Source organism: Lygodium microphyllum, chromosome 20 (genome assembly GCF_053477565.2).
Source record: "Lygodium microphyllum isolate KBCC chromosome 20, Lygodium_microphyllum_v1.1.10, whole genome shotgun sequence".
Classification (NCBI taxonomy): Eukaryota; Viridiplantae; Streptophyta; class Polypodiopsida; order Schizaeales; family Lygodiaceae; genus Lygodium; species Lygodium microphyllum.
This window is the reverse complement of record NC_141154.1, coordinates 84,060,407-84,132,495: the sequence shown is the minus strand read 5'-3', so window position 1 is coordinate 84,132,495 and position 72,089 is coordinate 84,060,407.

Sequence of the window (72,089 nt, the reverse complement as noted above, 5' to 3'; positions counted from 1 at the left end):
TATTAGTATTCTCCTCTAGATCTTAGCCAAATCTTTTAAAATAGCCATGGTTTACTGTAGTAGAGCCTGTCTAGTTACAATTATGGAAAATAACCAAACAATGACTAGATCTTTAACTACTACAACCAATCTTCCATGCTTGGAACTAAGGAAAAGCTTGAAAATGACATCTTGTTTAGATAAAATACATGCTCTAATACCATTACAATGGAGGTAGCCTCTAACCAAAAAATGTAAATAGATGTGTGTGTGTGTGTGTGTGTGTGTGTGAGAGAGAGAGAGAGAGAGAGAGAGAGAGAGAGAGAGAGAGAGAGAGAGAGAGAGAGAGAGAGAGAGAGAGAGAGAGAGAGAGAGAGAGAGAGAGAGAGAGAGAGAGAAACCAAGAGCACATACACAATGGAGACTTGAGCACATAGAGAAGTAGGATAAAAATCTTCTTATTTTTCTTCCATACAAAAGAACTACAATATGTACAATACTAAAACATATATGTATGCAATCACTAAGTGTGAACCTAATATGATAGATGAGATGGCACAATGAATGTACCATAACCACCAAGAGTAGAATACATGGATGTAGTCCTTCTATAGAATCATTGCCATATCCACAATGTCGATCACCTAATGTGCTAGTGAGTAAAATCCTACTACATTACCAAGGTGCATATGGATGCAGCTCATGTGGAGCTTGACATCTCAATAGAAAATATATCTAACAATTGCAAGAAATCAAGAAAATGAGTGGCCATAGCCAACAAGTCACATTATGCATATGAATCAATGTAGCCACAACCATGAGTTGCAAAGGTAGACATGAATCAATAACAAAAAACACACCTCTTGCAATGGTGGAGCATGTAGCTCACTACATGCTATGGTGCGAAGTCCAAGAAGAGACTCAAGAGAGATTTCTTGTAATTTGATAATGGAAAAAAGATGCACACAATGTTATATCTCCACCTTCATACGCCTAAGTCCTAGCTTACATGATTTAATACTAAAACTAAGGTCAATGCTACATGACAACTCCCATGATCTGACCCCAACTTTCGCTATCCATAGTATAACTATAGTTTCAACTATCCAAGATAGACACGGCCTCTAGCTTCCCTATAAATGGCAAAAATATTTAAAATCAACCCTTCAAGAATTCTAGACCTTTGATATCGATCATTACTCAATTCCCAAGGTCCATTGTGTCAAAAGAAACTAACAAAGAATGAGGAGTACACTAGCCCTTTTTTTTGCTATGAGACAAAGAGAGTCACCATATCCTAATGGACTATAAGTGTCTACCTATTATGATGTTAGGACAAGGAAGAGGATGAGGAGTTATCAACCCTAGGGAACCCATAGCTCACTAGAACTATGGAAAACCAAAACATGTATCCTTGTGCTACACACAAAGGCAAGAATAGCCTAAAGAGATTGAAGTAGAACAATGGGGCCCTAAATATGGAATCACACATATGTGTCAAGATTGCCTGGGATGTAAAGCAAGGATAGAAAGGGAATCATACGCTTGATGCACTTGAGTCTCTTTGCTATTGAAATGATCAAGGATGAAGTATATCAATGGAGATGATACCTTCAAAAAGTGGTTGGCTAAAGCTTGCCTTCTATGAAAAAAAACCATCCAAGAGGACAAAGCACTAGGGATTGAGGCTTTGCATTGCCAATTTCTCTCTAGGAATATTGCATTTGCCTTCCTAGTGAACGAGCAAGATGACCCCCTTGTTATCCCAATCAAGGAGAAGGGACATGTTGGTGGGTTATTTTTGAAAGATGCCCCACATCACAAAGCCCAAGCCACTAAACATAGCACACATGAAGCAAAGGCTATAGCCAAGAAGGTTGCCATAGTGCTTGCCACCAAGGAGGTTTTATCCATGGAGACCACTAATAATGGTGGTGATGGGGAGGGAGCCTTTGGGGTAATCCTCCCTTCTAAGAGTGCCTCAAGTCTACTCCAAACCTCATGAGGAGGTGGATGAGAGCCACCATGTGGATGCAAAAGTATCTAGCTTGGTCATGATCTTTGTTGGTATAATAGAGTTTGTCTTCCTCCATGATGTCTCTTCCTCCACAATTGCTAGCACTCTCCATGCTAGCAATAGCATGTGACTTGAGAGCCATGATGTGGATGCAAAAACATCTAGCTTGGTCACAATCTTTGCTGACATAATAGAGTTCGTCTTCCTCCATGATGTGTCTTCCTCCACAATTTCTAGCACTCTCCATGCTAGCAATAGCATGTGACTTTTCTTTGAACACCATGCTAGCATTGCCAACTCCATCCTTGTTCCCCAAGCTTGAAGATATTAAGGGTGCAATTGATGCCTTGGGCTACGATTGACACCTCCAAGCAAGTTATTATTAAGGCTAAAGAATTTGAGGCCACTAGTGCTAGAGTGGATGCCATGATATGCCCCATCCCCTCGATCAATGAAAAAAAAACTACCCTAAACCTGATCAAAGAAGTTTGGGGGTCAGGGGTAATGGAGCCTAAGAGGTAAATTTAATTGCTCATGTGTGTCTTTATTGAGGCATATTGGAATATAAAGCTAGCTTGATTGCAAAAATTTACGATTGCAAGGACTTTAGTCCCATTTTTCTCTAATCCTCCTATAGCTAATTATTACAAATCTTTATGCATGAGTCACACACTTAGAGTGGATTGCACAAAGATATGCATCCACAAGAAAGCTTACTATGTAAGCCTATAGTGCCTATTGAAAGGCCTTCAATGCTATAGTTTGCATGTGTTTGTCGTCTCCATAGCTCCATAGGACTTCTTTTACTATTTGAGAAAAAAATTATCTATGGATCAATAGCTCTATGCTTTTTTGGTACTTCTTAATCTCTTTTTTAGGGCCTTTAGATGGTAGTTCTTCCTCCTCCTCCGTTGCCCTAGTACTTGTGTTGTGGGACGTCTTCTTTGCCCCCCTTGGTGAGGTTGTGGCCCTTGTGTGACCACTGGGGTGGGTTACTACCATGGTATCGGACTAGAAAGGGGTTTTTGCATAAGAGGGGGGAGCCTTCAATGGTGAGAATATCCCCGAAAAGGTCTTTGTCTTGGCCATGCTGTAAGAAGCTAGGAAGATATAGTTTAGTGAGAAATTGTTAACAATACCTAGTCACACTAACAAATGTATAAAAGGTGTAAGACATATAATTTTTCTATCTTTTGATAATTATACAATTATTATCTCTCATCTCACCTATTTGTTTACAGCTTCCATGGCTTCTTTATCTTCTTTCCTATCTTTCAAGTATTTATCTCTCCTTGTCACTCATTCTCTCTCCTTTTCCCTCTTTCTCTCACCTCTAAACTCTCTCATTGACAAGTGGCTAACTAGGATTAAGGGAGAAATAAGTCTTGATTACTTTTCAAAGTGAGGGTTTTAGAGAATTGTGGCTAAATAGCAAGTTGTGGACCAATTTTTCCTTATTTTAAAGAGCATTTTAGAGAACTATGGCTAACTAGGATTAAGGGAGCAATAAGTCTTGATTACTTTTCAAAGTGAGGGTTCTCTTTCCCCTTTCTTCAAGCTTTTCTATAGGTTTCACAAAGTTTCTAGACAATATCTCTTTCTATCATACAAACCCTAGCATTCAAGCCTCATCTAAGCTAAGAATCTATTGCTCCATCTCACAGCTTCAAGTTCATTACCATTTTGAAGGATTGCTTATTGTCTAGACATGTCAAACAACCACAAAAAATTGTGGCATAATTTTTGGGTTGATTACTACTATGATCCTTCACTTCTCCTATTGTGCTTCATCGAGCTTGGTTGCTCCAGTCCGGCAAGTTGATTCTCTCAAAAATCATCAAGATTGGTGCTCTATTCCTCTTTTTCTACTCTCTTGAAACCTTAATAGTGCAGTCCATGGATAACCATGAAAGCTTGAGTTCAAGTTTTAGCTTCTCTCAAATTTCTTGGAGTGTATTACTAGAATCATAGTCAATACATTAATCAAGGACCAAATGGTCACATCATAGTTCTCTAAGAGAACAAGGATTACACAATTGACAGATACAATGACCAAGGCAATACTACTACCAAACACAATGACGACTGAGGAAAATATAATGTAAGATCCAATGTAAGAGAGCACTCATGCAACCAATTAATAAGACTAGAAGAAATACACATGAAGGATATGGCATCAAGCAAGCGACCTTCCTACTGCTTGGCCTCCAAGACTACGAGTATGCTTGAACAATAACAACCACCATGCTTGTTAAAACATGTGGGATCTAGAGCATGGCAGATGCGGAGGATATGGAGGTTGAAAGAGAAAGAAGAAACTCATGAAGACATTGACCCTGACAAAGACAAATTTTCAGACAAGTGAATCAGGTTCCAAGATTGAGACTTGGACTCATAAACATAATCTTGTGTATTGACAGTGACAAGGTACTTTACTGGAAAGAAAAGAGTACTATCATTGCATTAGAAAAAGAGTGCAAGTACAATGCTTTATAGGAATTGAGTGGTGATACTTTCTCCTTCTGTGCATATGGGATTCTAGTCCTGAGCCCTCACTGCTCCTTACAAAGGAATTGAAGTAGGTGCGATTGCAAATATCTCAACACCCCTCCTCAATCACAACCAGAAGTACAAAGTGTGTAGAGGCTTTAGTGAAAGCAACACCTACAAAGTGTGGGCGAGGTTGTTGCAAAAAAGGCTAAGTGTGGGTACCACAAACATGATGGACATCTAGAGGCTATAGCAGGGGCCTCACAAAGTGTACAGAGGCTGTAATACATGGCCAATCGAGGAGTTTACAAGTTTATGTTCGAGGCATTAGGGCTAGGAAATACAAAGCTAAAAAAGTTTATCTGAATAGAAGGACTGGTGAGATATCTCCTGGTGATCTTCTTCCTCCTTTGCTCCGTTTTCTTCTTCTTCTTTGATTGCAACTAGATAGTCCTTTTGGGACCTCTTTCTGGCATGGAAAAACTTCTCAATGTGTTCGGTCCTTTTGCAAAAGTCACAGAAGAGCTGATCCTTCTTGCCTTTGTACCTGTTGCCAACATATAATGCATGTTCATCTCTAAAGGTGCTTGGTTCTTCCTTAGTTTTTAGCTTCATTTCCTCCTCTAACAGTGATGCCTGGATATCAACAAGTCCAGGGTTTGGCATGTTGATTAAAGTTGTTGATACATTATTGTATTCAGGAGACAAACTCTTAAGTAGAACATCGATGCAAACATCTTCTTCCATTTTAATGTTGATTCCTGCAAGTTGGGTTAGAAGTCCTTCCATGTAATTTAGATGTGTGGCAAGTGAAGTGCTAGACTTCATTTCAAGCCTAAAAAACTCAATCAAGAGACCATACTTTGATGATTTAGATTGTGCACCAAATAAGGTGTCAAGTCTCTTCCATGTATCTTGTGAAGTCTCACAATTATCCACATGGTGGATATAGCTGTCGTCTAGCTCTAGTTTGATAATGGCCTGAGCCTTATCATCATTCTTTTGCCAAGTGACAACAATGTCTGCATCATGAGGCTTTTTTTCTTTTTCGGTGGTAATGGCCCAAAGGCCTTTGTTCATCAGGATGAGTTTGATACGGGTCTGCCAGGTATGAAACCCAACTCCTTTGAAACGGGAAGTTGGAGAGTCTTTGCCCATGTTAGACTTGTGGGAACAGCAACAAATCGGCTTTAGAATTATTAGATTTAAGCAACATAGAAGTTGGTTGAGATGTGTCAAAAGACACAAGTGCTAAGAGCACTAAATGAGTGTCAATGGACATTATGTTTCTTCCTTGAGTCTTCCAAATCTGCAAAATCCTTCAAGTTCTTTCACATCCAAATCTTCCCCTTCTTGATTTGATGCTAGGACGTTCAGATCTAAGTCAGAATGGGTTGTTCCAGGTGGTAGGAGAGAGAAAATGATGAGATTTTTTAGCTTGGTGAAGTTTGGCTATGGAGTCACAGTTAGGGTTTCTGGCGGGGCAGCCTGGTTTTTTTGACATCGCAGGAGCCATACTTGATCATTTTGAAAAAATTTAATATAAGGATGAAGCTTACTTCAAGGGTTATCAATGCTCTATGGTGCTCGTCAGCATCGCGAGCTGTACTGAGACGACGACAGCTGTACAAACGGGGTCAGGGCAGCAACAACCACGAATTTCTTCAATGCTAGGCTTTGGAGTGGCCAATGCCAATGTGTCAAGTGATAGGAATCTTCTCCTTGAGCAAAGCACAACTCTTTAGAAGGAAGCTTCCAAAGATATGAGCTCTATGATGAGATATGAAAGCTCCAAGTGCAGCAGGTCCTATCCGGCTATGGTTGCCACAAGGTGATTGTGAGATTCAAGTGAGAAATGAGGGTTATGCACTCAACTTGAGCTAGATTGAGATGAAGAGAAGCTAAGAGGAGTGAAAGGAGATCTTGACCATGCTTAGCTGAGCTATGATACCATGTTAAAATATGAGGGATCTAGAGCATGGCAAATTCGAAAGCTATGGAGGTTGAAAGAGAAAGAAGAAACTCATGAAGACATTGACCTTGACAAAGACAAATTGTCACACAAGTGAATTAGGTTCCAAGATTGAGACTTGGACTCATAAACAAAATCTTGTGTATTGACAATGACAAGACACTTTACTAGAAAGAAAAGAGTACTATCATTGCATTAGAAAACGAGTGCAAGTAAAATGCTTTTTAGGAATTGAGTGGTGGTACTTTCTCCTTCTGTGCATATGGGATTCTAATCCTAAGCCCTCAATGCTCCTTACAAAGGGACTGAAGTAGGTGTGATTGCAAATATCTCAACAATGCTTTGTTCCCTACCATTATTTAGGTTGCTGCTTATGGCGAGACCTTCTCTCTACCCATGTGCTATGTCAGGTAGCGAGACATTCTCTCTGCCCATTTGCTATGCTAGGTTGCCTTTACTCCTCTGCTCCTATGGGCTCTTCGGTGCATGAATGGTGGCTCTTGTGTTTGATGCTATCACTACCTTTAACACTAATATTCATTGTAGACTCAAACCCATAATGTTACTCGTTGACATCACCTTCATCCTTGGTGTCAGGTGCATTGTCATGTTGGATCTGGTCTTGGTTTGGAAGTGGAGTGAGGGGGGTTGGACCACCTAGGGGAATGGGCAAGAGTAGGGAGTGGAGTAGATTAGGATTTGGTAGGGGCCAATGGCGCAGATCAGGTGGCTATGGCTGTACTGGAGGGAGAGGTTTGTATTGGAGGTGGTGCTGCTAGAACCAAAGGTCCATACAGGTCCATATGGGTGGGGGTGTTGTGGAAAACAAGATCGGCCACACGATTCTCCAAGTATATTGCACCAAGACAGTTCTACTGTTGGAGTTGGTCATGCTCGAAGAACACTCGGGCAAGGCATGCTTACATGCCATCCAACTCATGCTTGTGCATGGTCTCGACACCACAATGGAGGGCATGAATACAATGCCATTGCTTGAGGGAGAGGGCTTCGGATTTGACCAATGAAGCTTGGAGTTGAGCATTAGTGCCTAATTTCATTATGTCATGGGTGGGAGTGGAGGGGTTTTTAGATAGCGGATCATTAGGGTTAGGATCTCTGCCTCCCTGACCCTAGCTTGGATCATTAGAATTTGGGGATTTTCCCCCTGATTGGAGTGTAGCTCTTGCTTGATCCTGAGCTTGGGGTGGAGGCAAGTACTCTAGATGTGCCTTGGTGGAGGGGGAGAGTTAGATTGGGAGGATTGCTGAGGAATACTAGCCTTCTTCATTTGTCAGGCTACTTTGACCCATTGTTCCTCTGGGATGTGCCGCCAAAGGAGGGTAGATTCTACCTTCCATTCCTAGTTTAGGTCCAAGATAGCCTATTATAGGACTTGAATCCACTCCTTTATCTTAGTGTTCTACTACTCCAGTGCTTAGCATTGTTTGACCATCATCTACCACTTCGGATCCACAGAGCTTATGCCAGTAGAGAAGTCAAAAAAGTTCAGAATCGGGGCCTTGGGTTAATCTTTCTTGTCACTTGGGTGTAGGTGAGCTCCTCCGTGACAATCTCATTCCCTTTTTTGGTAGACATATAAGGGGCTTGGCTACAAGCTCGGACTCCCTATCTGGCCAATCGGTGATGACTAGAGAGGGTGGCCACTCCATCAGGGTGACAAGCTTGAGAGATGGGGTGGGGGTACACCTATTTCTAAGAAGGTCTTCATCTCTTCATACCAAGACCACAAAGGGTTTGGCAACTCAAGGTTTATGTCAGCTATTGCTATGATGACAAAGAGTTGTGCATCCGAGCCTTCATCGTCAATGCCAATTGGTGGTTCTTTGAAATCAAGTCGGGATAAAAAGTCGACAATGACATCCTGGGTTCTGGGGCAATGTACTATTGTGTACTCAAATTCCTACACCAATAGGGTCCATTGAGAAAGTCACCCAGTGATATTTTGTTGCTTGACAAAGTAGACAAATGCTAAATGATCCACATGAAAAGTAAATGCATGCCCTAGCAAATAGTGTCGAAAATTTTCAATGGAGTATTCTCTTTTAGTGATGACAAAGTAGTTTTTCTCTACATTGGACAATCTCCTATTGGCATAGAACACAAGTCGTAACCATCCATTTTCATATTGTTGCATTAACATGCTTCCATTAGCTATCTCAAAAGCATCAACAAATTCATGGAAGGGCTTTGCCCAATCAAGTGCAATCATTATGAGGCCTTTGCGACTAATAGCCAAAGATGTCGGAATGCCACATCAGATTCTTCATCCCATTGGTAAGTTGCTTTAGAGACATATGCCAATTCGTTGAGTGGGATAGCCATATGCGCTAAAAGATGCAAGTGGTAGCCATGCCACCAGATTTGACCTAAAAAGTGAAGTAACATGGATGGTGAATTTGGTACTATAGCTCACATTATTGCTGCCACCTTGGTCAAGTCGATGTGTAATGCCATTTTGCAAAATGATGTGGCCTAGCAAAATGCCACTATGAATAGCAAACACACATTTGAGGGCATTCAAAGTTAAACTTACCTCACGGCATCTGGTGAGATAGAGCTGAAGATGAATCAAGTGAAGTGTGGCCTTTCCAAGAACACTAAAACTGTCCAAGAAGACCCTCATGAAATCTATGAGGTAAGGCCCAAAGATCTCCTATATATCTCTCTAAAAGGATGCATGCCCAAACCACATCATTGTGCATACATATACTTCCCATGCTGAGATGAAAGTTGTCTTCGCTTGGCCTTTTGGGGCAAGGTACACTTGATTGTATCCACTGAAACCATCGAGGAAAGAGTACATATCATGGCCAACTACTTCATCCAATATGGTATCCAAGTAAGCGATAGGGAAAGATTACATGATTGTGGTTGCATTCAACTACCGGTAATCCAGACATATTCATAGCTTCTTGTTCTTTTTGGGAACAATGATGATCAAGGATATCCAATCTGCACAATCTACTGGAGCAATGAAATCTACTCTTAATAGATCCAAGTCCTCTTTAACCAATTTGGCCATATGGTTTCATTCTGTAGCACTGCATCTAGACTAGAACAACATCTGATTTTACAGGAATTTGTTGTTGATAAATCGAGGGTCTAGTCCCTTCATATCTAAATACTACCATGAAAACACATCCTTGAACTCAATCAACAAATGGATGAGTTGTCGCCAAAATTTTGGTGTGGTTTGACATTGATTTGTGGTCTTTTCCAGTAGATCAAGATACAATGTGTCCAACTCATCCTATTTGACTTTTGTGACTTTCTGCATCTGTGTTTCCAACTCCTGCTCTTGACTCAAGATTTTACTTATGTTAGCATCATCAATCTGGTCAATGATGGTGGTGCCTTGAATGTAGTCTGGATTCTGAATTTTGAAACTATGTGGACTTTTGTCCAATTCCTAATCCTTTGAGGTCAAAGGTTGCGGACTTTGGGATTGTATGTATTGTACAATAATTTGGAGAACATTAATGAGACACCAGGATTGCAAGCCAAAATTAGTCTTTAGGAACTCCTTTTCTTCATCATCACTTAATCCTTTGACCATATTGACTATTTCGACAACAATTGGTCAGTGATGTAGGGTAGGTGGGGTAACATTAGTCAAGAAGATCATTACCTTGTGTTGGTTTCTCCAAATAGTTAGTTTATTCTTATCCTATTTTTTACCTTGTTTGGCATAGCCAAGGTTTTTCCAATAGCAAGTGGTAATCTTTGCTAGCATGCTCCATGTTTAGAACTACTAGAGGTATTAGAAACTGCACCATGGCAATTTCTAGAAGTACTGACCTAATGATACCCAGACATTGTACTCTTTGTTGATTGGCTATCCATACCATGCAAGGGCTAGGTTCCCAATCCATCAATCCTAAGGATCTATAGTGTTTGGTTACATAGATGCAAATTGGGCTAGTAGCAAGTTTGATAGAAGATCTATCAATGGATTTATGTTTTCCCTTGGTAATACAACAATTACTTGGAGTAGTAAAGAGCAACCAACTATTGCTTTACTGAGTATAGAGGCTAAGTATAGAGATGTTGATATGGCAACATGTGAGGTGCTATGGCTACAAAAGTTATGGAGTGATTTGGATATGCAAGGAGATGATCCAATTGGGTAGTAAATAGATATGTTGCTATGGCAACATGTGAGGTGATATGGCTACAAAAGTTATGGGGTAATTTGGATATGCTAGGAGATGGTCCAGTTGAGTAGTAAATAGTTAGCTAAGATCCCAATGTTCCATGCTAGAATAAAACACATTGAGGTGCACAACCATTTTGTGGGAGAGAAGGTACTTGCAAGAGAGATTAACTCAATATATGTTAGTACATAGAATCATATAGTTGACATTTTCACAAAGGCATTGTGTTTAGAGAACCTTTGAAATTTTTGAAGCTTGGAGTTGTAGACATGGAGTTGAGCTTGAGGGAGAGTGTTGAGATGGTAAGCTCAACATGTGCAGACATCGATGATGAACCACCTAGTTAAATGGATCCACACATCTATACATAGCACATTGGTGGTCATTATGATCCTCACATGGCCACCACGGACTTATGACTCATTATATTTTTTTTGTTACACCTACCTTTAGCTAGCATAGTTAGCACTAGTTATTATGTGAGGAAGAAAAAAGACAGACAGTAAGAATATGTTGTGGTCTCCATCTCTTTTATTGTGTTCTTGATGAGTGAGCTTCCTCTTGTATGTAGTATTGTGTGTGTCTGATGCCATAGCTCAAGCAAGTCCCCTCTACCACACAATTTGTGAAACCACCAAATGATGCATAAGGCTTCCATAGCTATTGAATCTAACAAGAAATTTAGGTCCATGATGATTTATTGACCCAAACATACCATTATGAACCCTTTAGTTCCTCTTAAAGTGCCTACACTATTGGAAGTTGTACAACTAGAAGACCAAATAGCATTACAAGCCAATGGTTGCCTTGCCACCACCCTTGACCATCTAGTGCTTCAAGAAAATACTCACACCACACCTCATGCCTCAACTACTCTACCTAATGAGCAACACTTTATTGTGTGGCCTTTCAAGATTAATGATAATGACCATAAGCCATTACCTCTTGTCCATTTAAAAAAGAACTAATGTTGCTACTCAATCTACAAAATAGCAAAAGAACTGGCCTAGTAAACCAAAAAATCTTTGATAGAATGATGTTTACAATTAGATTCAAACTTTGGCACCTTTCCAAAACTCCTTTGCCTAGTTAGGGAGAGGGGCTAGGGGTGAACCCTAGGTGTGGTGAGCAAAGGGAGGCTTCATGCCTTTTTCTTTCTTTCTTTTTGTTTCTTTTCTTTCCTTTTCTTTTCTTTTTTTGGGAGATTGTATGCATAGAAGGTGTTTTGGCTAGTGCCTATCACCTTCAGCCGAAGTGAGGGGTGGTCGCAAGCATTGGGATAGAAAGGCATGGCTTTGTAGATATTCTTTAATAGCAGCCTGGGCCTTCAGAGGTGTGGATGACAAAAAGGGATGGTTACACCTCGTGAAGCAAGTGTCATTCATATTCTCTAAGAGTTCTAAGCAGAAGGAGGGAAGCAGGGTTGCCCTCATCATTAATCTAGTCATAGCCCTACTATCTATTCCTAGATTGATGTCAAAAAAGAGGGGGGGAAGGTGGGCTTCCTCGACTGTAGGATTCTGCATTAATAGGAATTTGATTAGCCTAAGATAATTGTAGGTGATTAGAAAGGCGGGATCCGGGCAAGAAGAAAAGTCCGTGAGGAAGCGGTTGATGGATGAAAGGAGATCCTCTACTCTAAAAACTAGGCATTCCTCGAAAGTTCGGGCATCTACATTATATATTCTAGGAAAATCAAAATCCCCATGAATAGTGTGGTCATAATCCACTCCATGCCAATGGAGGTAGGGCATGTAGGTTGGGTTGTTATGTTCTTCGGGAAGTGAGCTGCAGAAGGTGGTCCAGGTGTCAAAACTAGCGTCCCAAATCCTCCTCCGCCGCTTCCGCTGCACCTCCGCCACTTCGGCTATGCCTCATAGAAGGCAGTCTAGGTGTCAAAATTGGCATCCCAAATCCTCCTCCACACTTTGGCTACGCCTTGTAGCCTTGGACGGATTTGGGAATCTGCAGTAATCTGCTAGTAATCTGCAGGCTCTTGTCTCCACCTTGTCCTGCTAGTAATCTGCAGGCTCTTGTCTCCACCTGGTTATAATAAGGCTCCTCTCTTCCATCCATCTGTTTGCAAGGCCATTGGCCAGGTCCTTGATCTTGGATAGGATGCCTAGAGGCAACGCCGGGTCCAGCGAGCATGGATAGGAAAATGACAGCTCAAATGGTCTTGTCTGGAACTCCTGGTCACGCCAGATGATCAATTCCTGAGGCCAATCGATAGGGTTGGGGTCCCCTCGTAGTGCTCGTCAAGGAATTGTCTAGGTAGTGACCGTGCTCTGCATTGTGCGTCCTCTGCCAATTCATGCCTCCTTCTCCTGGCTGCCATGATGCACTCAGACATGTGGGCCTCTTCAGGCTCGTCTGGTGGGAGGTCTAGTAGAGGCGAACTGGGCATTTTTTGTTGTTCTTCTTCGGCCTCTTGCTCCAAGTCTGAGCCCTCTTTGGTATTCTGTTTGGCCAATGTTGGGGTCACTTGTGGTGGTGGTGCGAGCTGCTCCTGTTCTTCGAACCCTAGTTCCTTGAGCTCAACGGTGGAGAGTCCGGCACGGCGCAGGTAGTGGAATTGCTGTTCCTTGGTGATTCCCGTGCCGGTGGGGAGATCCCGTTCCTGAAGGCCATATCTTAGTGCTCGGGTAGTCAACTCTAGCTTCCTTCTCACCCTCTCCACTGAATCATCACCCTCTGCTTGGGTGACATGTAGCATGGTGCTGAGAAAGGCTTGCCTTTGTGCATTGGCGCATACATCGGCTGCTTCAGCCCTGGATTCAGCAAGCACTCTCTTGCACTCGGCCACTGCCAAGTGCTCCGTTAACTGCCTGATTCTTTCAAAGTTGTTCTCTTCCCACGCAGTGGCTCTTTCATCCATCGTTCTCCTTCCCTCTTCCAGCTCACTTGCTAATGTGGTTACCACCTGCTGCTGTTTGTTTGTTAAGATCCAAAGTTGGTGCCACTCCCTGGACTTCCGAGCCAGTTATTATTCGGCGATTTCTTTCACTTGATTTGCAATACTGAACCTCTGTTCTGCCTCCGCAATTAGTTCTGACTTTTCCTGCGCTAGCTGCTCATGGCTCTGGATCTCCGCAAGGTGCAGTCTTCGTTGCGTGAAGGCCATAGCCATGAGGTCCTCAGTGTCTTCCTTGGCAACTTCCAATGCACCTTGCAGTCATTGTGCCTCCTGTTTCTGCCCTTGTGCTTCTGCTGTGAGGGTTGCCGGCCTTTCCCGTGCTAGGAACTCTATCTCTCTCTCCAACCTATCTTGTTCCTCGAGTTCATATTGTAGCTTTGCTATGGTATTCTCCTGTCGCTCGCTCGGCTCACCCTCTTGAGCTGCCAACTGTCCATACCCTTCTAGTCTAGTTGTTCTCTGTTCTAGGTCAGCATATTGCTACACTAGCAACTTTAAGCTCCGCTGCTCGGCCACCAAGTTTTGTTCCTCATCCTCTAGCCTCTGTCTCAGGCGGCTTTTGTTATCCTGGGCTTCTTTCATTTTTGCCTCCAGCTGATCTTGCAGCACTTTTACCTCCCTTTGTCGATTGGCTCCTTGCCTTGAAACTTCGAGCCTCAAGGCTACCGAAGTTTCCCTTTTCTTTTCCAGCTCTAACAGGGCCACCTTCTTTTCTTCCTTTGCTTTATTCAATTGTGCCAGGAGCTCGGCCATGTAGACATCATAATTCACACCAAGTGGCATGGGAATAGGAGGTGTGGTGGTTGACGCTTCTAGCTTTTGCTGTTTCGGGTCTTTCCTGGACTCAGCATCTGCAATGGCAGGTCTTTTCACTCCAGTCTTTGGGACAATCTCAGCCACTTTACTAACGAGCATCTGCATCATGCTTATCAGCTGGGCTGTGTCCAGAGAGGGCATGGGTTGCGGGGCAGTTGTGGTGTCTGTTGGCACCGGCACGAAGGAGGAAGGTAGGGGGTGTAACAGCGACTTCCCCTTGCTACAATCACTGGGGCTGCCCTCGCGCTGCCACTTGCTTCGGCCTCATGGTGAGGACTCAAGGGGTTGATCTCTCCTCTTCCATGAGTTTCTTCAACAGATCTGCAACTGGCCTCTACCAACTCAGCCAGTTCTTTCATCCTCAGCTCGTGGGCTTCCTCCTCCGCCCTTCTTTGCCTTTCCTCTTCTTCCTTTTTTGACTCCTCTCTAACTCTTTCGAGCTCTTCCTCCTCCTTCTTCTGTCATTGCTCCTCCACCCTCCTTGACTCTCTTCAAGCCCTCTTCACCTCGGCCCGCTCCTCTTTGCTCGGTCTCTCCTCCTTCTTTTTCTGGCTCTTGCCGGTCTTCATTTGCTTCTGTGGCTTGGCCGTTTGAGTGGGTGGTATTTCAGGCTCTCCTTCGTCGCTTACCATCTCTTCACTCGAGCCTTCTTCCTCATGATGTGGTGAGCTTTGGTGCTTAAGTTTCTCTACCTCCCCGTCGGCATCCTTCATAGCCTCGTTAATGATTGTAGTGAGGACACCTCCATATCTAATTGTACAGGCTTTTGTGGCAGGTATCTTTCTTGTGGATCGTGTGGTAGAGGCCGGAGATGGCTGAACTCTTGATAGTCTTCTGGACAAAGCCATTCCAGTCCACCTCCTTCGGAACTCCTGCCTCAATGCTTTCCAGCAATGGCACGCTGATTCTATTCATGAGTGCATTGTATCTGTGGCCCGAGAAAAGAGCGTGGATCATCTTAGCTTGCATCCTCGTCGCAAGGTCTAGAATGTCAGCTAGACTGATTCCATCGACCCTGTGCATGTCCTCTGTTCTGACTCCCAGCATGGCGTACACATCTCTTTTTGGGTGTCTTTCTTTTTTGGGCACAAGCCCCAGGGCTCTCTCGACAATGTCTGTGTTAAGGGGCACTCGCACCCTTCTTTCTTGATCACCCGCCCTCACTGTGACCGTGCCACAGCTTTGTCCTTCATGGAAGCTCCTTAAGAAATCTACGCACATGCCATAGTCCACTACCTGTCCGACCTTCTCTATGTACTTTCGGAGGTTACATTTGTCCACCAGCTCCCTCACGGCCGGCTCTTCCAAGATGGCTTCATCTAGATTCATGGTATACTTGAATGTGAATTGGCTGAATCCACGCGTCTCGATGCTGATTCCATGCTTCGTCAGCTTCGCTTCCATAAATGGGAGTCTACCCTGTCCTGCCATGGTAGGTGCATGTCATCACCCAAGTCGACGTTAGAGTTATAACTTGATTCATTCCTAGCAAAACCCAAGAAAGAATGTGTGTGACAGTTTGCTGTGCAAATTCATAGGAATGAAACTTAGAAATAATTCACAACCAACATCTACTTCCTCCTTGCATTCTTTCCTATTTGAATTCAGTTGATCACTTTCAGCCTTTATATCTCTTGCTACATCACTTGGTTCATCACTTGGTTGTCACTTGCTCTTCCCCCCCTTTTTCCCAAGTGTTACGGGAATCCTTTTTAGGATTTGCAAGGGGAGGAGGAGGGCTTGCATGGGCTGTGTGGGGTGAGCTACTTGGCCAACAGCCAAGTATAAAGGTTAGGGTTATATTCAAACTGGGCATGATGATCAAGTTCGCATGGTTGTATGGAAGCTTGAGTGATGTAGGTCAAGACATCATGAAAGATGTCCCCAGAGTTGAGGCGACTAGCAATGTGCAACTCCTCTTCTGTGAGGAATTGGTACGAGTGGGCCAATACCTGATCATCTAAGTGTAAGTTGCGTGTAATGGCCAAAACTCTAAATGAAAGAGGTGCCACATAAGTAGGGTCGTGTTCAATTGTTTTGATTGCCCTCCTTTGCTCAACATTGGTCATGATACGGCGGCCTTTTTTCTCCCATTGGAGTCATAAGGCATACCATAGTTGTAAGAATGGAGAAGCAGAGCTAGCAAGCTGTGTGAGCTCCTCCAGTTCTCATTCAGGTGTAGAGTGAGTAGGCTTGCGGTAAGAGGTGACTAGTCGTCTGAGAACATCTTGCTCCTTTGAGATTTCTCCATTAGCGATTAGCTCGGCCGCAATTTTGGAAAATTTGATGGTCATAAACTTGTAATCTTCCCAAGTGCACGGCAACGCGCGAACATCAAAAGCGAGGGGTTCGTCAAGAAGTCCTAGGTCAAGCCTCTCAAAGCTCCTAATGAATGTAGTGAAGGTGTCATCCAACTCCTTGATGCATGCCACTACGTCATTCCCCGAGGTCTCAACGAGATCCTTGGCCGCTAAAAGGAAAGATTGTCTTTCGTATGAAGGCTTAAGACCTACTGGTGGTGATGGTGCAGTTGGGCTGGACAGTGGTGACTCCATTGCTGGCGTCACAAATGGGACTTTGCACTCTAGAGCATTTGGAGATGCTGCAGCGGGCTTTTGTGGTATAGGGGTGTGTTGCATTCTATTCGAGTCGGCATGGGGGTGTGCAACTCCTCTGACCTGGGTGGTGCTGGGCATCCAACTTAGGACAATGAATGTGTTGGGGGTCCTTAATCATCACTGGTGTGAGTTCGGTGTTCTTTGCGACTTGTGCTTTGTATGTGCTAGCCTGTCCAGCTGGAGTGGGGTTGCTCAGAGTTGGGCTCCTTGAGTGTCCACCCTTAGGCACCCATATCCAAGTGTTGCCCTCATAGTATCCTTGTGCTTGTAGTAGATCTTTCGATATCCATTGCGGCGTGGTAGTGCACCTATGTCGATAGCATCTGAGCTGCCTCTTAGGCTACGACTGATGGCTTTTGCATTTAGAAGCATGTTTGTGCAGTCTACCAAGAGGTGGCCCTCGTCGTTTTGGCACCCATATGTGCGTGGGATCTTTGGCCATGTGAATGGCTTGGGTGGGTTTGATTCTGGCAATTGGAGCACGGGGTAAGATATCCATGCCCTTCTCCTTAGGCTTGGTCATGGGGGTCTCTATCGGTGGCTCTACAGTTGTAGAAGGTGCAAGATGGCCCTTGCTGAAAGTAGTTACTATCCGCACATTGCCTACAACAAGATGGATGCAATCTAGGTTGTAGTCCACATTGAAGCTTGTATGCTTTTTGAAAGTGCGGCCTAGTAGTGATTTATCATCGGCCCCCTTAGTGTTTGGTAACACATAAAAGACAACTGGAACGCTTTCAAACTCAACAGAGACAGCCACTTGGCATTTTCCTAAGAGAGGGTAAGTGTTGCACCCAAATGGGCTAAGTTTCGCGTTTGTGGGCTGTAATTTAGGCTGACCAATGAGTGTCCAATGGTCATGTGTCAAAATATTACGGTCAGCACCTTTGTCGATCAGGGCATCGAAAGAATACGTCTGTTCTGCGGGGACTGTGATTTGTAGGTAGGCAGGTGCTACTGCTTCTTCATCTTGATCTATTAGTTTGGTAATTGTGGCCACGCAAACGTTGACAGGAGCTTCGCACATAGGTGGCTCGTGCAATGGATGGGAAGGAGAATAGTACTTTTTCATGCGACTGCCATATTGAAGAAGCATATTCCTTCCCCTTCGAGCGTTTCGAACTCGACATTGCCCATTCTACTAATTGCACACACCCGGAAAGGTCCCAGTCCTCAAAATTTCATTTTCTGTTTGTGACCTTTCACCGAGTAGAGTAGGACAAGGTCTCCTTGATCAAAGTTGCACTGGTTAACATGCTTGTCAAACCACATCTTTCGTCATGCCTTCTCACAGATCATAGCATGGGTGGCTAAAAGTCGAGTCTCCGTGAGACGCTCTGACTCCTCTAAGTGGTCAGTCCAAGCTTCTCTTCCCTCCCAATGCTCCTGAGTTGCTATTCGTAAGCTAGGGACAAAGAACTCTAAAGGTAGAATGGCCTCTGTTCCGTAGGTCAACCTAAAGGGCGTTTGTCCGATGGCCATCTTATAAGCTGTCCGATAGGCCCACAAGACCGCCATCAATTTATTATCCCAGTCTCTTCGTGATGTGGATACTATCTTAGTAAGCACGTTGACTAGGATTTTATTTGTGGACTCTGCTTGGCCATTTGCTTGAGGGTAGTAGGGAGAGGACCTTCTATGAATGATTAGGAAGGTTGAGAGGTGGGATATTACTTCATTAATAAAGTGCATGCCGCCCTGATCACTCACTAGTTTGATTGGACAACTAAACTGTGAAAAGACCTGCTCCCACAGGAACTTTGCAGTGGTTCTAGCATCATTCTTTCTAGTGGCTCTTGCCTCCGCCCACTTCGTCAGGTAATCCGTTGCCACAATGATGTAGCGTGCCTAGGAGTATTGCGTCGCAGGACTGATAGGTCCAATGAAGTCAATGCCCCATTTTTCGAAGGGCTGACGCGCTATCACAAGGGTCAACTCCATCTTATCTTTGCGCATGGGCACCTTAGTTCTCTGGCACTTATCGCAATGTTTGACAAACTTAGCAGCATCACGGAACAGGGTGGGCCACCATAGTTGGCATTGTAGCACCTTACGGGCAGTCGTATCCCCACTAAAGTGCCCGGCAGCTATCCCGCCATGTGCCTCTCTCAATACATCGTGCATCTTGTGCTCACACACACACTTATGCAACAAACCGTCCTGCCCCAACCTATAGAGTTGGCCAGCGATCAGTTGGTATGGCTAGATTTTTAAGATAAGTCTCCTTAGCCTGGCTTTCTCAATAGGTCTCTCAAGCAGACTGTTTTCTAGCACTTGGACTACGTCATCGGCCCCCTTCACTAGACAGACCAAAGAGATTAGCATCCGGTAAGTCGTCAAGTATGCCTTGTCCAGTAGCTTCCCCTGTGGGTATGCGGGACATGTGATCCACCATGTAGTGCTGCTTTCCCTTATGAACAACCACAGAGAAATCAAACTCCAACAGGAGAAGTAACCATCTCGCTATGCGACTTGTAGCGCACAGCTTGTTCACAAGATAAAGCAGGGCTTGATGGTCAATGAAAAAGACGAAGGGTGTGGCCAATAGATAATGCCTAAATTTCTTTACAGCAAACACCATGGCTAGCCCTTCCCTTTCTATAATGGAATAGTTCATCTCCATTTCGGTGAGTTGCCTGCTGGCAAAGCTCACATGGTAATCAAGATTATGTTCACCAGGCTGGCATAGAATGGCTCCAATAACAACCTTAGAGGCATCTATGTGTACATGGAACATTATACTCTAGTCTGGGGCTCGTAAGATTGGTGCAGTGGTGAGAGCCTTCTTTAACTGTTCATATGCATGCTGGTATTCCTCAGTCCATTCGAATACGATCAGCAGCTTGTACAATGGTCTAGCAATCAACGAGTAGTTCAGTACAAAGTGTCGGTAGTATCCTGTATGGCCTAAGAAACACTGAACGCCCTTCTAGTTAATGGGTGGTGGTAGGTCGACAATGACCCTGACTTTTGAGAAGTCAGTCGCAATGCCATTCCTTGACACTACGTGCCCTAGGATACATCCTTGCTTCACCCAGAACTGGCACTTCAAGGGGTTCAATGAGAGTTTATATAACCGACATCATACAAAGACTGCTCTCAACCTCTCTAAGTGTTCGGCCCAATTAGAGTGTATGCACAAGTGGTCTACGAACACCTCTAACTCGCGTCGTAGCATATCCTTGAAGATGGTGCACATTAATCATTGGAAAGTTGTAGGTGCATTCATTAGCCCAAAGGGCATAATGATGTAGGCGAATACGCCCCACTCCGTGGCGAAGGTAGTCTTGTGATTGTTGTCAGGGTGCACTTGCACTTGATTATAACCAGAGAAACCATCCAAGAAGCTGTAAGCTTCTTTGCCTACCACCCTCTCCAGCATGTGCTCGGTATATAGTAAGGGGTAGTTATCCCTCTTCGTAGTGGCATTGACCTTCTTGTAATTCACACACACCCGATTTTTACCATTCTTTTTCATAACGATCACTATGGGCGATACCCAATCCGTGTGTTCAATCTCATATATGAATCCCACTAATGGGACCTAAAATGGGCCGGCACTGGCTCATGCACTAGCTAGACCTCTATCATGCGCTCAACAACCCCACGGCCTCACGGCCAGGAGCGTTGATGACACATACATCATACATTGCCTTCCTAAACCTCTTGCATTTGTATCACGTATCGTAGTCCAACTCTAACCCAATCAACACTCCTTAGAGGGTGATGCCAGGAGGCATATTCCACGGTGGATTCCGTGAGGTTTTACGGTGGATTCCGTAAACTTAGATGACCGGGGCTCATACGCAAAGAGGATTCTTTGTGCGAGAAGTTGATGGGGACGCCTGTCCTTTTCGGGTGTTTCATTAATTTAGTGTGTACATGGGTGATTCCATAGCGGGTGATTCCGCAAAATGCATATTAAATTAATAAACGTTTATGAGTTTAGAGTGCGCACTCGTAATAAATTAAGGTTAGGATTTATTTCTAACCAGTTGATTTATTTATGTAGCTGAAGACTGCTAGGTATTCACTTTTGTCGGTTTAATTGTGTTATTTTACTAACGATTGTGAATGCTTCAGTTGATGTGTAGAGATAGCAGCAGTGGCGGAGGAAAGCATTGGAGTCTAGCGGGTTTTCGATCTTTGGACTATATTTTGATAGGCGCCACGCCTATATTTTGATTATGTCTATAGAGACATCGATTATTTATTATTATTTTGTATGCGCTTATGCGCCTGGATATGTTATTTTTATTTGGACATTGAGATTGGGCGTGCCAGACTCTTTGGGCACCGTCCATTAGCTTTATTTTCTTATTTTTGGTAGAAAGCAAACTCAAAAGCTAAAAGCTTGTCATATTTTTGTAATTGGGCTATTTTTGAGCAAAAAGATTGGAATATATATATTAAATACATGCTTTGTGAAGCGCTCACACAAGGCATGGGGGAGATTCAACCCAATTTGTCTCTTGTCTCATGTCGTGCTTGCTTTTACATTGGTTTTTGTGCTAAAAAGTAGAGTGCTTTGTTCTTGGGGACCTTTGGGAATTCACTACGTGAGCTACCTGCGTCCGATCTGCGCACCAGTGGTATCAGAGCGGAGCAGAGATCAAGGGCTTCCAATCGCTACCAATCTCGGGCGAAGGCGGAGCTCCAAGAACAAACGGCCTCTACAGTCAATCTCGTCGCGAATCGTCGATACAGGCAGACTTCTGGCGATCAAGAACCCCTATTTCCACTGTCAGATCGCGAAGGACCACTCTCTGTCGGCGGAGGACCACTCATCAATTCTCTTCATCAAGTCGTGGGAAACAGAGATAAGATTTCTTCATAATCAAGTTTGTTATTATCTTAAAGCTTAGTCTTAAGCTTAAGAAGCTTTATAAGCTTCAAAACTTCGAAACGATTGGCAAGAAGATCATCCCGAAAATTCCGCGCTGTGAAAAAACGGCCCCCCCCCTCACGATCAGAAAACGGCGCCTTTTTTTTCTTCTTAAGCTTATTAAGCTTAAGCTTAATAAATTAAGCTTAAGTCATCAAGCTACTCTCAAGTCAGACAAGGCAGAGAAGTCTGCAAACTCCGGGTCTCTCACTCCAGAAGACAAGTTCAGTAAGTCGACTCTAATCAAGTCCTGCTAGTCCTGCAAATCGGCTAAGTCCAGCAAGTCAACAACCCTGCAAGTCTGTTAAGTCTGCAACTCTGCAAGTCAGACTAAATCAGAACTGACTAACGCTCGAAACTCCTAGAAGACTTGTTCGTTTGCAAAAATTTTGAACTGGAAAGTTGTTCGCAGCAAGCTGTTTTACCTATCTACAAGTTCGTTGAAGTACTTTCAGCAAACGGGGACAGAAATATTTCAGAATTTTTGAAAATTGAAGAAGAAAATACCCAAAAATACATAGCCTTGTAACCCCAAATTTGAGCTACGCTCATCCCGCTAACTGATTTTGAGTGAGTAAGGTTTGTTGAGTTTTACAGGATGACTACCCCACATATGGATGATCCTATGGCTGAAGACGACCTACCCGAGCCTACCATGGAGCAAAAACTGGATCTTATCATGCTACAATTGGACGAAGAGCGAAGAGCTAGGCAAGCCTTGCAAGCGCAATTGACAAAGCTACAAGGAGTGTCCACTGATAAAGAAGAACCTCAAGCTGAAGATCTGATTCGCCGTACCATCGACGCCACTCTTGAAGCACAAACCATTCGCAAGGAATCCAAGATAAGTAAACGAAGTTTCAAGTTTCGCACTTTCAATGGCATAAGAGAAGGAAAGACTGTTTTATCATTCATTAGCCAATTTGATGACTATTTCCATGAGGAAACTTATCCTGAGAAAGATAAAATCAAGTGTGTTACTAATCATCTAATAGATAGTGCATCACTTTGGTGGACTGTAGTCCGCAAGAGTATAGAATGTCCTGCTACATGGGAAGATTTCAAGAAGAAGTTCATGCAAAATTTTCTACCACCGCAATTTCATGAGAAGGCAATCAAGCAATGGGATTTACTTCAACAACGCGATCGTGAGCCTATTCCACAGTATACAGAGCGTTTTTGGAATGCACTCTTACAGCTACGCATGCTTGAAGACGTACCAGAGACGACACATAAGCGGAAGTACATGTCTGGACTTCTTGGACATTACTACGCTGAGGTGAATATGTTCAAGCCTGCTACCCTTGAAGATGCTATCTCCTTAGCTCACGACACTGAAGATAAGTTACGTGGAAGAGATCGACGACCACAGCCATTCCAAGCAAACGGTAATTATGGATCTAAACAATTCAATTCAAATTTCAGAAGGTTTAATTCAGGTCGTTTCTCATCACCATCTTTCCGCAAGAATTGGCCTAAACCACCTGCATTACCATCCACTGTCAATCCAAACCCTAAGCCTATCCAACAAGCAAATCCAAATATACCCAGACTCCCAGCCATTGCAAATAATGTGACCAAAGCCAAGCCTATCGTATGCTACAAGTGTCACCAGCCAGGCCATCTCGCAGCAAATTGTCATTCAAAGAAGCCATCAGCACATATCAACTACCTTGGAGCTATGGACGAAGAAGAGCATGAGGATATGCCGGACTTCACTGAAGAAGAAGATGATCCTACTACTACTTCCGACACTTTACCAGGTATGCCTACTTTACATTCATTATTGACTATGAAATGTATGGTGCATGGAAAAGAAAGAACTATCTTGCATGATGACGGTAGTACGCATGACTTTATTTCAGTAAAATTGGTAAAGGAATTGAAATTGCATACAGTACCTACGCACTATCGCATAAAAGCTGCATTTTTAGGCACTAGGTACAATGGCACACAAGAAGTTCAAGATTTAGAAATTCAAATTGGTCCATATATTGAAAGAAGAAATTTCTTAGTTGTCCCATTACAGTCTAGCGACATTATTCTAGGAATGCCATGGAGACACCAACATAATCCCAATATAGATTATTCCACACACACAATGAATATAAATTTTCAAGGAAAATCTATTACATTATTTGGTATGCATGCATCTCATATGTTTCCACTGCTTTCGCATACTCAAGCAAAACGTGCACTACGCAAGAATACTAAATCATATCTCATTTGGGTGAATGAATTGCACGCAAAAGAAACTCATATGCACCCTAGGCATAAGGAATTTCTTGCATATTTTAAGGATTGTTTTGCAGAAGACCTACCACCAGGTTTACCTCCATCACGTCCAGAAGACCATAAGATTGACCTAATACCTGGTACACAACCACCTTGCAAAGCCCCATATAGGCACAATCAAATAGAGCAAAAAGAAATCCAGAGTCAAGTAGAAGAATTACTAAATAGAGGTTTAATTCGACCTAGCAGTTCCCCATTCGGTGCACCTGTGCTCTTAGTCAAGAAAAAGAATAATACTTATCGGATGTGTATTGACTACCGAGCATTAAATAAGATCACTGTAAAGAATAGGTATCCTATACCTAGAGTTGACGACCTTATGGACAAACTGCAAGGATCTTCTATATTTAGTAAAATTGACCTTAAATCTGGATATCATCAGGTGAGGTTAGATAGATCCGACATATTTAAGACTGCATTCAGGACACAGTTTGGCCATTACGAATTCTTAGTTATGCCATTCGGATTAACTAATGCACCTGCTACTTTCAGTAGAATGATGAACCGTATTTTCCTAAAATATCAATATTGTGTGATTGTTTTCTTTGATGATATTTTAGTGTTCAGTCAAATTGAAAAAGAGCATTATGAGCATTTATCATTAGTTTTTCAATTACTGAAAGAAAATCAATTGTTTGCAAATCCTGACAAGAGTGAATTCTTTAAGACAGAAATAGAATATCTAGGTCATATTGTATCAGAAGAAGGAATAAAAGTTGATCCTAAGAAAATTGATGCAATATTGCATTGGCCTATTCCTAAAAATGTACATGAATTACGCTCATTCCTTGGTCTTGCTAGTTTCTATAGGAAGTTTGTACGTAATTTCTCATTACTTGCTTTACCACTGACCAAACTTCTTAAGAAAGGTATTGTTTACCAATGGACTGAAAACCAGCAGAAATCCTTTGATTTACTCAAACGTGCATTGACCAATGCCCCTGTTCTACAATTTCCTAACTTTAACAGACCATTCTTTTTAGTTGTGACCGATGCTAGCGGATCAGGAATAGGAGCCGTGCTAATGCAAGACAACCATCCAATAGCATATTCTAGTTCTAAGCTGAAACCCTCTGAGCTCAAATATTCCACTTATGACAAGGAACTCTTAGCAGTTGTACAAGCATTGAAACAATGGAAACATTATTTAATGGGTTCAGAATTCATGATAAAGACTGACCAGCAAAGCATTAGACATCTACTTAGCCAACCCCAAATTTCTGACCGCCATATCAAATGGGCTTCATTCATTCAAAGTTTCCATCCTATCATTCAATACCAACCTGGAAAAGAAAATGTAGTTGCCGATGCATTAAGTAGAAGACCTGCAATTTATAACATTTCTATCATATCTTTTGATTCTTTGATTGCTATGAAAGACACATATCACCAGGATATTACTTTTCATTCTGATTGGCAAAAATTAGTTCAAAATAATTTCATTCCTGTTGATTCATTGTCATATAATGATGGATTCATGTTCTTTGAAAAGAGACTGTGTGTTACTATTCCATTCCGATCTTTTGTTTTAAATGAAATTCATTGTCCCCCATATCAAGGTCATAGAGGTATCATTTCTACATTACGCATGTTAACTGAAGATTTTTATTGGCCGCATATGGATGCAGATGTGTCTAATTTTGTTTCTGAATGTCTGATTTGTCAAAGAATAAAAAGACATCATGGTAAACAGTATGGGTTATTAATGCCTTTATCTATTCCATCTAAACCTTGGGAACATATATCTATGGATTTCATTACTGGCTTACCAAATACTAAATCTAACCATGACATGATTTGGACAATTGTAGATAGATTTAGTAAGAAAGCATATTTCATTGCATGTAAGAAAACTTTAACAGCATCACAATGTTAGATATGATCAATGCCCCACCCTCATTAGGTGCTACCAATGATCCATGGTGCTCAAAGTTGTAAGGCCCCCATTATGAGGAGAAGCCAAATGTGAGCCCGGACATTGGTTGAGTCCTGACTTGTATATCAGATGAGGTCTATGTGACCGGATGGCAAAAAGGTGACTGTTGTGGGTCTAATCTTTGGGTTAGACGGAGTGGTTAAGCTGGTAGCAACTCGAGGCACATTGCATTGAGTTGCGTGGTAAGGGAGTTAAAAGGGGCCCCTATTGTGGGGTCCGGGGGCCGCGGAAGCGGCCCCTGGCTGGGGGGTCCCAGGGGGGCCAGCGGCCCCCCTGGCGGGGGTCCGGGGGCAGCGCCCCCGGCCCGATGGTAAAGGGAATATTCCCTGGAATATTCCCTGGCCGACTAGTGGAGGCTCATATGGTAGGTCGGTCAGCAGGCCGACCTAACGACCTTCGCGGGCTATAAAAGCTAAACCCCTTCGCAGCCATCTCACACTCATCTTTCACCCAGTCAGAGTTGTTGTTCCAGCTAGCCTTAAGCTCTTCACCTATCTTCTGTCTAGATCGCCATCTAAGCTTCACACAGTGGAAGCGCACGGGTGGACAGAGCCATCTTTGTATCAGTTGTTTGGAGTTAAAGAATTTTACTGATTCTCCTCTTATCTGTTGTGTACTCTCTATCTCTTTCTCAGATTCTGTTCGTTGCGCCGTGTAATATTTTACACACAAGCAGCACAGTTATTTTTGAAAACTGTTTTTACTAACCATGGATTGCCGAAAGTGATTATTTCAGATAGAGATTCTAGATTTTGTAATAATTTCTGGATTACACTGTTTGCAAATCTAGGCACAAAGATTGATTTTTCATCTGCATTTCATCCAGAAACAAATGGACAAACAGAAGCCACAAATAGCACTATTTTAGATCTTTTACGTGCATACACTATCTCTAAACCTCAGACATGGGATACTCATTTGCATTTATTACAGTTTGCTTACAATAATACACCTCACACATCTACAAAGAAAGCACCTTTTGAAGTTATTTATGGATATAGATTATCTACACCTGTTGCCTCTTTGTCTAATAGAATACAAAGTGCCGATGATATTGCTGTTATGCATAACACTATTTTAGATGAGGTCAAGGATATGATTGCTAAAGCCCAACAATCATATACCAAACAAGCCAACAAGAAAAGACAAGCCATGAATTTCAAAGTTGATGATTATGTTTGGCTTAGAATAGAAAAGCGTAGACTGCAAAGTGTAGATAGACATCCAATTGTCAAATTAGCCCCTAGATTCTACGGACCATTTAGAATCATTTATAAGATTAATGACAATGCATTCAAATTAGAACTGCCATCACATTGGAAAATTCATAATACCTTTCATATTAGTTTATTGAGACCATTTAGAGGACAATTACCTATCCACCCTGTCTATGAAAACCCACCTTTACTAGAAGAAGAGACTGAAATACTTGAACCAAAAGCCATTATAGACACTGACTATATGACCACTAGAACTGGCCGAAGGTATTCTAGATATCTCGTGAAATTTAAGAACCATCCTGTAGAAGAAGCACAATGGATGCACGCTAGAGACCTAAATGCTTTCCCCACTCTGTTAGCTCCACATTGAGCTAATAGCAATTGAGGTCAATTGCTATCCCACCCCGGGGGTATGATGCCAGGAGGCATATTCCACGGTGGATTCCGTGAGGTTTTACGGTGGATTCCGTAAACTTAGATGATCGGGGCTCATACGCAAAGAGGATTCTTTGTGCGAGAAGTTGATGGGGACGCCTGTCCTTTTCGGGCATTTCATTAATTTAGTGTGTACATGGGTGATTCCATAGCGGGTGATTCCGCAAAATGCATATTAAATTAATAAACGTTTATGAGTTTAGAGTGCGCACTCGTAATAAATTAAGGTTAGGATTTATTTCTAACCAGTTGATTTATTTATGTAGCTGAAGACTGCTAGGTATTCACTTTTGTCGGTTTAATTGTGTTATTTTACTAACGATTGTGAATGCTTCAGTTGATGTGTAGAGATAGCAGCAGTGGCGGAGGAAAGCATTGGAGTCTAGCGGGTTTTCGATCTTTGGACTATATTTTGATAGGCGCCACGCCTATATTTTGATTATGTCTATAGAGACATTGATTATTTATTATTATTTTGTATGCGCTTATGCGCCTGGATATGTTATTTTTATTTGGACATTGAGATTGGGCGTGCCAGACTCTTTGGGCACCGTCCATTAGCTTTATTTTCCTATTTTTGGTAGAAAGCAAACTCAAAAGCTAAAAGCTTGTCATATTTTTGTAATTGGGCTATTTTTGAGCAAAAAGATTGGAAATATATATTAAATACATGCTTTGTGCAGCGCTCACACAAGGCATGGGGGAGATTCAACCCAATTTGTCTCTTGTCTCATGTCGTGCTTGCTTTTACATTGGTTTTTGTGCTAAAAAGTAGAGTGCTTTGTTCTTGGGGACCTTTGGGAATTCACTACGTGAGCTACCTGCGTCCGATCTGCGCACCAGAGGGAGTCCCAACACCTTTCCAAATAGCACGAAGTACAAACATAGGAGGTCCTCCCACGGCTGACTGCCGCTACCTCACTGCTACTCTCCTACATCTTGGGGATTGGCCCCTCAATGCATCACTAAACATATATAACACTACGCATATAGTTCTCCCAAGGTACCAATTATCTCGTTCCAGGATGTACCATACCTCACTTTACTTTCCCCTTAGACCCAACGCCTGGCCTACAGCTTGGACAACCTTACTCACTCAACGTTGGTCACGATCTAGAGAATACAGGTGCTATGCATCCAAGAGGTTTTGTCTGATACCTTTTATCATTTTATGCTTCATGCAAATTGTGAATGTCCATGTGCTCAAACAAAGAAAAATCAGCATTGTACTTAGTGCAAAAGCATTCTTTCAATGAATTTCTCTAACGCATAATTGCTACGTTGCACGAACCTAGCACCGAAGAGACCTCGTGCTACTAGATCCTTATTTTAAATTAACGACCGATCTATATACTATGCATAGATAAAACCAATCATCCTTTTCTTTCTCTCAGCACTTAAACACCACTCTCATTCTCTCTACCCCCTCGCCGTTTAGATTGTGCACGATGCATAAGTTTAGGGTAATATTTCCATGTTTTTTGTTGTATGAAAAGCAATAAAAACTCACTAAAACATAAAGGTAGGGCTGAACTGAGGCTAAACCTCATACTTCAGATCCCCCATACATACACAAACATGAATCTTATTTTTTAGTATTTTTCGCACACTCAAAACCTATTTTTACCCATTTTTCCCTATTTTTCTTGTATTTTTCGTAATATTAAATACCTAAAAATATAAAATGAGTTGTGGACTGTGGCCCTTAGGTTCATTTGCAGCAAAAACACAAATTTAGTTGGTGTTTCTTATTATATTTTCCATTTATATATCAAAAACACCCAATTTTTCCCTATTTCGCGTGTTTTACGAGTTTTACGTCATTAATTTCAGTCACAACACTTATGATTTTCTGATTTTATGAGCATGAACTGATCAAACTCATAGCAAACAACATTATAATGCATAATCATCCCATGGGAACAAATATTCATGAAGCAACTTGCATAAAACATCAATTTCCTTTGTAAAAATGAAATTACCGTTCTTTACGGGTTGCGAGTTTTTATTTGCCATGTCTCGGGACTGATTTCGAACAGCCATTAATGCTCATGACAGTCTACAATCAACAATCTTCATTCCTCTTGAACCATGGAGCAATCCCATCTGGGTTGGACAAGCATCCATCAATCCTTCTTCTTCCCACATGAATCTGCCCTTAGAGGAGAGAGAGGGAGGAGAGAGAAAGACAGATTTCTATTCTCCCTCTATAGCCCACCATTGGACGCGCGAGAGAAGGCAATACGGAGCGGAGAAGTAGTGGAGCAGCCTTGCCTCATCATTGCTATGGCTTACTCTCAGCCACCATAATTCTCATCCGGGGGGGGGGGCGTTTTCTGATCGCGTGCTGATCTGCACGTCGCCCTCCTCTTTTTTGTTGATTTTTGGGGGGTAGGGGTCCCAAGAGGCACCCCCTTTGGCCCCCCCCTTGGCCACCCTTTCAATTTTGGCTGGTCTTTTGGCCCTTTGCGCATCTGGCCTCCGAATTCAATTCTGAAAATTTCTGTGAGCTCGTCTTGGCATCCCGCACTGACTAGCAGCTCCATGGGCTGACACAGTCGCACGGAAAAATTACTAAAAATCCGAAAGTGTCACACGGGCGCCTTCAAAGTACTTTGACGCTTAAAATTGTCCTAGATCGAGCCGCCGCCTCCGACGTTGAATATTTTTTCCTTGATATTCGTAATTTTTAGCTATTTTTAAGCACTTCTCGGTATCAAAATTCCGCTCTCATTGGCGACCACGGGATAGGGTGACTCAGCCCATCGAATCCCACAATATATCTGCACAAAACAACCAAAGGAAGCATCAAGCTGATACAAAATAGATACATACTAAACATAGCACAATGCTCACCCGACCCCCTGACAAAACCAAGGCATGACATCCACAAGGAGTAGGCTTAGCAAAATCTGATGAAAGGTCTGAAGCTAGTCACTAACCAACTACTCCAACACGGCCAAACTAAAAAGAACTATCAAAGAGGTTGCCGTAAGTGGTGGTCTGAACTACCTACCTAACTAAGGACAACACAACCAGGAGCTCCTACTAGGCAAGGACTCCTATAGCCTGATCAAGAAGTATTTTCTTATAGCACATTTCTTCTTTTAGGGTTTTATTTTATTGACATACTCGGGCATGTAAAAAGGAGGGAGCTGAGCGTAGTGACCCAAGGAGAACAGGGCATCGGCCTCAGGTCCTGTCTCGGTACCCAAGAACCTACCAAGCCCTCGCAAGGCGACACTTAATCCTTTTCTGACACTCACTTTTATTTTCACTCCAACCTTCCTTAATTTCTTTTTTTCTAGCAAGATGCCACCCTTAGGAAGACAAGGCATCAGCCCCGGGTCTGACTCATCCCTAGGAACCTACCAGGCCTTTGCAAGGCAATGATCGACTGCTTATAAATTTTTCTTTCTTTTCTTCTTCTTTTTTTTTATAGGGGGTTAGAACCCCTTTTTACACACCTTTGTATATATTGATTGTCTTTAAGATATTCAAAGTTTCTTTTCCTTTATCATCATTATTTTTCTTCTGGCAGGCTTCTCTAGCTGCCTCACAACTAACAATAACTCCTAGAACAGCCGCCTAGCAGGCTAGCAGAACAGGGTCACTAGGACTTCCATCTAAAACAGGTCTTTCAATGCTTGACAATGTCTTTACAGGAGGCAATGACTACTCAGACCTCCCTCAAGCATACTTAACCTAAACCTCAGGACTGCATGCCTTGGACGCCGATCCCCAATAAGAAACGAAAAACCCCTTAACAAGTACACAAACACATATAGCATAAAAAAACCACAATACTCATAAAGAAGGGATATCACCTGGATAGGGCCACGAGAAGCGTCCATGCAACAAAGGCTCTTTCCAAGCTCTTCTTCCGAACCTGTCTAGCACAAAACTCAAACAAGAGACCATTAACCGTACCTGCACTAAACAGACAATTGGCCCTCTTGGCCTAACGAAATAAAACAGTAAAACCTCGCAAAACGGGCCCTCTTGGCCTAATGAGATCAAACAGAATAGTACCTACACATCCCTCCCTGAAAGAGCACAAATATACAATAATAGGCTCCTCTCCAAGGAGGAAAAACAGGCTCGTAGCCCTAAACTAAATGCATAAGGTTATGACCCATCCCTCCCGCATAGATAGCAAGAGGAGTACGCATAACATGTTGTCTAATTAACATATGGGTCCAGGATAATAACGGTAGATTGGTCTCGGCAACTCTTTGCATCACCCATATCAACCATCGTCTGCCATATATTGCATGCTCTGATAACATACCCCACAAGCGACCGGGTCTTGTTTCATCATTGATCACAATATCCAAACTAGGACCACAATTAAAGAAGAGGTCTTCCTCATAAGCAAGATTTGCTAATGAATCCGCAAACTGATTCCAGTAACTTGGAATCAACTGAAAAGACACTCTCTCAAACTCTTCAAGTAGGGTCATAGCAGTCCGATGATACATAAAGAGAATGGGATTCCGCACTGTGTACGTCCCATCTAGCTGATTCAGGATCAACTGGGAATCCCCTTTTACTAACAACCGATGAATACCACCTTGCTTGGCAGTATGCAGTCCCATAATCAAGGCTTTATACTCCGCCATATTGTTAGTGAATCCTACCCCGAGATAAGCAGCTAACTTCATCGTAACTCTACGTGCGGGACCTCATATTACTACTCCAACACTCCCTTTTTTACTAGGGCCCCTGGACGCTCCGTCAAAATATAATGTGTATGTCCACAATGGGTTTACACAGCTGGCCATCACAAACCCCTCTACTCGTAATTATGATAATCAAAGTTTAGCATGTTGAGAGGATGAAATGACGACTCCATCCCACCTTCTTCATTGAACTCAACAGGGATACTCATCAACAGTCGTAAGCAGTGATGGCAGAAGACTTTAATCTCCCACACAAAGGTTCTGTCTTCTTGCTCAATCACTTTATATCCTTTGCTCCACCAGATGAGTTTCCGCTGATGGTATCTCTGCTCCAGATATGGGTGCTCCAAATAAGGGATTAACCGACCCATCAATTGACATTAAGCTCTTCCACAGGTCTCAAATTAGCATACTTAGAAATAATAAGGTTTAATATTATTAATATTAACCTTATTTTTAAACTCTACTCCCTGTAGATCAGCTAGTAGAGCCGTAGACCTATTTTTCCCTAACCTAACAATCTTGTAGGGACCATCCCATTTTGGTTCTAACTTCCCTGGAAACAACTCCCTACGCGCATCATAATAGAGGACTAATTTTCCTTTTTTAAAGGTGTACTTCTTCGCTCTAAGGTCATGCAACTGCTTCATCCGACGCAGCTACCTCCTAGTGTAATAAGCTCTGCAACTTCAGCTCATCCAAGTGGGCTATAGTCGTGAAACGTTCAAAAAGGGAATCCTTATCTCCCAAAGAATGGTTAATTGCAAACCGTATGGTCAGCAATTCAATTTCAAGGGGTAACACGCACTCTTCCCCATAAACCAATTTGAATGGAGTATGGCCGGTAGCTCGCTTGAACGTGGTATTATACGCCCATACTGCCACATACAGCTTCTTGTCCCAGTCTCGTTTCTTCTCAAAGACTATCTTAGACAAGATACCCACAAGCTGTTTATTAGTACTTTCAACTTGCCCATTCGCTTATGGATTATAAGGAGTCATTTTATTGTGCTTGATTTGCCAAGCCTCTGTCAAGCTTTTAATCACTTTGTTCAGGAAATGAGTTCCAGGGTCCGACACTAATTCTTTTGGTGGACCAAAGCGGCAGATAATCTGCTCTAATAGGAAACTTGCAGTCTCTTTTGCATTGTCCTGCCTCGTCGCCCGCACTTCTAACCATTTTGTAAAATAATCAGTGGCTACTATAATGTACCTCTTTTGGGTAGTAGACGATGTTGAGATATCGAGCTCCACTCGTGATACACCAGGGTGACCGTTGTGTATTTATGTCACCGACTTGTCAGTTGCAGACGCGGTTGGTACACCGCCCATGAATAATAGCTACATGATAGCTATCCTTATCTACTCTAGTTCGTGGCTCAGTTAGTATGCCACCTTAGTTACTTGAGTTTGGTTTGAGACCCATATAGAGGGTTCTTCTATTTCTTTGTACTTGAGTTCTTTTGGCTTACACAACTAAGAAGAGGAAAAACTGTTTTCAGCCTCCACCCTTGTGTGTCTTCCCCCATTGTGCAAGCAAGAAAGCTTCAAGCGAGACTCCTTCCTTCTCTCCCACAATCTTGACATGGTATCAGAGCCTTGTTCGTGGTAAGGAGCTCAAGAAAGCAAGCCAAGCTCGCGGTGTTCTGGTAAGAGGAGCAGTGTTGCTTTCATTTTTTGTTTTGGGAGCAGATCTCTGCAGGTAGCACAGCCGGAAAGTGCAGGAGTGCATTGTCTCAGGTTGAGACGCCCTTCGCGGTGAAGTAAGAGGGCAGTATATGCTGCGGGAGAGGGCTTTAGCCCTTGGCAACCTTGTTTTTTTGATTTGAGGCCATTTCGGGGCCTGTTTTGGAGGCGGAAGTTTTCTGCACGCACTCAGAAAAAGGCCCAGTTTTATGCTGTGCAGCCACTGTTCTACAGGTCGGTGAAAAGTTACTGTAGAAATTGCATCGTATGCTTGTGCGCAGAGACATTGGGAGTTACAGAATCATCCATGTTGCCTGTTGATGCAAAATCGTCACTAGGAAGTGACTGTGTGGTCAAATACCACTTTTGTCAGTTTTGCAGATTTGCCCTTGTGAGGTTGAAGCTGTGTTCTTTGCAATGACAGAATTTTTTGCAGTGTTCTGTAATGGCGTCTGATTCTCTTTCACAGATTGTCACTGAAAAGCTTGACAAGAACAACTTCCAAGCATGGAAGTTTAGAATGACCAATTTCCTTATGGGAAAAGGATATTGGGAATTTGTTGCAGGAAATGAAGAAGAACCAGTTCTTCCTGATGTTCCCAATCAACAGCAAATGCAGGCATTCAAAACATGGCATGAGAGAGCCAGGAAAGTTATGTATTGGCTATCTATCAGTATTTCAGACTCGATGATTGTGCATATTCAGGATGCAAGTACGCCAAAGGAGGCATGGGATACTTTGTCAAAAATGTATAGCACAAATACGCAAGGCAGGAAAATGCAGCTCAAGCAAGAGTTGCATAATGTGCAAAGAGAAAGTATGAGCATCAATGACTACCACATGAAGGTGAAGAAGATTGCAGATGCACTTGCTTCCATCGGGTCGCCAGTGGAAGATGATGATTTAGTTTCTGTGACCTTGAATGGTCTAGGAAAGGATTATGCACAGTTTCGGACATCCATTTCAGTTCGTGAAAGATTTCCTGATTTTGAGGAGCTGATTGCTCTTCTAATTTCTGAGGAGCAAAGAAATGGTGGTGCATCTTCTTCAGGAGGAACTTCAAAAGAAGCTGTCTTCTACTCAAATGCTGGAAGAGGTAGAGGCAGAGGTAGAGGAGGCCGATTTGGAGGCCGTGGCAGAAATCAGAATATGCAGCAAACTCAAGAAAACCAGTCCTATGGAGGAGGACGTGGTAACTCTAGAGGCAGGGGGAGCCAAAGAGGTCGTGGTGGATGGCAAAGAGGCCAAAATGCAAACAGTAATGTTGAATGCTACTATTGTGGTAAAGTGGGTCATATGGCTAAAGAATGCTATAAAAAGCAGAATGACATCATGAATGGAAAACTGCAATAAGGAAATTATGCATCTTCTAGTAGACAGGGTGATGACAGAAATGAGCATCTGTTTATGGTGCAGCACATGAACAATTCTGTGATAAGTGCAGAAGAAAGCAATGATGTATGGTATGTTGACTCAGGTGCATCAAACCACATGACAGGTCATGCAGAATGGATGGAGGATACAAGGAAAATGGAAAAACTAGGATTTGTGGAGACTGGTGATGATACTGCACATCCTATTGTGCAGATTGGAAAATTTCCTTTGTCTATGCAGGATGGGAAAAAGAAATACCTGTCCGATGTATTTCATGTCCCAAATATCACCAAGAATCTGGTTTCTGTCAGTCAAATGGTTGAGCAGGGCTTGCAGGTCAGATTTAATCCTCATGGATGCTTTGTTGAGGATATGAAAAATAAAGGTCGCTTGATAGCAAAAGGAAAGAAGAAGGGCAGAATGTTTACGTTGGATGCAGACATGTCTGAATTGAGTGCAGCAATGTTTGCACATGGGACCGGTGTAGTTGCAGATATTGATATCTGGCATAAACGCATTGGTCATGTTAATGTACAGCGACTTAAATCAATGCAGGCCCAAAATATTGTTGCAGGTTTGCCTAAATTCAAGGTTGCAGAAATGCATAAGGTATGTGAAGCCTGTCAGTTTGGAAAACAGGCAAGGAAACCATTTCCTAGACATGTTCAAGAGAGTAAGAAGCCATTGGAATTAATCCACTCTGATGTGTGGACTACTAAAGCTGCATCTCTTGGAGGCTGCCATTATTTTGTCAGTTTTATTGATGACTATAGCAGAAAAGTTTGGGTGTATTTTATGAAAAAGAAAAGTGAAGTTTTTGGGCATTTCAAAACTCTTAAAGCTATGGTTGAAAAAGAAACAGGCCTGCAGATAAAATGCCTAAGGTCAGATGGAGGGGGAGAGTACCTCTCAAATGAGTTTGCAAGGTTCCTGCAGGAGCATGGCATAAAGCAGCAATATTCATGCAGTCATACCCCACAACAAAATGGAATTGCAGAAAGAAAAAACAGGCATATTGGAGAGGTATCTCGTGCCATGCTCAATGAAAAAGACTTGCCAGATTTTTATTGGGCTGAAGCAGTTGCTACAGCAGTCTATATAATGAACAGGACTCCCACTGCAGCAATACATGGGATGACTCCAGAGGAGAGGTATACTGGTAGGAAACCAGATATTTCTCATTTGAAAATTTTTGGTTGCATTGCCTATGTACATGTGCCAGATGAGTTGAGATCCAAGTTGGATCCAAAAGCTGAGAAGTGCATCTTTATTGGTTACTCTCTGCAGCAAAAAGGGTACAGATGCTATAACCCTTCTACTCGTAAGTTTACAGTGAGCAGAGATGTTGTTTTTTATGAGATGAGTAGCTGGTATAAACCAGTAAATGTGATTGATGATGTAGATGCACAAAATGGTAATGCTGCACAGAATTCACAGCAGCAGTCACAAAATATTAGTGGACCTAGAGCGTCCCCTAGCAGTGGTTCACATTCTTCGCCGTGGACAGGCAGATTGAGATCAGGAGAATCTTCTCAAAGCAATGCAGATAGTGGTATGCAGGTATCACGAAAAGGAAAAGAGAAGGTTGATCAGCCCATGTTTGATGTGAATGCAGGTCACTCTTATGTGGATGGTGAATCCAGTGGCTCAGAACAGAGCATTGATGATGAGTTGGGTATTCCTTCTGTTGTTACACCTGGAGTAAGGAAGACCAGGGATGTTTTGAGAGCACCTGGGAGTGAACCTATTTTGCGCAGGTCTACGAGAGCTAGGTATCCTGTGGATAGGATGAAATATGATGGATTTACAGCCATTCACTATGCATATATGGTCAAAGTGATACAAGAACCAGAACCCACTTCTTTTGAGGAAGCCATGGGAAAAGAAAAATGGGAGAAAGCCATGGATGAAGAAATGGATGCCTTGGAAGCTAATGCTACATGGGAATTGGTACCTTTGCCTAAAGGTAAAAATGCAATTGGCTGTAAGTGGGTTTATAAGGTGAAGCACAATGCAGATGGTTCTGTGAACAGATACAAGGCAAGATTAGTAGTCAAGGGGTATGCACAAACATATGGTATTGACTATGAAGAAACATTCAGTCCGGTTGCAAGGATGGCAACCGTAAGAGTAGTCATTGCTATGGCTGCATCAAAGGGATGGTGTTTACATCAGATGGATGTAAAGAATGCCTTCTTGCATGGTGATTTGCAAGAAGAGGTCTATATGGAGCAGCCACCAGGTTATGTGCATGCTGTTCATCTTGAGTTTGTTTGCAGGTTGAAGAAAGCCTTGTATGGCTTGAAGCAAGCACCTAGAGCATGGTCTGACAAGATAGGACAGTATCTTGTCACTATTGGCTTTCAGATTTCCAAGGCAGATTTCTCACTTTATGTGAGAAAAACAGAGAAAGGTATTATGCTACTTGTCATTTATGTTGATGATTTGATTATGACAGGTGACAGTGATGAAGATATCCTTCATGTGAAAATGCTATTGAAGCAGAAGTTTGAGATGAAGGATTTGGGAGAGCTGCGTTATTTCTTGGGCATTGAGGTGATTAGATCACCAAGTGGGATACAACTCTTGCAGAGGCAGTATGGATTGGACATGCTGTCCAAATATGGGATGACAGGCTGTAAGCCTATTTCAGTTCCCTTGGAGCAGAATGTGAAGCTGAGCACAGATGCAGGTGAGCTTCTAGAAGACCCTACTATGTAGAGACGCATAGTAGGAAGTTTGATTTATATGACTATTACCAGGCCAGATTTGAGCTATGCTATTGGATTGGTAAGTCAGTTTATGCAGGCTCCAAGGAAACCACATTTGGATGCGGCTAGACGCATACTCAGGTATGTGAAGTCCACATTGCAGTATGGACTATTTTATGAGACTGGGGTTCAGATACAGTTGCATGGATACACTGATGCTGATTGGGCTGGTAGTATTTCTGATAGACGATCTACCAGTGGATATGTGTTCTCTTTTGGGAGTACTGCAGTCACTTGGAGTAGCAAGAAACAGCCTACAGTTGCCTTGTCGAGCACAGAGGCTGAGTACAGGGGTGCAACAATGGCTGCATGTGAGGTAGCTTGGTTGCATAAGCTACTTTATGATATGCATGAGTCTACAGATGGGCTAGTTGTCATTTATTATGACAACATGAGTAGTATACACTTAGCAAATAACCCAGTCTATCATGCTAGAACAAAGCACATTGAGGTACATTATCACTATGTGCGAGAGAGGGTTTTACTAGGTCTTATTGATCTAGTTTATGTCAGCACAGAGGATCAGGTAGCTGACATATTCACGAAGGCATTGGGCGCAGAGAAGCTGCGCAAGTTCAGAGACCTGCTTGGTGTGCAGGAATTGGGATTGAGCTCGAGGGGGAGTGTTGAGATATCGAGCTCCACTCGTGATACACCAGGGTGACCGTTGTGTATTTATGTCACCGACTTGTCAGTTGCAGACGCGGTTGGTACACCGCCCATGAATAATAGCTACATGATAGCTATCCTTATCTACTCTAGTTCGTGGCTCAGTTAGTATGCCACCTTAGTTAGTTGAGTTTGGTTTGAGACCCATATAGAGGGTTCTTCTATTTCTTTGTACTTGAGTTCTTTTGGCTTACACAACTAAGAAGAGGAAAAACTGTTTTCAGCCTCCACCCTTGTGTGTCTTCCCCCATTGTGCAAGCAAGAAAGCTTCAAGCGAGACTCCTTCCTTCTCTCCCACAATCTTGACAGACGATGGAGTAATAGGACCCACAAAATCAATGCCCCACTTCTAAAACGGAAGGATAGCCATGATAGGCGTAAGTTTCCTATTCTCTCTACTGTCCTGCCTTTGACAGGTATCACATCTATTTACATACTCAAAAGAATCTTGGAAGATGGATGGCCACCAATATACAGCTCTTAAAGCTTTCTGCGCCGTCAACCGTCCAGCGAAGTGCCCCCCACATGCAGAGTCATGGCACTCTTCTAAGATAAAAGGAACCTCGTCAGGCATCACACATCAGCGATACATATCATCAACACCTTGCCGATATAGCGTCCCTGCGATCAAGGAAAACTTCAATGCCTGTTGTTTGATCTTCCTCTTTTCAGACTTTGACAAACTAGCTCCCGTCTCTCCTGTTGATAGATAGTGTGTAATAGCAGCATACCAAGATGGGATCGAAGCTGTATCAATTTTAAACATTTCCTCAATGTCACTTCCTTCAGCCAAAGTCTCTTTCAACTCCCCGAAATCCACAAGGCATTCCACAATACCCTGCAACCTCGGTGGCTTACTCTTAATCTCATAATCGAACTCCTGGAAAGTGATTAACCACTTTGCCAAATGATCAAGCAGCTGCAGCTTGTTCATAAGCAATCTAAGTCCTTCCGCCTTCGTATAGAACACTACCTTTTCATAGAGGATGTAGTGCCTAAATTTCTTAGTCCCAAAGACCATCGCAATACACAACTTCTCCATGTAGGTATAATTGATCTCCGAAATGCCCAATTTCCGACTCGCAAAAGCTATCGGATGATACCACTTTTCCTCCCAAATTTGGGCTAAACAGCAGCTTATACTATGCATAGTGGCTGCTGAAAATATATAGAATACCTCACCTCTTTTAGGTGCTTTTAGAATAGGTACTTTTACTAGCTCCTGCTTCACATCCTCGAAAGCTACCTTACAAGGGTCGCTCCACTCAAATGAACAACTAAAGGATAATAAATTCGTTAATGGCAACGTTCTTTCTGCCAAGGCATTGATAAACCTTCGATAGTACCCTATCGAAGACAGAAAGCTATGAACCTCTTTCGGAGTGCACGGCGGACTCATAGCAACGATGACCTTGATCTTCTCAGGGTCAGTTGCTATTCCTACTGAACTGACCACATGGCCTAGCAGTAACCCATAAGGTACTCCAAAGACACACTTCCGTGGGTTAAGAGCGATACAAAATTGTCTGCAATGCTCAAAGCACTTTCTCAAAATAATCAACATCCTTTCCCTTACAGTGGCTACCCCCAGGTCATCAATAAATACTTTCAACTCATCTGGGGAGATGCCACCAAAGGTCTTGTCTGTTATTCGTTGCCACAATCCAGGTGCATTGCATAAACCAAAGGCCATCACATGGTACGCAAAAGTACCAAAGACAGTAATAAAAGTTGTTTTCAACTTGTCCTCCTTTGCAATTGCCATCTGGCTATATCCTGCAAAGCAATCCATGAACGAATATATTTCCCTACCCGCTAATTGATCCAAAATCTGGTCAATAAATGGCAACGGGTAGTAATCCTTAACTGTCTGCTTATTCAGCTCTCTAAAGTCTACACATAGTCCAATCTGGTTGTTCTTCTTCTTCCTGATAACAACTGGTGAATACCATTCTATGTGTTGTACAGGGAAAATCAAACCAGCTTTCCTTAACTTCTGCAACTCTTCAAACAGCCCGTCCCTCAATTCAAAAGGCATACGCCTTACCTTTTGATGCACAAGATGACTGCCTTCTTTTACAGGAATAGTATGAACAGCCAGGCTGGGAGGAATACCTCTCAGCTCATCATAACTCCAAGCAAAGATATCGCGGAATTCTTGGATCAAAGACACATAGTCCTCCCTTTCTGTTGAACTGAGCATAGAACCTAATTTAATTGGTCGTGAATCATTCGACGTGCCAAGGTCTAACTCAATCACATCCACATCTCTTATCCTATCTTGAGGCTCTATCGGCTCATTTAGAGTTATCTGATAGATATCCTCTGTAGTGGACCCCTCTTTAGATTCATCACTGGATGATGTCTCACTACCAAATGGATCATCGTTGTCTCTAATTCCGTAGAAGATAAAGGAGCTCTCTCACTTTGAGGAGACTCAGGATAAGCATCGACTATTACTCGATTAGCACCTCTACCTAAAACCACTCAACCGGCGGGTATATCGACTTGACAATCTGTTCGTAAGATCCAAGGTCTACATAGCAAAACTCGATAGCTAGGGCGTCCTGCAAATCTTATCACCCTAAAGTCCAAGAAGCATTCTACACTCACAACTGTAACATGGACCTTAGTAACGCAACCTTCTAGTTGTCTTAAACTATCATCAACCATTCTCAGAAGGGTGGAGCTATCTTTCTGGATGCCTAGACCCAACCTCTCCATCAATTCTGAACTCATGATGTTGACGGAGGATCCAGTGTCTACAATGGCATGTTCCACTAATATTCCATCTACATAAGCTAGAACCCTAGGGCAATTCTTTTCAGCATGGTCAAACCAATCTTCCCCTACTCGTGCTATGCCCAAGGGTTCCACAATGTACTCGATACGTAGGATCTTCTTAAATTTCTTGTGTACTCCTGGAGATAATTTGATCAATTGCAAGAGATTCACATGTGGTTTAACTTCACAAAGAGAACTTGCTAAATCAAAGTCATGATAAGTAGCCAAATCTCTCTTTTCTCGCCAAACCATCCTCTCTTTTGGTCGTTGGACTGGTTTTGGTGCTTCTTTCTTGGCTCTTGCCTTCTTTCTGGGCACTTCCTCATCCTTCTTAGGGTCGCCTTTCCTATCAACTGGCTTTAGCAGTCCCCCTTCTATGCTAGAATTCTGAACTTGCGTCCCCTTATCCCCTTGTTTAGGGTTTCCCTCAACCGGTTTTTCCTTATCTTTGTCAACCTCTTTAGCCTTTTGGCCTCTTGTCACGGCTCTTAAGTTAGAGGTTTCAGCGTCATGGACTCGTACAGCCTCAATAAGGCTGACTCCGTTGCCTTGTGGCAACTATTCTATATTTGTTTTTCCACTCTGCAATATTTGCCTAGGTGCATCATTCTGATGCAAGTTATTTCCTTGCGCTCTATGATTCACTGGGCCTAGTTGTTTACTCCCTTGTTGGAGAGAACTAATCTTACTCCAACAGGTAGCAGCTACATGGCCCGACTTCCCACAAATGTCACATTTCACATTTGGACAGTTTCTGGGGAAGTGCTATCCACCGCACCATTTACAACTGAATCTAGAGGGTCCACCCTCTTCAGGGCGTCGACTCCCTATCAAATTTTGTTGCTTATTCAAGAAATTAACGTCGAAGGCTATTTGTCGGTATTGTTCGAAAATCATATCGGTATAATGCTTCATCATGTCCTTAACTTTGCCAAGGACATTAGATGCACTCGACTCATAGCCGCGATCGTCAACGCGTCGTTCCATTGGCCTACCAATCTGATTTGGCATTGGCTGTTGACCTACAGGAACAACATTCAAATTTGAAACTTGGCCTCCAACATTTGATGGAGCCAACTGACTTGCCATGGGCATAGTCAGTTGGCTCCATGATTCACTGGGCTTGGTTGTTTACTTCCTTATTGGAGAGAACTAATCTTACTCCAACAGGTAGCAGCTACATGGCCCGACTTCCCACAAATGTCACATTTCACATTTGGACAGTTTCTGGGGAAGTGCTATCCACCGCACCATTTACAACTGAATTTAGAGGGTCCACCTTCTTCAGGGCGTCGACTCCCTATCAAATTTTGTTGCTTCTTCAAGAAATTAACGTCGACGGCTATTTGTCGGTATTGTTCGAAAATCATATCGGTATAATGCTTCATCATGTCCTTAACTTCGCCAAGGACATTAGATGCACTCGACTCATAGCCGCGATCGTCAATGCGTCGTTCCATTGGCCTACCAATCTGATTTGGCATTGGCTATTGACCCACAGGAACAACATTCCAATTTGAAACTTGGCCTCCAATATTTGATGGAGCCAACTGACTTGCCATGGGCATAGTCAGTTGGCTCCATGATTCACTGGGCTTGGTTGTTTACTTCCTTGTTGGAGAGAACTAATCTTACTCCAATAGGTAGCAGCTAGATGGCCCGACTTCCCACAAATGTCACATTTCACATTTGGACAGTTTCTGGGAAAGTGCTGTCCACTACACCATTTACAACTGAATCTAGAGGATCCACCCTCTTCAGGGCGTCGACTCCCTATCAAATTTTGTTGCTTCTTCAAGAAATTAACGTCGATGGCTATTTGTTGGTATTGTTCGGAAATCATATCGGTATAATGCTTCATCATGTCCTTAACTTCGCCAAGGACATTAGATGCACTCGACTCATAGCCGCGATCGTCAACGCGTCGTTCCATTGGCCTACCAATCTGATTTGGCATTGGCTGTTGACCCACAGGAACAACATTTGAATTTGAAACTTGTCCTCCAACATTTGATGGAGCCAACTGACTTTCCATGGGCATAGTCACACTGGGAGGAGCCGGTAATAAAGGTACATTCGAAACCATACTCCCTCTCCCAACAGGGTTAGTCATAGGCATCCCTTGACTCCCCTTCGTCAATGCTGGATTGCCACTAAGTACTAATCACCCATTAACATTCATTCGAGAGGAGTAGGCCATTTGTAATCGTGCTTCTACTCCCTCTGCCCGCGTAATAGGCCACATTGCTCAATTGTACTTGGATATTAAAGTCCAACCCATGCAAAAAGTATTGCAATTGGGCATCTGGTGGAATGGGAATGTAAGTTTGAAACTTACGAAATACTTCCTTCAACTTCTTAGCATATGCTTTTACATTCTCATGAGGATCTTGACGTGTTACACTCAAGACCCGCAACCAATATTGGCCACCTCTTTCAGGGGCATATTCCGCTCGAAAAGCTGCATAGAATTGATCAATGGTGGTTATGGTTCCAGACTCAATGCTGTGATACCAAATCACAGCCCTTCCTTTTAACGTCATATTAAAGAACATCATGAGATGTCCCTCATCTTGGATGCGATAATTGAACACCAATCTTTGAAATTCACAAATGTGAAATTATGCATCCTCTTTCGCTAACCCATTAAAAATGGGCAAGGGAACTCCTAAGGCTGGTAAATCTGGCGTCCCTGCAGGAATCGCAATAGGCTGTGCCATGGTGACAATCGGATTAGCAATAGGAGCTTGAAGTGACGGATTCACGCTCCCACTTGAAGTGGGTAAACTTGGTGGAGGAGAGGAAGATCTTACACTTCCTCCTCCACCTAATGGAATAGGTGGAGTAGTTAAATGACTAAGACCACTGCTTCGTATATGTACTAGACTACTCCTTTGAGGAGAATAACGGCTTACGATCTCTAACCATCGTCTAGCCCTCTCAGCACGTTTGGCTTTTTGAATTTTGGCTTGACGGTCCTTGTCAGAGGACATAAACCAACTTTCTTTTGGTCCCTAGAAACCCTAGATCCGAAAACCACCACTTATAAGTGGCTCCCAGCAAACGCACCACTGATGGGACCTAAAACAGGCCAGCACTGGCTCATGCACTAGCCGGACCTCTATCATGCGCTCAACAACCCCACGGCCTCACGGCCAGGAGCGTTGATGACACATACATCATACATTGCCTTCCTAAACATCTTGCGTTTGTATCACGTAGCGTAGTCCAACTCTAACCCAATTAACACTCCTCAGAGGGAGTCCCAACACCTTGCCAAATAGCACGAAGTACAAACATAGGAGGCCCTCCCACGACTGACTGCCGCTATCTCACTGCAACTCTCCTACATCTTGGGGATTAGCCCCTCGATGCGTCGCTAAACATATATAACACTACGCACATAGTTCTCTCAAGGTACCAATTATTTCGTTCCAGGATGTACCATACCTCACTTTACTTTCCCCTTAGACCCAATGCCTGGCCTACAGCTTGGACAACCTTGCTCACTCAACGTTAGTCATGATCTAGAGAATACAGGTGCTATACATCCAGGAGGTATTGTCTGATACCTTTTATCATTTTATGCTTCATGCAAATTGTGAATGTCCATATGCTCAAACAAAGAAAAATCAGCATTGTGCCTAGTGCAAAAGCATTCTTTCAATGAATTTCTCTGACGCGTAATTGCTACGTTGCAGGAACCTAGCACCGAGGAGACCTCGTGCTACTAGATCCTTATTTTAAATTAACAACGATCTATATGATATGCATAGATAAAACCAATCAGCCTTTTCTTTCTCTCAGCACTTAAACACCACTCTCATTCTCTCTACCCCCTCGCCGTTTAGATTGTGCACGATGCATAAGTTTAGGGTAATATTTCCATGTTTTTTGTTGTATGAAAAGCAATAAAAACTCACTAAAACATAAAGGTAGGGCTGAACTGAGGCTAAACCTCATACTTCAGACTATTTTTTAGTATTTTTCGCACACTCAAAACCTATTTTTTTCTTATTTTTACCCGTTTTTTCCTATTTTTCTTGCATTTTTCGTAATATTAAATAACTAAAAATACAAAATGAGTTGTGGACTATGGCCCTTAGGTTCATTTGCAGCAAAAACACAAATTTAGTTGGTGTTTCTTGTTATATTTTTCATTTATATATCAAAAACACCCAATTTTTTCCTATTTTACGTGTTTTACGGGTTTTACGCCATTAATTTCAGTCACAACACTTATGATTTTCTAATTTTATGAGCATGAACTGATCAAACTCATAGAAAATAACATTATAATGCATAATCATCCCATGGGAACAAATATTCATGAAGCAACTTGCATAAAACATCAATTTCCTTTGTAAAAATGAAATTACCGTTCTTTGCGGGTTGCGGGTTTTTATTTGCCATGTCTCGGTACTGATTTCCAATAGCCATTAATGCTCATGACAGTCCACAATCAGCAATCTTCATTCCTCTTGAACCACGGAGCAATCCCATCTGGGTTGGACAAGCATCCATCAATCCTTCTTCTTTCCACATGAATCTGCCCTTAGAGGAGAGAGACGGAGGAGAGAGAAAGACTGATTTCTATTCTCCCTCTATAGCCCACCATTGGACACGCGAGAGAAGGCGATACAGAGCGGAGAAGTAGTGGAGCAGCCTTGCCTCATCATTGCTATGGCTTACTCTCAGCCACCATAATTCTCATCCATGGGGTGGGGGGGGGCGTTTTCTAATCGCGCGCTGATCTGCACGCCGCCTCCTCTTTTTTGTTGATTTTTGGGGGGTAGGGGGTCCCAAGAGGCACCCCATTTGGCCCCCCCCTTGGCCACCCTTTCAATTTTAGCTGGTCTTTTGGCCCTTTGCGTGTCCGGCCTCCGAATTCAATTCTAAAAATTTCTGTGAGCTCGTCTTGGCATCCCGCACTGACTAGCAGCTCCATGGGCTGACACAGTAGCACGAAAAAACTACTAAAAATCCGAAAGTGTCGCACGAGTGCCTTCAAAGTACTTTGACGCTTAAAATCGTCCTAAATCGAGCCACCGCCTCCGACGTTGAATATTTTTCCCTTGATATTCGTAATTTTTAGCTATTTTTAAGCACTTCTCGGCATCAAAATTCCGCTCTCACCCACCTTCATGAGTTTATCGATTTCTTCCTTCACTGCCTAGGCATGTTTGGGATTCATAGGGTAAGGTCGCTACTTTGTTGGCACCGCATCTGGACCCATTGGAATATTGTGGGTCACAACCTAGGATCGACTCCTCTAAGTTCCTCCAAGGACCAGGCAAACACATCGACATACTCTCATAGGAGAGCAACGAGTCTAGCCACCTCAACCTTAGTCAAGTCGTTAACGATGAACACAGGTCGAGGCTTCTTGCCTTCCCTTGCCAAGTCGACTTCCTTAACCCTGGCGGGTCCCTCAATTGGTTCACTGGCTTGCCCTTGTCTCTTTGCTCCTAGCAACACCACCACTCTATCACCCTTCTTAAACTTCATGAAGTGTTTGGGGAGGTCCTGCGGCTTCTTTTGCCTCTCTGCTTACGAATCTTTAGTTTGCTTCCTGGCCTCCTCCCTTAACCGTCTGCACCTTAGGTGGACTGGCAAGTCCCCTTTGGTGCGTCTAACCTTAGAGGGTTGGGGTATTTCAGGATCACTCTCTGTACTGATTTCAGACTCCGAGTTAAACTCACATCCCTCGCTTGAGGAAGGAGTTTCGCCAAGGAGTCGTAGTTTAGTAGGTGAATCTGTCTTCAGTATTGGAGCTACCAATGACTGCGCCACCCCTGCCTGCTCGTAATCCATGGCTCCCATGTGCTCCAACTAGGTCCTATCGCACTCCATCCGCATGACTCCCTTTTCATTCCAGCCTGCCCTTCCCCTTCTAGGCCTAGAGTCTGCCTCGATCTGTTCGATTTCTCTCCCTTCAGTGTCATATTCTATCGTGTTTAACTCCTCTTCACTCTCATCCGTCTCAAAGCAATAGTGCTTGTACCCCTCATCATCAGAATCTTGCCCCTTTGACTGCTCGTCATCCCCCATGTTTTCCTCTCCAATCTCCTCTTCGTCGGTGATTAAAGCCCAATTGTATAATAGGTTAAGATCGTGAATTTTGGTCCATTTCCACTCTGGCTGAGCCAAGAGATCACTTAGGGGTTTTAGATTAGCCGCCTTGTTGCCTTTCAGTTTATTGGTTAGGCACACTACGATTTCCTGAAGCTCGAGCTTGTTGGTGGAGATATGGAACGAGACCAGTCTCCCTAGGTCACGTGAGCTTCCTGCCATCATGCAGAGTGGCACAGTGGGCTCCTTTGCTAGCATGCTTGGTGATTTAGTAGCTTGCTTATACAACTCTTCCTCATCTAAGAATGGTAGGTCAACAGTTGCCAAGACATGCATCCAATCCCTCTCGTCCTCAGGGCAGGGAATGTACTTGGTCAATGACCCATAGGGCTTGCTTGCATGGGCATCACCTTTTAGCACAGTCGAGATAGCATCGAGGTCGGCTAGGGTAGTCTTCTAGATGTCCATCTCAACCCTTACCACTTCCGTCCTATTCCCCAAGAAGATGAGGTTGTTTCCCCAATCTTCAATAACTCGCGCGTTCCTCATCTAGGGTCGGCCTAACAATATGTCGTAGTCCACACCCTTCATGACAATGAAGTTCACAGAAAACTGCACTCCTGCGGCCTTCACTGGCCAGTTCTTTAAGACCCCAAATGGTCTGACCTTCATTCTGTTGTCCAATGTAACATTAAACCTAGCCGCTTCCACAAGTGGGTTTCCCTAGGCCTATAGAACTGTGTGGCTCAAGACATTGACCCTGGTGCCGGTGTCTATGATTCCTTTTCGTGTTGCATCCCCCAAGGCTAAGATAGGTAGGACTGCATGCATCTCCGTGCCTTCCCAGAAAGCGTTGATATGCAGTGACCTTGGAGTTGAGTGCAGTGTTAGGCTTGGAATTTGCATGACTATGTCCTGCTCTTGCAAGTCAGTGGTAGTATGCTCCCCCTTTCCCTCCACCCAGTGCTTTAATTCTTGCCATAAGGGAGGGTGTTGCCTAAGAAAATCTCCCAAGCTCACAGTCACTCCGGTGGTTACTAAAGTTATGAGGAGGTTGCTGGGTGGTTGGCTTCCTCCTTGGTCACCATTCTTTGGCCATATGTTCTGGTTAGCTTGTTGACAAGCTTCCCCCTAGTCTTGCCTCTGTAGCATCTCTCGTGGTGTGGGTGCGTTTCCCGATTGAGGTCGCGATGGTGAAACAAGTGTGCTCACACTAGAGAGGTCTTCCATTTGGTCTTCCAGTATGGGTTCTACATCTTTAAGATGTTCTTGGGCATCCTTGACCCACTCCTTAACTTTGGCTATAGCCTCGAGTTGCCGTCTAGGATGGGGGTATTTCCCTACCTTGGCACTCCCTAGTTCTACTTTCTTAGGAGCTGAGGTCTGTGCCAACCTCGACATCAATGACCCCCTTTCTTGCCACTAAGGTTGTAGCTTCCTCAGTCTTAAGGGTAATCTTTGCGTCTGTTTTCTTTCTCCTTCTCCTCCGGCTTTTCTTTCCCAACGAGGCTTCATCCAGGTCACTTGGCCCAGGCAACAAGATGCCTGTTCGTTTTGTCTGAGCTCGCATCATGACATGCAGTGGGATGGGCGTATCCTCCCCGCCAAAGGTCTCCACAGCAAATAGTCCCAAGGGCATGGAGGACATGTTGGCAAAACTGGCTGATGGTTTCCGTCTAGGGCAGAAACAGGTGTGCAATCCCACACTCAGCGCATCGAAGGTCAGCTTTATCCTAGTTTGCATGTTCCCTTTCCGGGCAGCGTGATGAAATATGGCCTGGGTGACCGCAAGTCCAGCATGAGATTGGATCCTGGCTTGGTCCTCCAAAGCCTCTACCTCTTCCTCTGCCCAGTGCCATCATCGGTACCGGTCGATAGTCCATCAAGACTAGATTGCCTTCCTCGTCATAGGAGATGTATGGGTTCACATAGCTTTCTTCTTCGCTAGGTTCTTTCACATAGTGAACAAGAGTGTCACTCTCGATGGTTGGGTTACATAGGGTCCTGGTGGTCTGGGTATGCCTATTGGGTTCATCTCTAGCTAGGAATGGCTGTCTTGCATCATTTGGTGCTGGAAGCGCCAGCTGGGCTCCCCTACCAAAGAAGTTAGATGGCATGTTGCCTAAGTACAGAGGGTTGTATTGCTGCGCATATGGGAACCTCCTAGGCAATCTACAATGCAACGCGTCATGATCGAACCTACCACAATTCGAACACGGCCTAGATCTAGGATCTTCACACTCGGCTAGGAGGTGGTTTCCACCGCAGTGTATACACTACACGTGAGTCCGCGTAGGCTTCCTTATTTGTTCTTGCAATTGTGCAAGCTCCATTCTTACCTCAGCCAGGTCCTGGCCTTGGTCAACACCCTTTCCCTTATCCCGTATGCTAGAATTCTCTCTCTCTCCCAATGTCGTTGTCCACTCTGAAGCTCTTTGGCTTGTACTGTCCCGACTGGAGTTCCTCATGCTTCTCTCCCTAAGCTGATCGTCCACCCTTATTACCTCTTCAAAAGCCCTAGCTAACACATCTCTATGTAGGGTGGAGTTACTAGCCAAGGCCTTGTAGAGCTCCTCGCTTCGGATTCCATTTATAAACACCGTAGACACAGCCTTCTCGTTAGGTCGCTCATTGGCTGAGATCCTCTTGAAGAGGCTACGCACATGAGTGACGTAGTCTCTTATGTCCTCCTTTTCCCTCTGACTGACATTCAACAACTGGACGATGAGGTTGTCAGAGTATCTTGCCTTAGAGAACCTCTTGATAAAATGGTCTTTAAGACGTGCAAAGTTCGTGCGCTTGGCTGCATCTAGACTAGCGTACCAAATTCTCCCCTTATCACCTAAACACAACCCAAAAGCTTGAGAGCATTGTGCAAGGTCCGTGAGACCATTTGCTTTGCAAACTTGTTCAAACTGCTCCACAAAGCTATATGGGTCGTTGCTAGGTTCATACTTGTCAAGTTGCTTTGCCACTACAGGGATCCTAGATTTCCCCTTTGCCCCTTGCATGACCCCTAATCCCAAGAGTAATGATGTGGCTAAGGCTGTTGCGCTCTGTTCAGTGGACATGTTGTCCATGAGCCGCCTGGCTACAAGTTCACTTAATGATAAGTCAGCCTCCGCTGCTCGCTCTCTCTCTGCATTTGGTCCTGCTTTGGTTGCTCTAGCCAGGGCTTTGGTCCTACTTTGGGTGCTCCAGCCAGGGCTAGCACGTGCCTCGTACATATCTACTCCAGCCAGGGCTAGCATGGGCCTTGTACATATCTACGTCTTGTTGGAGTTTCCTAGCCTTTTGCTCGTGGTTATAGGCGATCATGCTCTCTAGCACCCTTCTGATCGCCTTTCTTTCCTCTTCTAGGGTTGCTACCACTTCCTCTACTGGCCTACCCTGAACTACCATCCTAGCCAACAAGTCATACTCATTGACTAACTCCTACACCATGACAGGGAATTCTCCCAAGTCCAGTCGACGTCCGCCTCGTGATCCTGACATTGCTCCCACTTCCAACTCCACAAGGTCGTCGATCAATTTGAGTAACTCCGGGCAGCGTCCGATCCTCTATGTTGTCGCCTTCTGGATCTCCGTGTCCTCTTAGGGTCCTACTGATGGGGCTTTCTAGTAGCCAGCTATGTTTTGGGATCTTCTCCTGGTAGTGGGTTCCTTGATGTTATTATGTTTCCTAATGAGCTCCTTGTTATTGGAAGCAGTCGTCAATCTTATCCACAACTTGTGCTTCGTGCTTTCTAGTGCTCAATGAGAAAATAGGCTTTTTCTTTCCTTGTAGTGCACCTTAGGTGATGAAATCAAAAAGTGAGGTGAGGATGTACGAAATGCTCAATGCAGACTCCACTCTACCCCTCACGTGCGTAGCCTGATGTGGCTCTAAGCACAGGTTAGTTTTACTAAAAGACCCTACTGCATTCTCTATTCTGCTCCAGGGTTGGTTAGTTGGTTGGCTGGTCGCCAAATGTCACGTCCAATTCTAAATTTGGTCTGCCTAGTGTCTAGCTGTTCAGGGTGAATCTTCGGTTATCCTATCCGGCCTCTAGCTTCTAAGGTTAAACTGGGTTCCCTGGGGAATTAGAGATGTGACCAAGGTGACCAAGACTGTGGGACAGGTTTAAAAAATCTTCTATTCAACCTCTGGTGAACTGGTCCAATTTTGGGAATCGGACGGGATGGTCCGATTTTAGGAATCGGACGGGCTGGTCCGATTATAGCGATCGAACGGGTAGGTCCAATTTTACTTAGGTCTGACTTCCCTAGTCGGACGGGGTGGTCCGACTACTGCAATGGGTCAAGTGGTCCAAGTCCGGGACTAGGACACATGGCCTGACTTTGACACCGGGTCCGATTCTGAGAATCAAATCGGACAAGTGGTCCCATTTTTGGTGGGTCCGATTCTGAAGATCGGATTGGACAAGTGGTCCGATTTTCAGAGTCGGACAGTCCGACTACTAAAATTGGGCAGTCCTATTTTGGGACTCGGACGCACTGGTCCGATGGCACGAACGACGGCCCGCGAGTTGCGCACGATGCCTCTAGGTCAATGTCTACTCTATCGAATCGTGATGTTCCTTCCAAATAGATGCAAAGAAATAGAGGGAACCGCCTGGCATACCTCGAAGCGATGTGGCGCTCGAATCGATCAGCACTTCGTGATTTCTTGCAGCTCTCTCTCTCTTCCTCTCTCCTGGCTCTCAAGCTCACTCTCTTCTCAGAAGTCAAAATGTCAAATGTGGCATTCCCTGGCTCCCTAGGCCCCTTATTACCTAATCCCAACCTGCTATAGACTCAGAGATTAATCTCGCACACTCTTCCAGCTAGATGTCTGAATCTGTGCCCCTACTTCCCTATCTCCAGCAGTAGCAAGACCCTTCTTTTTCCTATCCTACACTTAACCTAATGCAATAGAAATCAAAAACAGAGATAGAGATAGATGGTCCTACTCTAATATTCAACAACAAATCAAAATACTTACTTGCTCCAGGGATTAAAATCTCCTAAATATCTTGAGCACCGATTCAAGTTGCAAACCCTACTGCTATGCTCAATTCGATGCGCGCGGCGCTTAAGGCTTGATTCTGTCAGTCCCGGCAACAGAACCAAAATGTAGGGGAGCTAGGGAGCTCTACCCCGAGACCTACGAACCACTTATTGATCAAGCGTTTCAAGCCAAGCGGCCATGGCTACCTCTCACATAGCCGACGCACAATGCCTACCTTGCGGGTGTAGTGAGCTTACCTTGATGCTCAATCGAGTTCCCTCCTCTCTCTTGCACTCCGGTAGCTCCACGATCCTTATGGCAAGCTCAAGTAACCTCAAGCCCCCTCCGTCAAGCTCCATCCTCCATAGCCGCGCGAGAAAAGAGAAGAGAAGAAGAGAAGAGAAGATGAAGAGAGAAGATGGGGAGCTTCTTCTTCACAATCCCTCACTCTCACACACATTCACTCCCTCACACTCCCTCAATCTCTCATTCAAGCACAAGCAAGAAGGCAAGAAACAAGAGAAGAAGAAGAAGAAGCTTTGGCTTCACACAAGAATGAACTTCTCATTCACTTTTGAACTTTATATACATGCGCTACTTTTTGGGCGGTCATCCCCACTTTTTACATGGCTGGCCATTAGCCTAGGCCCTCTTTTCCTATTTCCCACCGTTCTAACTTATCCCTTCCCACTAATGCATGCAATTTGCACAGGAGTGAGCCCGTCACTCTTTTTACAAGGATTCGGGAGCGCCTTCATATTTAATGGCGCGCTTTTACTCTTTTATTTTCTCAAGGCGACACCGTCATTCAAATTTTCAGGGTCTGACCTCCATCCAGGATGCCTTTTCCTTCCTTTGTCCTGTGCCTTCTTGGTTATCTCCTTCTTCCATTTTTCCCACACTTCCGCTCCATTTTCCATTCCTCTGTGCTACGGTAAACACAGGGCTTACACAGTTTAAACCATGACTAGTGGAAGTGTTCTTCAACAAGTCAGGACCAAGTTGGTGAAATTTGGAGTCTGGAAGGAAAAGTGGCGGGCTCAAGGACATTTTAGCAGGACATGGTCCATATGAAGGTCAATTTTGGAGTCTGGAAGGAAAAGTGGCGGGCTCAAGGAAATTTTAGTAGGACATGGTCCATATGAAGGTAAAATTTGGAGTCTGGAAGGAAAAGTGGCAGGCTCAAGGACATTTTAGCAGGACATGGTCCATATGAATGTCAATTTTGAGTCTTCTTGGAAAAAAGGATAACCTATAGTGAGTAAATGAGGTAAAAGAAGAGTTACTTTTGAGAGGCAGGCTTTCTCTCTCCTCTTCTCAAGCTTTTCTCCAAGAATCCATGGCTTCCACAGCTTCAATCTTCTTCCAATGATCATTACTCACTGATGAGACACCAGGGCTTGATTCCTTATGCCACAAGCTTCATGTAGAGTAGTCTATTACTTAGCTTAAGCAATCTTCATCCTCCAAGACAAGAGGAGCAGTTTGCGCAAATTGCGTTGATTTCAGCCTCTTCTCCTCCACGAAAATTTTAGTTAAGGGCTACTTGCAATGGATTACTCCAAGCTTCTACCAAGATTACTCCATCTCAGCAAGTGATCAATGACATCTCTGACCTTCTTGATCACTCTTGAGCTTTGCAAACCATGGCTATGGCATATTTATGACAGTAGTGAGTTTTTTCTAAAATTTCTTCAAAGTATCAAAGGTCTTTTGTTCTATCAAGCATCCTTGAGATTCTTCAGCACTCATTGAACCGACATTGAAGATTTCTTGCAAGATTAGAGCACTTCTTCTCTTGAAATGAGTCAAAACAGGGCAGCCACTTGAATTTTTAGAATTTTTGACCTTTGAAGGATGTTATCATGGGGCTTTTGGTTCTTGTTGCATCCTAAAGCTTCTATGCATAGGATTATATCAAGAATTCATGATCTTGCATCAATATTGCAAGAATAGGGCTTCTTCTTGGCATTGCAAGTGTATGGGCAGCATATGCAAGCTTATGTGATACAATGGAAGAGTTCTCTATCAAGGATTGAAATATTCTACCCTTTTGGATGCTTATCATTGATTCCCTTTCAAATTTTCAGCCACATTTGGGCTACAAGGATCACTTCTATCAAAGATTTTGGATATTGGAGCTTTCTTGAAGAAAAAATTGGATTCTATTAGCTACATATTCATCATGGGGATTGGAATTTGAGGATATTCTTGGCTACATCAAGTGGAAGATCAAGAATTTCAAGTATCAAATGGTAAATTGGAGCTTCCATACTCATCCACTCCAACAATGAAAGAGGTATTTCTAAATTTCACTCTTGATCCCTTTAATATCCAATTGCTTAAGCCATCCAATTGTTGAAAAGGGAGAATTAAGAGTAGTCCCATTTAAGAATTACCATTTGATTGCATTTAGACCCAACTTAGGGCTGAATGATGTTGTGTTGAATTCTTTTCTTCGTTCTCAATAAAAATTCAGAAGCCAATTGTTAATAATCTCCTCCATTTGTTGAAAACTTTATGCTTAATCCTAACCTTGATTGCTTGATGGATTGAATGCCATTTGGCTGATACTAGAATCAAGTAGTAAGTGGAATAAAAATTGTAAAGTAGTGAGTCACTGCTGTAAGTATTCCTTACCTATCCCCATTTCAATTCCAACCCTATTCCATTCCCACTATTTCATATCATGAAATGGAAAAAATTTTATTAAGCCATGCATATCACACATTGATTGTTAGAAAACTAGCCTTAGCATGTATATTGTGACTGAGGAAAAAGGTCGAAGCCAGAAGAGATAGCAAGACAAAAGAGAGGTGACCCTCCCTTGCTATTTAAGACTCCGTAGGGGTGCACAACCTGGCCTAGAAGGAACTTTGCACACCTTCCAAAGCTTCAGAGCCCATTTAGGTACTTGTCCTACCGTTTTATACCTCACCACAGGTGGTGGACCATGAAAGACCACTTGGAAAGAGTAGATGAAGATTTGAAGACTAGTGGTACCAAGCAGGGTAGTTTGTGACATCCTTGAACAGTTTTACAGGTCTTTCCAACAGGTACCTATCAATTGCATGTGTTTCCTGGATACCTACAGGTTCCCTACAGCTCATCACTGATCTATTAGTTGTTTTGGGGGTCTACAAGTACTACAGGACCCATTTTAGGGTGAACAGGGTTTCCACAAGGTGTTTACACGTTGCAGGAATTCATAGGATAGGTTCACAGTTTCTTTTACATGAATTTCTCTCATGATCTAATTTGGGAGCTTGATAGCTTGATTTGAAGAGGGGATATCAAACTTTGATTTGAATCATAAATTTTAGTAATCGAACTCCATGAGCAAAAGTTATAGCAAATTTTTAGACATGGGGTCTAGTGGGACAACACCTAAACAAGTTGACAGGGGTGTACTGTTTGAGTTTATTTCACCCATATACCCTATTGTAAGTTGAGATCTTGCAAAATTTGGAGTACCCCTACTATGTAAGCTTCCTTTAGATCAAGAAACCATTGGTATTGGTCCAATAATAAGCAAGTTATTGGCAGTTTTCTTCCCCACAATCATTTTGACAGCACCTATCCATAATGGCTAAAAACAAAAGAAAAGATCAAGTCATGGAGACCATTCAAAAAGACATCAGAGAATATATCAATGATCAAAACAACACTATTGAATCCCTCAATCATGACCAACAAGATGATGTTGTAAGCATTGGTAATGCTCATAGTGCATGAATGGGTAATGATGGAAATCCCTTGTCTCACGAACCTTTTGAAGAGTCTATGCTTTCAAGAGAGATTCGTATGCTGAACATTGGGATGCATGATTATTATGAGCAACTATCCAAATCCTTGGAAAAGGCTGAGAACACATCCAATAAAGTGGATGAAGGACTTCAGTAGCTAGTCAAGTTTATGAAGAGTGGATTTGAAGATGTAATAGTAACTATCAAGGACTTGAAGACTCAAACCACATCTTTCCCATCAAATGTACCCACTTCACATATTGAAAATGCTTTAGCCCAGCCCTCCAATATGAAAGGAAAGGGGATTGATCAGCCTATAATGTCAACCTTTGAGAAGGGAGAGACATCAACGTTGAAGAATGCTCATTATTAGCCACCAATGTCATCAAAGCATCATACCCATCCTCAATTCAATTCAAGATGTGAGGTTTCTTGTGAAGAAGAGAAGGACTTAAGAGAAGAAGAGAATGAGTTTCATGGATGTGACCCCTTCTACAAATCTTTTCCTTCTCAATCTACCATTAAGCAAAAAGAATTGGATTTTCATGATAAGAGTGGAATATTTGATGAAAGAAGGTCATTTCATGATATCACCAACAAAGACAAGTCATTTCATGGTCAGCCCTCAAATGGATAGCATCATTCTTTTGGATTGGGACAACCGAATCATGGTGGTAATACTTTTAGACCAAACTCTTTTGGAAGAGATTCAATGAATAGAGATTCTTGGAGACAATCAACTCTTAGGCAGCACTCCAACAATTTCCAACCAACCTATAATGAAAGGGAATACAAAGAAAAGAATACCATTTCCAACTTCAAGGGGGATAATGCATACGAACAGAGTGGGAAGAATGGGTAAACAAATTAGGATGTACTTCACACTTTTTCATTGCCATGATGAAGCCAAGATCTATTTTGTGACACTCCATCTTGAAGGCTATGCACATACATGGTGGAGATATATGCAAAGAGTTTGTCACAAGTTTGCTTCTTGGGAGGATTTTAAGAAGGCAATGTTGGAAGTGTTTCTCTCCAATGGAGAAAGAAAGATTGCAAAGAAGATGGTATGGTCTTCAACAAAGGGGCATGTCCGTTTGTGATTACTCTAATATATTTCTTAATCTTTCTATGTATATTGAAGAAATTGATTATTTGGCCAAGTTAAGCAAATACATATTTGGTTTAGATTCAGCCCTCTCTTCGAAAGTAGGTGCAATGCAACCCAAGACAATTCATGAAGCCATTTTATATGCTGAAAGGTATGGGTAGAAACATAGAAGAGAATCAATGGGGATTCAACCAAAAAGCGCAGGGTATTCATTACCTAATCAGCCTTCAAGGGTTGGAGCACATTTCAACCAGTAAAGGGATGTTTATAGGCAAGAAGGCAAGGGAACTAGTACCTACAACAGTAATTACAACAAGTTGCCTACATATCCAACGGTTTATGGATCAAAACCAAGTGGAGGAAATGGTTATAGACCAATGACTGAAGCAAAACAAAGCTTTGCAAGGGTTGAAAATGTACAAAAGGGATTTCAAAACAGCACTTACAGCAAAATTCTTTCAAATGAACAAATTAGAGATATGAGGGCCAAACGGTTATGTTTCAAGTGTGGAGAAAAGTGGACACATGACCATAGGCTGAAATGCAAATCCAAAAATAGCAAGCTTAACTTTGTCATCATCGATGAGCCGGAAGAGGATGAAAGTGAAGAGAAGAATGTATTTCATGTGGAAGCAAATCCTATGGTTGAAGAAATGCATGACGAGGATATAGGAAATAATGATGAATTTTATGATATTGTGGACAGTTTTCCTTTTGATCCGGGTGGTTCTTTATGTGCAATTTCTCATGATACATGGACCGGTTGTAAAGGAGAAAACACCCTTAAACTTGAGGAGCTGATCAATGGTAGAACGGTTCACCTTTTGATTGATACGTGCAACACCTATAGCTTCATTAATACCAAATCTTTGCATGGGTTGAGATTGCTTCCTCAACAAATGCAAGTGTCGTTGAAGTTTCAAGTAGCTAATGGACCTTATGAATCAAGTAATGAAGTATGCCTACACACTCCTATTACTCTATCTCCTTCATGTATTATGGAAGTGGACTTGATCACTTTGGAAATGGGTCCCATAGATATTTTCATTGGCTGTGATTGGTTGAAAACCATTGGAAATTTTTCTTTGGACTTGCAAAACATGCTAATGGAATTCTAATGGAATGGACAGCCTATAATATTGAAGGGCATTGGTCAAAAGTAAATGGAACTCGTTTCTATGAAGAAGATGTGTAAAGAAATCAATGCATGGTCATGCATATTCACTCTTTTGCTTGCGAAAGTGGATGAAGAGCAGTCACCAAATAAGCCATCATCTTCTTCAAAGCAAAAGGATCCAAGAATGGAAGAGCTATTGGAGGAATAAAAATATTTATTTCAGCAACCATCATCTTTGCCTCCAAAGAGAGAGGTAGACCACCCTATTGACTTGCTGCCCAACACAAAACCCATCAACAAATCTCCCTATTGCTTGTCAAAGTTTGAAAGGGAAGAGGTGGAAAGACAAGTTAAAGAGTTGCTGCAAATGGGTTTAATTCAACCAAGTCAATCTCTGTTTGCCTCTCATATGCTCTTGGTTAAAAAGAAAGATGGATCTTTTCGCATGTGCATTGATTATAGGGAGCTTAACAAGTCCACGATGAAGAATAGATACCCGATTCCTTGCATTAATGACCTCTTGGATGACCTCAAAGATGCAAAGGTCTTCACCAAGATTGATCTTTGTTCGGGCTATCATCAAATTCGAATGAAGGAAGGGGATGAGTATAAAACAACCTTTAGGACTGAAAGAGGGTTATACTACTTCTTGGTCATGCCATTTGGGCTTTCAAATGCGCCCGCTACTTTTCAAGCACTCATGAATAATATATTATAGCCTTTCTTGTTCAAAACAGTCATTGTATTCTTTGATGATATCCTCATTTATAGAAAATCCAAGGATGTGCATTTGATGCATGTGCGAGAGGTCTTTGATGCATTAAGAAAACACACACTCTTTGCCAAAATGTAAAAGTGTTCTTTCATGGAAGATGAAGTGGAATACTTGGGTCACATTGTGGGAGAGCAAGGTATTCGTGTGGATCCTAACAAAGTGAAATGTGTCAAAGAGTGGCCTACTCCTACGAATTCTACTTCCTTGAGGGGTTTCCTTGGATTATCTTCATTCTATAGGAGGTTTATAAAAATTATGCTCATATGGTAGCTCCTTTGACTAATAGGTTGAAGAAAGAGGCTTTCTTTTTGGACTCCATAACTGACAAGATCTTCAATGAGCTGAAATCTCTATTAGGTTTAGCACCTATTCTTGTATGCCCGGATTTCTCTAAGGAATTCATTATATGTGTGGATGCTAGTGGAAGAGGAGTTGGGGCTATTTTGTATCAAGACCATGGAGTTATAGCCTTGAAAGTCTCAAGCTTGATGAGAAGGAGCGTCAACTACATGTCTATGAACAAGAGATGTTGGCAATTTTGCATGCTATCAAAAAGTGGCATCACTATATATCTGGCAGCCATTTCTAGATGAGGAGCGATCATCGTGTGCTAAAATACTTCCTTTCCCAACCAAATTTGTCCCCTAAACAAAGGAGATGGCTAGCTACTCTTCAAAGCTATGATTTTGAAATATCCTACATGGCTGGAAAAGATAATGTTGTGGTGGATGCTTTATCACGTATGTGGGCATGTTCTTATTGTACATAAGGATTGGATTCATGAAATCCAAGAATAATATTTGCTTGATGAGCAAGCATCAAAGATAATGAAGGAATTTCAGCAAGGAAAGAAGAAGAGTATCCCAATTTCAATTAGCACAACAGTCTTTTATGGTATCATGGTAGAGTCTACTTGACTCCACAATCCTCTTTCAAAGACCATATTTTGTATGAGATGCATTCTTCACCTTTAGCGGGTCATTATGGGCTATTCAAAACATTTGGCAATATCCATAAGAGCTTCTATTGGAAGGGCATTTGGCAGGATGTCAAGGATTATGTGATGCAATGTCTTCCGTGTCAACAAAATAAAGACTCGTCTCTTCTACCCGGCAACTTACTTCAGCCACTCCCTATTCCTCAAGGCAAGTGGACTAATATCTCTATGGATTTTTATTGTTGGATTGCCTACAACTAAGCATGGGTGGAATAGAATTTATGTGGTAGTTCATCGATTGACTAAATCAGCCCATATCATCCCTACCCCAATTTACAGCAAAGCAAGTGGCTCAACAGTTCATGGAATGTATTTTCAAGCTTCATGGATTGCCAATGAAGATTGTGTCCGATCGCAACACTAAGTTTATGGGAAACTTTTGGACAAGTTTGTTCTCTTCAATGGGGACTCTTTTCACTCTTAGTATCACATATCACCCACAAACAGATGGGCAAACCAGATGAGTTAACAAATGGCTAGAAGTTTATTTGAGACACTTTTGCCGTGATACAAAAATGCATGGGGCCAATGCCTCCATCTTGCGGAGTTTTTTTACAACAATACTTTCCATATGAGCATTGGAATGTCTCCTTTTGAAGCTTTATATGGCTACAAAGTACAAGTACCCTTCGCATTGTTTCATAATGATGTAAATCCACAAGCCCGTGAGGAGTTGGAAAAGATGGAGGCCCTTATAAAGCAATGCAAGGACAACATTTTCAAAGCTCAAGAGACAATGAAGGTCTATGCAAATGAGAAAAGAAGACATGTGGAGTTTGAGAAGGATGAATGGGTATTTTTGAAGGTTTCCAAGTCACGTTATGCTTCTCTTAAAGGAGGCCACAACAAACTTGCTCATAGGTTTTATGGTCCTTATCATATTGTCAAGCGAGTTGGGGATCTTGCTTATCAACTAGATTTTCCTTCAAACACAAGAAACCATAATGTCTTTCATGTATCTCAGCTTAAAAATTATGTGGGTCCTCAAATTCAAGTTCTTGAAGAACTACCTCCCTTGGATGATGATGGTTTGATCATATATGAGCCCGAGAAGATTCTTGGCAAGCAGGAGAAGGTTCTAAGGAACCGTATTCTTGTGGAATACGTAGTCAAATGGAAGGGTTTGCCTATTGAAGAGTCTTAATGGAAACAAGCATCATATTTGGAACAATTTCCATGGCTTAAGCAAGAGGACAGTTCATAAACAAGGCAATTAACAGCTTGCTATATTAAATTTCTTTGTGAAAGTAAATTGTTTCATCGGCATCAAAATTCAGTTTTGAAGGCATAGCTGGATACTACATGTTGACCTCTACATTTCTATATCTTGCATGTGGAAATCGGCCACTTGTGATTCAAGATATGGCCAATTTTGTTCTACATCCTATTTTGGACAATTTACAACAGTTTGTTCCATTTATATGATCCTTCTTCATCAACTTCTTTGATCTTCATCAACATGGAGCTTCATTATAGCATGATTCCAAATGATTCAAGTCATCATAGTAATCATCTTTATAATTTTCTCCCAATTCAGCTTTGAGGACAAAGCTCTTTTAGGTCGGGATGGCTTGTAATAAAGCATAAGTCACCTTAGGCTAGGGGATTAAGTGTAAAAGGGGGAGATGTAACTTGTGAGGGATCTTTTTGCCATTTTAAAGAAATACAAGCTTTGAGGCTCCTTCCTCCCACCAACTAACAGGGTGCATGCTCTTAGCCACCAAGATATGGGGTGCATACAATGTCCCACCTGGACATGAGGTGAGTATTCATGTTGCAGCTTACATATATGATTTTCAGCCTTCCATGGCAATACTATTTCATGCCTAGCTACCTTGGCTATGGCTTCCTTGCAAACATGGTGTATTTCTTGTATTTATTTGCAAGTATGGTGTAATTCATAAATTTCCAGTTATTTGACTTGTTGTGAGATTACAAGTAGAGAGAATGATCACCCAAGCTACTAGTATATTCCAAATGATTCAAGTCATCATAGTAATCATCTTTTAAAAAGTTAAAAGTGAAGATGAAGCCAATCTAGGAAGAGTACAAGTAGTAAAACGGGCTTTCAATGAGGAATTAATGCACAAAAAGTATCAGAATATCTCACAACAAGTAGTCAATATTCTAATAGAAAGTAGTAGAATCTTGTAAAGGAAAGGAAAAAGCAACAAATAATTCATAGTCCTTTGAATCAACAATCCTTCATGAGCTAATGAGATAGATAGGGAGTAATTTCGAGATATCTCTCTGTGCGTTGTTTGGATGAAGAAACGTCCAACACAAAAGTTGTAGATCTTGTTGTTTCCGATAATCCGCGCGGCTCGTTTTTAGAGATTGTCTGTCTATCCTAGATATTCTAAAAATGGATTCACCATGTCTTTTTTAAAAAGAACAGCTTCTCAAACTGTACTCTTAACTTATGGTCCATGCAACCACCTTAAGGAGAGTTCATTAAATTTCCTTGGGCCTCAACCTTAAGATCGACTTCCACACAAAAGCTTGTGTCTTTTTAGACCTTAGAAAGAGAAAATCACTTCTCTCCTCACTTCCATAGGATCACGTCTCTTGTCTTTCTTAGTGAGAGAATTACCTCTCTCGTCTTTCTTAATGAAAGAAAAGACCTTAAACCTTGACTTGTAAGGGAGAGGATGACCCCAAATGAATACAATGCTCATTACACACACAAGTAAACGTTCCTAGGCATCCCCAAGTGCACACATAAATATATATACACAATGCTAATGCACTTCCTCTTCTTAGAACTTAATCCATCTTCATTAATGTGTAACTCCTTGGTTCTTGTGTACACTCTTACACTTGGCAGACACTTCTTCCCCCCTTCATAACTTGTACTGCATGTACCAGATATCCCTGTCACAGTGCTCTGATCACCGCATTAAGTGATGCACTAGGAATACTGGTCTCTAAATGGTCTCATGGCCATGCTAGATCATCATCAACACTTAAAGAAAAGTGAGTCATTAATTTATTAACTTGCATTTATTAAATAGAGAATGTGTAATAAGCAATCAATTTAGTGACATCCCTCTAGTTTCTAAACAGTTGACCTCAACTGTAGAGGGGATATATAGTCCTTAAGAAGATCTGGAAAGTCTTGTAGTTCTCTCTTAGTCATAAGCTGAGCGTCCAATGGGGGATAATTCTTAAACTTAACCAGATATCTTCATAATATATTACGTGACCTTAGAGTATTGTCCTAATTGTGTAAAATTCTTTCAGGCACAAAAAACTCTTTGTTTTCTTCTATGTCAGGTAAATATTCCTTGATTGGTTCCATTGGAGGTTCTCCAATATAGGGATGTAGCAAACTTATATGGAAAGCATTATGAATGTTCCAATGACTTGGTAGATCCAAACAAAAAGTCATATCATTTATCTTATCTGTGATCTTGAAAGGGCCATGATAGCGATTAGAAAGCTTAACCACTTTACCCTTTTGACCTTTTCTCTTCTTTAAGTGAGTCTTTTCAAACTTAAGAAGAACATGTTGTCCCAAATTGAGATCTAACTTATGACGATGCTTATCAGCTTCCTATTTCTGCTTCTCTTGTATTCTTTGGATAGCAGCTTTTACTTGAGTGAAAGCTGTATCAATGTCTCTAACAAACTCATCTACTACAAAGATCTTATCCTTCGTAAGAAGGATGGGTGGTAAATACTTTTCGCATTCTCTTTGATTATCAAAGACATAGAATTTCAAAAGGTCTAGAACAGTAGAATTAGCACTTTCACTCTACCCATCCATTTGAGGATGATAAGAGGATGAAAACTTTAACTTTGTCCCGAGGTTCTCGAAGAGAGCTTGCCAAAAGAGGTTGGTCATACGGGGATCTCGATCACTTATAATGAACTTAGGCATGCCATGATGTTTGAAAATATGAGCAATGAATAGCTTAGAGCCATATGATCAGCTTTGATTGTCTTTCGCACATGTATAAAATGAGCTTGCTTACTGAATCTATCAATGATAGTCCAGATTGCATCGTTGCTTGCTTGTGTGTGAGGAAGCTCCATGATAAAGTCCATGTCTATACTTTCCCAAGGCTCATTCGGAATAGGTAATGGCTTTAGTAAACCAAGTGGTTTATGCTTGTCATACTTTACTTTTTGGCATATCTTGCACTCGTGGACATATCTTTCAATGTTAGCTCTAAGAGTGAGCCAAAAGAAATATCTTTCCAATGCTTGAGTAGTGGGTAGAATACCCCTATGTCCAGTATATGGAGATGCATGTACTTCATCCATTACCTTGTGTCGCAATGGTAATGCTATACAAATTGCTTGATGATGATACAAATAACCATCTCGAATTGAGTAAGGTGTAATTTACTGACCTAAGTTGATCCCATATGGTTGAGAAGTCAAAATTAGTTGCATATATTTTGGGTAAATCCATGAATTCGTTATGGTAAACAGTTGTGATTGCATTCACTCAAGTTCGCCATGATAGAGCATCTACTACCACATTCTTAGTTCTAGATGTATAAAGGATTTGAAAATGAAACATAGATAAGAAATTTGCCCATCGCATCTGTTTCTCTAAGAGCTTCTTCTAAGTGAGGAAGTATCTTAGACTTTGGTGATCTATTTCAATAACAAAATCTGCACCAAGTAAGTAGTGTTTCCATACTTGAAGAGCATGTACCACTGCCATAAGCTCTTTCTCATATACTGGAGCATGTAGCTCATGATCCTTGAGACATCGGCTCTCAAATGCTACTGCATGATGCTCTTGGTTAAGCATAGCTCCATTGCAATCCCCAAAAGCATTGCAATGAACTTCAAAAGGTTTTTGAAGATCCGAAACTATGAGAATTGGTTCTTGAGTCACAAGAAACTTAATTCTTTCAAAGGCTTGTAGTTGCCTTGATCCCTAGCAAAAAGGCATTCACTTCTTAGTAAGGTCATGTAGAGGAGATGCAACATACGCAAAATCTTGTATGAACCTCCTATAGTATGAACATAGGCCCAAGAAACTTCTAACTTCATGTATAGAAGTAGGTGTAGGCCATTCAACAATGCCTCGAATCTTCTCAGGATCCATTCTCACCAAATTGTGAGAAACAATATGGCCCAAGTAATGAATTTCCAAAAGGAAGAATTCACTCTTCTTAGCATTGACTTGTATTCTATGCTTGCAAAGTTCTTGAAAAACAGTAGATAGATGTTTTCTATGCTCTTCTTCAAACTGTGAAAATATTAGAATGTCATCAAAGAAGACACCTGTGAGCTTTGAGTGAGATCTGAAAATTCACTCCATCATTCGATTGAATGTGGTGGGTGCATTAGTCAAAGCAAATGGCATGACTAAGAACTCGTATAGTCCAAATGTTGTACAAACAGTTGTCTTATGAACATCTTCAGGTGCTATCCGTATCTAGTGATAGCCGCTCTTGAGATCATAACATTTGCACAACTAGGATTTAGGGTCAAAATCGCTTACTCTCAAAAAAAAGTTCTAATCTATCCTTGGGATAGGAAAATGATTCTTGATTGTGATCTTGATCAAAGATCTTTAGTCTATGCACATACAGAAAGAACCATCTTTCTTTTGAACAAGTAAGACTGGAGAGCAAAATGGAGAAGAGCTAGGTTGAACTAACCCTTTTTCCAACAATTCGTTTACTTGTTTTAGGATCTCCTATTGATGACTTGCACTTACTCGGTAAGGCGGTTGGTTAGGTGGTGAACTACTTGGGATAAGATCAATCGTGTGATCTTCCAGGCGCTTAGAAGGTAACTCTCCTGGGAGTGAATCACTAAAACAATCTTCATATTGTTTAACAAAATCATATCTGGCTTGATCAATTAAAGAGAGGGATTATTTTAAAGTCTGAAACTTAGAAGCATTAGTTGGTATTGTGCGTTCATTAGAGGCATCAAGTGCCCTTGAATCATTAGCTTCTTTTGACTCTCTCACAAAAATCATGTACACAGAAATAGCTTTCTTCATTTCTTTAGAGATGCTAACATGACTAACCATTGGCACAGGTTAATCTCCAGCATCAGCAATGCATACTATGTTCTGACCCTTGAATTGAAATGCAAGGGTCTTCTTAACAAAATCAGGAAGAGGTCTAATCTTGTAATTCCAAGACATGCCTAAGATACCATCACAGTTACCAATGGGTGCAAGTATAAAAGATTCTTGGTCGCGGTAATCTCCAATTTGAAGATTCAACTTCCCTTGGATAGGAGTAAAATTGGTAATCTTGTAATGCCAAGGCATGCCTAAGATACCATCATAGTTACCAATGGGTGCAAGTAGAAAAGATTCTTGGTCGCCGTAATCTCCAATTCTAATATTCAACTTCCCTTGGATAGGAGTAGAATTGGTTGTAAGTCCTTCAGATGCCGAACCGGATCCAATTGGTGTTCCCAATCGATCCGGTGGAATTTATAGCCTTTCAACAGTATCCATTGACACAAATTATCTGTGGAACCTAGATCAAAGAGTATCAAAACTTGTTGATTATTGAGGGTTTCCCAGCCCTTTAAGTGTTGTCTATTCTTCTCATTTGAATGAGTGTTAGCTTGCACATCCGGAATAGAATTTGAGGATGGTGGAGAAGGATCTTTAACCACATTTTCTTCCTTCCTTTTGTGAGGAAAATAAAGCTTCATATGCCCTAACTCACCACAAAGAAAGCACCTTCCTTCCTCTTTGTACTTTTGTATCTCAGAGGGTGAGAGATACTTGCACTTCTTCTTGCTACCCTCTGGCTTTGAATATTGGTCATGGGTAAAGGTAGGTCTCCTTTGATTAGTCCTGTCTCTTGGTTGATCATAGAGCTACTCTTATCTAGCTCTATAAGAACTCATCTCCAACTTTCGAGATGTACCAGGTCTATGCAAACTTTCAACTATGATGGCAGACTCCATCATGCGAGATAAGGTTTCATGTGGATACACCTTGTTGAGATATCGAGCTCCACTCGTGATACGCCAGGGTGACCGTTGTGTATTTATGTCACCGACTTGTCAGTTGCAGACGCAGTTGGTACACCGCCCATGAATAATAGCTACATGATAGCTATCCTTATCTACTCTAGTTCGTGGCTCAGTTAGTATGCCACCTTAGTTACTTGAGTTTGGTTTGAGACCCATATATAGGGTTCTTCTATTTCTTTGTACTTGAGTTCTTTTGGCTTACACAACTAAGAAGAGGAAAACTGTTTTCAGCCTCCACCCTTGTGTGTATTCCCCCATTGTGCAAGCAAGAAAGCTACACGTGAGACTCCTTCCTTCTCTCCCACAATCTTGACATGGTATCAGAGCCTTGTTCGTGGTAAGGAGCTCAAGAAAGCAAGCCAAGCTCGCGGTGTTCTGGTAAGAGGAGCACTGTTGCTTTCATTTTCTGTTTTGGGAGCAGATCTCTGCAGGTAGCACAGCCAGAAAGTGCAGGAGTGCATTGTCTCAGGTTGAGACGCCCTTCGCGGTGAAGTAAGAGGGCAGTATATGCTACGGGTGAGGGCTTTAGCCCACGGCGACCCTGTTTTTTTTATTTGAGGCCATTTTGGGGCCTGTTTTGGAGGCGGAAGTTTTCTGCACGCACTCAGGAAAAGGCCCAGTTTTATGCAGGGCAGCCACTGTTCTACAGGTTGGTGAAAAGTTACTGTAAAAATTGCATTGTATGCTTGTGCGCAGAGACATTGGGAGTTACAGAATCATCCCTATTGCCAGTTGATGCAAAATCGTCACTAGAAAGTGACTGTGTGGTCAAATACCACTTTCGCCAGTTTTGCAGATTTTCCCGTGTGAGGGTGAAGCTGTGGTTTTTGCAGTGACAGAATTTTTTTCCAGTCTTCTGTAATGGCATCTGATTCTCTTTCACAGATTGTCACTGAAAAGCTTAACAAGAACAACTTCCAAGCATGGAAGTTTAGAATGACAAATTTCCTTATGGGAAAAGGATATATAGAATTTGTTGCAGGAAATGAAGAATAACCAGTTCTTCCTGATGTTCCCAATCAACAGCAAATGCAGGCATTCAAAACATGGCATGAGAGAGCCATGAAAGTTATGTATTGGCTGTCTATCAGTATTTCAGACTCTATGATTGTGCATATTCAGGATGCAAGTACGCCAAAGGAGGCATGGGATACTTTGTCAAAAATGTATAGCACAAATACGCAAGGCAGGAAAATGCAGCTCAAGCAAGAGTTTCATAATGTGCAAAGAGAAAGTATGAGCATCAACGACTACCACATGAAGGTGAAGAAGATTGCAGATGCACTTGCTTCCATTGGGTCGCCAGTGGAAGATGATGATTTAGTTTCTGTGACCTTGAATGGTCTAGGAAAGGATTATGCACAGTTCCAAACATCCATTTTCATCCGTGAAAGATTTCCTGATTTTGAGGAGTTGATTGCTCTTCTAATTTCTGAGGAGCAGAGAAATGGTGGTGCATCTTCTTCAAGAGGAACTTCAAAAGAAGCTGTCTTCTACTCAAATGCTGGAAGAGGTAGAGGAGGCCGATTTGGAGGCCGTGGCAGAAATCAGAATATGCAGCAAACTCAAGAAAACCAGTCCTATGGAGGAGGACGTGGTAACTCTAGAGGCAGGGGGAGCCAAAGAGGTCGTGGTGGATGGCAAAGAGGCCAAAATGCAAACAGTAATGTTGAATGCTACTACTGTGGTAAAATGGGTCATATGGCTAAAGACTGCTATAAAAAGCAGAATGACACCATGAATGGAAAACTGCAACAAGGGAATTATGCATCTTCTAGTAGACAGGGTGATGACAGAAATGAGCACTTGTTTATGGTGCAGCACATGAACAATTCTGTGACAAGTGCAGAAGAAAGCAATGATGTATGGTATGTTGACTCAGGTGCATCAAACCACATGACAGGTCATGCAGAATGGATGGATGATGCAAGAAAAATGGAAAAACCAGGATTTGTGGAGACTGGTGATGATACTGCACATCCTATTGTGCAGATTGAAAAATTTCCCTTGTCTATGCAGGATGGGAAAAAGAAATACTTGTCCGATGTATTTCATGTCCCGAATATCACCAAGAATCTGGTTTCTGTTGGTCAAATGGTTGATCAGGGCTTGCAGGTCAGATTTAATCCTCATGGATGCTTTGTTGAGGATATGAAAAATAAAGGTCGCTTGATAGCAAAAGGAAAGAAGAAGGGTAGAATGTTTACATTGGATGCAAACATGTCTGAATTGAGTGCAGCAATGTTTGCACATGGGACCGGTGTAGTTGCAAATATTGATATCTGGCATAAACGCATTGGTCATGTTAATGTACAGCGACTTAAATCAATGCAGGCCCAAAATATTGTTGCAGGTTTGCCTAAATTCAAGGTTGCAGAAATGCATAAGGTATGTGAAGCCTGTCAGTTTGGAAAACATGCAAGGAAACCATTTCCTAGACATGTTCAAGAGAGTAAGAAGCCATTGGAATTAATCCACTCTGATGTGTGGACAACTAAAGCTGCATCTCTTGGAGGCTGTCATTATTTTGTCAGTTTTATTGATGACATAGCAGAAAAGTTTGGGTGTATTTTATGAAAAAGAAAAGTGAAGTTTTTGGGCATTTCAAAACTCTTAAAGCGATGGTTGAAAAAGAAACAGGCCTACAGATAAAATGCCTAAGGTCAGATGGAGGGGGAGAGTACCTCTCAAATGAGTTTGCAAGGTTCCAACAGGAGCATGGCATAAAGCAGCAATATTCATGCAGTCATACACCACAACAAAATGGAATTGCAGAAAGGAAAAACAGGCATATTGGAGAGGTATCTCGTGCCATGCTCAATGAAAAAGACTTGCCAGATTTTTATTGGGCTGAAGCAGTTGCTACAGCAATCTACATAATGAACAGGACTCCCACTGCAGCAATACATGGAATGACTCCAAAGGAGAGGTATACTGGTAGGAAACCAGATATTTCTCATTTGAAAATTTTTGGTTGCATTGCCTATGTACATGTGTCAAATGAGTTGAGATCCAAGTTGGATCCAAAAGCTGAGAAGTGCATCTTTATTGGTTACTCTCTGCAGCAAAAAGGGTATAGATGCTATAACCCTTCTACTCGTAAGTTTACAGTGAGCAGAGATGTTGTTTTTGATGAGATGAGTAGCTGGTATAAACCAGTAAATGTGATTGATGATGTAGATGCACAAAATGGTAATGCTGCACAGAATTCACAACAGCAGTCACAAAATATTAGTGGACCTGGAGCGTCCTCTAGCAGTGGTTCACATTCTTCACCATGGACAGGCAGATTGAGATCAGGAGAATCTTCTCAAAGTAATGCAGATAGTGGTATGCAGGTATCATGAAAAGGAAAAGAGAAGGTTGATCAACCCATGTTTGATGTGAATGCAGGTCATTCTTATGTGGATGAAGAATCCAGTGGCTCAGAACAAAGCATTGATGATGAGTTGGGTATTCCTTCTATTGTTACACCTGGAGTAAGGAAGACCAGGGATGTTTTGAGAGCACCTGGGAGTGAACATACTTTCCGTAGGTCTACGAGAGCTAGGTATCATGTGGATAGGCTGAAATATGATGGATTTACAGCCATTCACTATGCATATATGGTCAAAGTGATACAGGAACCAGAACCCACTTCTTTTGAGCAAGCCATGGGAAAAGAAAAATGGGAGAAAGCCATGGATGAAGAAATGGATGCCTTGGAAGCAAATGCTACATGGGAATTGGTACCTTTGCCTAAAGGTAAAAATGCAATTGGCTATAAGTGGGTTTATAAGGTGAAGCACAATGCAGATGGTTCTGTGAACAGATACAAGGCAAGATTAGTAGTCAAGGGGTATGCACAAACATACGGCATTGACTATGAAGAAACATTCAGTCCGGTTGCAAGGATGGCAACCGTAAGAGCAGTCATTGCTATGGCTGCATCAAAGGGATGGTCTTTACATCAGATGGATGTAAAGAATGCCTTCTTGCATGGTGATTTGCAAGAAGAGGTCTATATGGAGCAGCCACCAGGTTATGTGCATGCTGTTCATCCTGAGTTTGTTTGCAGGTTGAAGAAAGCCTTGTATGGCTTGAAGCAAGCACCTAGAGCATGGTCTGACAAGATAGGACAGTATCTTGTCACTATTGGCTTTTAGATTTCCAAGGCAGATTTCTCACTTTATGTGAGAAAAACAGAGAAAGGTATTATGCTACTTGTCATTTATGTTGATGATTTGATTATGACAGGTGATAGTGATGAAGATATCCTTCATGTGAAAATGCTATTGAAGCAGAAGTTTGAGATGAAGGATTTGGGAGAGCTGCGTTATTTCTTGGGCATTGAGGTGATTAGATCACCAAGTGGGATACAGCTCTTGCAGAGGCAGTATGGATTGGACATGCTGTCCAAATATGGGATGACAGGCTGTAAGCCTATTTCAGTTCCTTTGGAGCAGAATGTGAAGCTGAGTACAGATGCAGGTGGGCTTCTAGAAGACCCTACTATGTACAGACGCATAGTAGGAAGTTTGATTTATATGACTATTACCAGGCCAGATTTGAGCTATGCTGTTGGATTGGTAAGTCAGTTTATGC